We start from the raw sequence: 72,089 nt of genomic DNA, 5'->3' as shown, positions 1-72,089 counted from the left end.
TATATAAGCATCATACACTAAAGTCAAACAGACGGACCTAGAGCAAAATAGAATGGAGATTGTAGGTTTGTATGGAGATGAAGAGGCCAGCCATCATTTGTGTTCATCTTTTCCAGAATCTTTAGGTCTGGGCTCAACGTTACCACTGAAAGGGAAGTTTGGGTGCTGCAGAGACACAACCAGGCAGAAATGTGCACAAGGTATGGGGAATGTCCTGGGTTCAGCAGCAACGGTCATTTTTTCTCCTTCTTAGTAGCTGCTGCAGCGCTGTGTTTTTGACTTTTGGCCTTGGAACAGAGCTGATAACACTGATGTTTAGTCTGTCCAAGGACTTTGTGAGTCTCATGCTCTGCCAGGGAGGAGGGGAAGCAGGGAGGAAGCAGAGACAGGACACCTGACCCAAGCTAACCAAAGAGGTATTCCATACCACAGCACATCATACCCGGGATGTAACTGGGAGTTACAAGGAAGGGCACTTGCTATTTGGTCGGGCTTGTTTTCGGCGGGTGGTATCGTATTCTCTTCCCTTGTTATTTCCCTTATCATTATTATCATTGGTGGTAGCAGTAGTGATTTGTGTTATACCTTAGTTACTGGACTGCTCTTATCTCAACCCGTGGGGGTTACATTCTTTCAATTCTCCTCCCCATCCCTCCAGGAGCAGGTTGAGGGGGCTAGACTGCGTGGCTGACTTGCTGACAGAGTTTAAACCATGACAGGAATGACCTGTCAAGCTGGACAAAGGTGGTTTTGAAAGGCCATAAGTCTTTCTGTAACCAGTGATGCTTGGTTATCATTTTTAAGGGGTTGATACTTCATCACTGATCCCAGAATAAGTCACCAAAGTCTGATTTGCCAGTTCTCCAGCCAATTTAAGCTGTTGTACTCCTTTGAAGTCCAGAAGGAAACACCAGTTTATAGCTGCCTTGGGCCTGGCCCAAGGTTTCTAAATAAGAGTAGACATATTAATTACATATGGAAACAACCATCAATTCCAGCTTGCATTGAAAGCCAATGGTTATAATTTAATTGTAGTTTTCCACTGTTCATGACAGTCCATGACATCAGCAGATTATTTAATTATAGCTTTCTTTCTCAAGACAGGATTATAAGTTATTGCTCTCTGGAAAACTAGATAAAACAAATTAAGAAATAAGGTGTTAGACATTATCTCTAGATGAATAGGCCCATCTGAGAAAATACTGAAATATTGATGAACATAAAAAAATCTGATTAAATCAAAAAGACACTGAGATGTTGAATAAGTTATGGTTTGTCCAAAGTGGAAGACTGTTTGAATAGTCCCCTATTTATTTTCAGTCTACTCCTATGGCTCACTTCCTCATGAAAGACGTTAGGATCCAGCTGATTTATAATGAGTTTGTTCAGCCAGCTGCAAGTCTATGATTTTGCTAAGACATTGGACTTTAGCGAACATTTGCATCTCTGGCTCATCAGTAACAGACCCATGAAAAGCCTTAAATAGGAAGATGTTGGTGTTTCACAGCAAGAATCAATAGCCACACTTTTTTGTTTGCTTTTAATACCCTCTTGTGATAGCCCCAGCAGTGATGTAGTGGTCACCCTGCTTAAACAGCAGCACTGCAATTCTGGAGCACCTCTCCGAAGCAAACCATTTTCTTTTTCTCCAGACTGAAGTTAATGCCAGTCTCCCATCACTCTGGCAAGTACATCCCTGCCATTTATTGAGCACAGACAAAACCTTTAAAAGCTACTAGCTGAATAAAAGCCTCTCTGCGCACTGGAGATAAAGGTTACATTAAAGAAAACATCCCTTCATGCAGCATTTAATAGGAAGAAAACAAGGCATTTTTTAGCACTGTTTTGTTCTTTCACTTACAGGGGAACTGTTGTCTTTCAGGTTTGTTCCCATTTTCAGGCTTCAGAGAACAGAACATTTCTGCTTTCATGCCTTCCAGCAGATGTATAACAAGTGCAGTCAAACTAAAGACTGTACTCCACCCTGAGCACAATGTTGGTTGTGAGCAGAGACTGCTGGCAAGTGGGACATGACCTGATGCTGCAGGACCCTTCTAGCAAAGATCAAAACAAGCTACCTGAGTGAAGGAGAGGGAAAGAGGTGGCAACTGGTGAAGAACCCATCAACCTTCAAAAATCCTGTCTGAATGAAGCACTTTCATCTGGGCTGGGGCCTTTGCAAATTCCAAACTGCCTGCTCTGGTAACCTGTCATCCTACCTCATTGTGTTTTACCCAAGCTGTGGTGGGGTCTGTACTGAGGCAGAAGGGGATTCTTGCATTTTAAGAAATTTCTAAGCGATTCTTTTTTTCCTGTATCAGGGCTGTATGCCTGGTATATGTAAAGAATCCAATAAACGGATCCTGAAAAAGAATGTGGTAGGTTGACGCTGGCCACCTGCCAAATGACCACCAGCTGCTCACACTCCCCAACCCCTCAACCAGACAGGGGAAGAAAATAGGATAAAAAAGCTTATGGCTGAGGTGAAGACAGGGAGAGCATTTTTTATTTAACATCATGGGCAAGCAGACTCAACTCTCTGAGTGCTGAAGGGGGATGGGGATGGGGATGGGGATGGGGATGGGGATGGATGCTGGTGGTGAGTCCATAACACCTCCTGTTTGCTGCTCCTTCCCGTAGGGGAAGTGTAGGTCCTCTCCATGTACTGCAGTTCTTCAAAATAAATCTGCTCCATTCCCCTTCATGGGCTACATGGGAATCTGCTCTGGTGCCTGGAGCACCACCCTCCTTCCCCTCCCTTCTCTCACTTTGGTGTTCTCAGGGCTGTTTCTCACCGTTTTTTTTCTTCACTCTTCTCTCTGCATTGTGGTGGTTTTCCCTTTCTCAGATGTTTACTCGGAGATGCTGCCAGCTGTGCCAATGGTCTCAGCTGTGTCCTGCAAGGGGTGCATTAGAGCCATCAGGCACTGTCTGTGTCCAACATGGGGCAATCACCCTGCTACAAAAAGCTTGCTGCCCATGTCCAATAGTAAGAGAAAGAGCAGGCACCTAGCAGGTGCTGGACCTAGGAATCACCTTTTACCCATCTTTAGAAGCTGGGAGGAAGCCTCTGGAGCAACTCTTGAAGCAGCAGGAAGCACTGCCCCAGGCGAACAGATTGATGCTTTGACACATCCCCAGTAAGTCTGACATGTCTGCGCAGTGCTGGCCTCTTCCACAGTGCTGGTTAGTCAGGAAATTTGGGCAATTAACAGTAGAAGCAATAGAGAAGTTGATCTGGCAGGTCTGAAATAGTAAACCGTTGCTGTATTGACCTTGCTATATTATTGGTAAGGAGGACAGTGATATCATGGTGTTCCTCTGATCCTTTCTTCCTTTCAGTCCAACTCTTTGAGCACTCAGAAATTCCCAACAGATATTCGAGGTTTAAAAGCACCACAGGAAGGGACTTGGACTGCACAGGCAGACAACAGAAAATCTCCCATCCCCAGCAAGTGGCTGATGCTGATGATTGCTTCAGCAGGCACTCCAGGGATGGAGGAGCAAAAGCTAACGTCACTAAATCCAGAATATTTATTTTCATGCCTTCCTGCACATAGCAGGTTTTCCAAGCCCTGTGGTGTTCCCAGAGATGTATTATCCTCTCTAAATAAGATAATTAAGGCTTCCAAAAAGCTAAATGTAGTCATGGAAAAAAAACTTTTCACTGTGACAAAAAGACTACCTTCTGGGCAGAGCCATAGTGTGGCTGGCACCAGAAATCTAGCCTGAGGAGAAACTTCACCAAAGTCAGAATTGCTGTACTTGGTATGCTGGAAAGAGGTAAGCAGACAGGAAAATACATGTCAATTATTTTTCTTTTCTAGACCTTTCTTTTTCCCAGTCCTGTTTTGAAGAGGACCTTCCACAGACCTATCAATCCCTCTCCAATCTGACAGACTCCCCCATCACCACAGTTTCCTAAAATAGCATTAAAAGTGGAAAAATTTTGAACCTTTTTTAGCAAAACTATACCACTGATGGGATTCCAAATGGTCTTTCCTACTTTCTTTCTCCCTTTTCCCTTGCATACTTCTATCTCATGGGCATCTTTTGGCATGCTAGAGCATCATACCTGTTTCTACTATTTGTTTTGGGCTCTGAGGTTCTTTTGTATGAGGCTGTTGACAGACACTGCCAGCTTTGTGGATATTCTGCTGTAATGTACCACTTCTCAATCTGAAGCTGATGCTTAGCTATGAAAAGTGCAGAGGTAACTGCACATATGGGGATGTACTGGCTTAAGGGCTGAATGCAGAACCACCACCACCAGACTGGATTAAAGATTGTCATTAACATCTCAAAAGAAGCCTGTCAACTTGGAGAGATGCAAGTTTAATTAAAGGCATCTTATCACCCCAAATTCTTCAAATAAAATTTGGTCTTCTTGAGGACAAAAGCTGTAATTGCTGGATTGTCTCTTAGCATTTGTTAGAGGAAATAAAATCTGTTCCTTTAATACCTAACTGGAAGCCATGAGGATATCGGTGTCATGCTCTGATTCATGTAACAGAGGAAATTGCTGAAGATACGACTGTTCTGCTGGTACTGAAAATGAAATAGACTTGTGCTCAAAGACCTGTTCATAAAGCACATTCTGCAAGTTAAATAATTGATTATATAATAAACCTAATGAATATATACTCCCATACAACTACATGGGTTGTACTTTATGTGTCAGACACGGACCCTCACCCAGGTCTACTTCAGCACACTGGCCAGGATCCTATCTAAGGCTCCAACTCTTACTTTATGAAAACATCTTCTGAGAGTAATTCTGCATCTTCATGGGGCAAAACACAAGCTCATCTCTCATTGCTATTTGCTTCAGCTTTTTAAGTGGATGTGCTGCACATGAAAAACATTCACAGACTGGTTTATTTCAGGGCCAGAAGGACTTGCTCAGGTAAAATGTTGTGCATTAGAAGCCTTGTGGAATGCATTATGCTCAAGGAGGGGGTGATATTGGGGAAGCCATATCAACCCTACTGGGTCTTGTACTTAGGGCTTTAGAAGCCCGTATCTTAGTTAGCATAAGCAGCTGCTTTAAGGGAATGTGCTGGAGCATCTCATGATGGCCTGTGCTACGCACTGGAGGGCATTATCAAAAACACTTGCTAGGAGAAGCTATATGTTTTTGTGTCTTACAAACAATAAAAAGTACCTTTGTATGTGAGGGAGGAGGGATGTCTCCATGGATGGGATATGCACAGCATCCCATGGGAAAATGCAACCAGGATGCTGCACAAAAATGAGATCCCCAGCATCTGAAGAGACATTAGTTTAGCTCATTATCTATATTCATAGAATCATAGAATAGTTAGGGTTGGAAAGGACCTCAAGATCATCTAGTTCCAACCCCCCTGCCATGGACAGGGACACCTCTCACTAAACCATCCAACACAAGGCTTCATCCAACCTGGCCTTGAACACCGCCAGTGATGGAGCACTCACAACCTCCCTGGGCAACCGATTCCAGTGTCTCACCACCCTAACAGGAAAGAATTTCCTCCTTATATCCAATTTAAACTTCCCCTGTTTAAGTTTTAACCCGTTACCCCTTGTCCTGTCACTACAGTCACTGACAAAGAGTCCCTCCCTAGCATCCCTATAGGCCCCCTTCAGGTACTGGAAGGCTGCTATTAGGTCTCCCCGCAGCCTTCTCTTCTCCAGGCTGAAAAGCCCCAACTTCCTCAGCCTGTCTTCATACGGGAGGTGCTCCAGTCCCCTGATCATCCTCGTGGCCCTCCTCTGGACTTGTTCCAGCAGTTCCATGTCCTTTTTATGTTGAGGACACCAGAACTGCACACAATACTCCAGGTGAGGTCTCACAAGAGCAGAGTAGAGGGGCAGGATCACCTCCTTCAACCTGCTGGTCACGCTCCTTTTGATGCAGCCCAGGATACGGTTGGCTTTTTGGGCTGTGAGCACACACTGAAGCCGGCTCATGTTCATTTTCTCATCGACCAGCACCCCCAAGTCCTTCTCTGCAGGGCCGCTCTGAATCTCTTCTTTGCCCAGTCTGTAGCCGTGCCTAGGATTGCTCTGACCCAGGTGTAGGACCCTGCACTTGTCGTGATTGAACTTCATAAGGTTGGCATCAGCCCACCTCACAAGCGTGTCAAGGTCCCTCTGGATGGCATCCCTTCCCTCCAGCGTATCAACCGGACCACACAGCTTGGTGTCATCGGCACTCAAGAGGAGTGTGACCAGCAGGTCGAAGGAGGTGATCCTTCAGAATAAGTCTAGAAATTAGAATTGTGAATGGCTTTTCCTATTGAAGTAGGTTTTATTTTGCTTATGGTCTGTAACTGTGCAACCTTGTTCTCAACATACACTGCCTTTCTGCAACAGGCCAACAAGCCACTGTAAACTCCTGTCATCAGTCAGCATTTTCTCTCTCAGTACATATGTTTTTCCATCCAAAAGATTTTCCCACATTATATCCATATACTCCCATATTTAATACATTTTAAAATAATGTATTAAACTATCCCTTAATACTAATAAAGTACAAATGAAATTTAAAATAGTAATTATTCAACACAATAATATCTGGCATTATGAATGAAGCAAAGAGATTCCTACTGTTTCCCGGCATGTAATACACTCTCTACATTTTAAAAGACTTTCATGGCATGTATTGGAAAGGCCAGTGGTCATTATGTTTGTAAGTGTGTAGGGGGGGGAAATGTATTGCACATTATACAAAAATAGCATACTTAATATAAACTAAAAATAGATACTTCTCTACAGAGAATGACTTCTGTCTCTAAATAAGATCTGTTCAATGAAGATCTTCCGTAGATTAAAAAAAACCTCTATACAGAATATTGCTTCTGAGACGCAAGTAATAAGTTGTGACAATTAAAATTATATTGGAAAATTATTCTAGACAAAGGACTAGATCTGACATGGAACTCTTCTAGATTCAGATGCATAGGACCCAGCCTCTGTCTTCCTAGAGGAGTCATGGCCACGACTGAAGCACTTTGTATTCCTTTTGTTCCCTACAGCAAGCACAAACTTGTGACAATGAGAAGCCAGGACCTTTGGCTGGTTATCAGCTGAGTTAACTCATGAGAGATATCCATGAGAATGTCTGTAAGACTCAGCTTTTTTCAAAACAAAGGCAGTAGAGAGGTATCTCATGCCCCTGAGCAGACAGTGCTCACAAAAGAGTTGCCAAACACTCTGTCTTACTCCACATCAGCACTTCTCTGGTGCTCCTTATTTAGTGATTCCTTGGCTGTTGAAAGTCAAGTTTGTTCCCCCAGGGACATCCAGATTCCCACATCTCTGCTGGTGACGAGAGGGTACTCTGACCTAGGCTTAGCAGGATGCATGCTTGTACTCTCATTGAGGCACCTAAAATCAAGTCAACAGTGAAGTTTCTTTGAGGATCTAGAATCACATATCAACTAGCAAAAAATTAACACATGGTGCTTCTCTAGTCAAGAGAAAACCACAGACAGTGACCCATTGGACAGCTGATGCAAGACATTATAATCACAGATCTCACAGCCAAATTGCACTTTCTTACTGATCCAGGTGGATTCAACCAACTAGTTTTTAAAATTCCATCTGCTTTTTCTTTGCACAAGGCCTGTAAGTGTACCATCAAGGATGTCAGTTACTTATACATTACAACATCTGCGCTTGTCACAGTGAAAATGCTCATTTTATTAAAGGTTTCACAACTATTTTACTGCTGGGGAGCATGTTCAACATTTTGCAATAAGGCAGACTTCTGTCTTTTAAACTGAATAAACACGCTTGCTCTAAACTTTTTACATAAGGTGAGCAAAAGAAGCTTTCCAGTCCTCTACCATTTAACAAACTACTGCACTTCATTGCATAGTATGCAAATCATGCAATTTAGGGCATTGTCATTCCTTTCAGAATAGAGACATAATGCCAAACAAAATCTCTCCAAAAGCCCTTAAAATGAGTCTTTGAAGGAAGCACTCAGTTTTCAAGCCCATTTGTCTTGAACAATTTCTTTTTAATTCTCTATATTGAGTACAGCTGTAATCCATATATTCTCCATTCAATTGGCTGTTTAACAGAGCTAGTTGATTGAATTTGTAAATGTAGAGTAAATTCAAATATCTGTTTCTCTCTTTAGGCAGCTGAAGTAAATGTTCCACCCAAGTTGAGAAAGGTTGTGCAAATGTGAATTGACATAAATTAGAGCCAGTACCTGCTTTTGTTTGTACAGATTAGTTTAACCAATTTTAGTACATGGGTACATTCTAGCACTGAAATGTTAAAAGAGGTTTTGCTAATATAAAATATGTGCCATTTAAATTATAAAACTAAAACCTATGAGAATTACAGCTAACAAACCCGCATTCATTTTCCAAAGACTCATTTCATCTGTTTTACATAATGAGTTCACAAAATTAAAATTAAAATCCTTCTCCAGCAATCTTGGCTTTCCTGGTTTCTTTGTCAAGCAACTCAGTAGCAGCTTTCCCTTCAAGGTGCTATCTCACTTGGTACCATAATGTTTTGATGACAACAGTGCAAAAAATTGCTTTTCAAAGGATGAAAACCAAGATATTTTTTGCCTCAATTTAGTAATATCACCTCCAGAATGAGTAAGCAAAGTTCTAAGCTACCACAGTATGGCAAGAGTCTACTCTGACCTCCTCCATTGTGAAACCATTTTTCATAGAAGAAGAAAAAATGCTTTTAAAAAGTTCTTTGAGATAAAGTTGCTGCAGTCCTCCAAACACTACTTCTTCCCCAGTGGACAAGTGAAGAACAAAGGCTTCATTATGCCTATGTTTACTGAATGTATCTTCTTTCCAGAAGAGTGTATACTGCATGGAGTATAGTAATTACAGAAATACTGAGCATTGTGTATCCTTAAAAAGCAGTGTGAAGACATCCAAGTGGAATGGAAAGCACACAGTGAAGATAAGCTGCTTCTTGTAAACAAAAGCACTCAAGTCATCCATGTAAGTCTTCTTCCCATGTCTTTGGGGCCCCAAGTTATCTTTAACAAGATTAGTCCAGGCCTCCATGATGAACACTGACAGAAAGGGACTACAATCTTCTAGAGTGCTTAACACTCACCTACCATTAACTAGACCACTAAGATGGCACTATTATGGTCTGTAATGGTAGCCTCCATATCATGGGTGAAGATGTCCTCATGCCCACTAGTCAATGCTTTTCAGCTGCATTGCATCCCTGGGTACCTGTCTCAGAGCAGCACTGAGCAACACCCTGGGGAAGATACACCAAAGCTTTCTGTGATCCCAGAAGATTGTGAGGAAAGGGGCAAAACTCCTCTGGCCTCCAGTTTTGTAAAGAAGACTTGGATGAATACTTACCATTTATGTCATCAGAAAGAAAAACTTCTGCTGGTCCAGAAAATTGGTCGCCAGCCATCCAATGACAACCATGGTCCTAAAAGGTATGTCACCAGTAACTGACACTGAGACTGTGTTTCCTTGGGGAAGAATGGCTCCACAGAGACTCAGCTGGATCTCTCAGAGCTCATGGGAGCTCTCCTTGCAGGGAGTGAAAAAAGAAACAGGAAGCCTGAACCAGCTGGGAACAGTTGCTGTGGTGTACAGGTGTTCATGTTACCCTCCTCTGATCAGGATGGACTCAGACCAAAAATGAAGCAAGCTTTTGTCGGACATCTTGGCTCTGGATAACTGAATAAAACAAAATTTAATAGTAATACCTTAGCTAACATCCATTCCTTTTCCTGACATGGATGTAACCACAGCAATCATGGTTTTATCTCCAGCCACCCCAGTTTTCCCCCTCTGGAGAGACTGGTTTTGGCAGGATTTCTGTCCCAATTTGTGCTTTGTCACTCTCCTCCCTATCCTACCATGGTAATCTTTCCCCTTTCAGCAAGAAACAAGATACAAGGCAGATAACTTTTTCTCACCTAATGCTGAGATTTCTTGACAGCAGCTCTAAATTGCCCAGGTAACAATGAATGGTGAGTCAAGGAGTCCAGGAGAAAGGCCACTTTAGGGAAGAGATTTTAGTTGTGAGGGTTTCTGCACTTGCTACACATGCTGAGTGCACACACTGTCTATTTTCTTGTTTTGGTTCCTAAAACCTTCCTAGGGCCTGCTTTATTCCTCGCCAGCTGCTTTCTGAAGTGCAACAATTGTTCCCATCACTGCAGGTCTGCTTCCTTTGCTGCTGGAAAGATAAAGCCAAATCAGGTCTGAAGACAATTTCTTCACAAATGGGCACTACTTCACATATTGGTGAGTCATTTTAGGGCACATCCATGGATTTTAACCGACGAGGATATTCCTTTCAGTCCTTGTCTCTCATCTTGAGAAGGACACTCATGCTGAGCCAGTTCCTTTTATGCTTGTAGTACATACAGTGGCCAGTTTGTAAAAATTTGCCATATTTTGCTTTAAGTAGCATATCATGACTAATATCATTTGATGTTAGTCCCTAGAAGGTCTGTACCAGTCTTAGTGTCAGGGACTGGGGTGGTACAATGAAAACTGAAGGAAAATTTCAAGTCCATGCTGTAAATCTACTCTGAGCTACAACAGATTTATCCATGCAACTGCAGTGTTCTATGCAAAAAGTACTTCTGCCTCCTTGCTCTTTCCCCCTATTTCTACAGTGGGCAAAACTTCCTTTTTAATTTATGAAGCTACAGGAAGGAAGGAAATTCTCTGTGCAAGCCTATGAGACTGTCTCTGTCAGCAGCAGAAGACCCCAAGCTATGGTAAGTCTACTGCTGGTAGAACAGAGCATCTTAAGGGTAAGTGACAGCTGTAGTGGAGGGACTTCCCTGGCAGATACACACAAGCAGTACTGACACAAGATGTTACTGATGCACACTAAATCCTTCTGTGCAGGAGCTGCCTCCTGCATGACTTATGTCACAGGAGCAGTGGTTGTCTGAGTACTATATGCGTTGCAAGGGTCCTGCCAATACTGGGACCTGTGTTTCCAGCTCAGGACATGGGGCCAGGCCCATAGGACATGGAGGCAGAATATGGATGTGTGGGCTTGCTTTAGGTGTCGATAAGGACAGTTCTGAGGCTGCAAGTGTGGGCCAGTGGGGTACAGCTGGAGGGCATATGTTAGTCTGAGGTTGTAAGACTGATTTTTCTTCATTGAGATGGGTCTACAGAAGGTGCTGGGGATTGTGTACCAGTCTGGAAGATGACACTGGAGAATGAGACCAAAATTTTTCAACCTGCTGGGCAAAGAAGGCCCCTTTTTTTTTACTTGATGTCTGTACTATTTCTTACGCATCCTTAAGCTTTTATTGATGCCTTCATGCTATCTTTTAATAAGAGTAAGGAACAGTAATAATAGTACATATTTCAGCATAATGACATATTTTGTTCTATTTTGTTTATTTTCCAAGTTGATCAGCTGACTGTTTAATCAGATGAACCACATGCCATTTTCCATAAACCATAACAATTTTATCTGGCCAGGAGCAATACAATGGTCCAACAATTCTTTCTAATGTATCACAACAGGAAGCTTATTAAAATAGTAGCTCACAATTAAACACAGAGAAAAGAGCTAAAGAACTGCATAAAGTTGCAGAACAGGAAAATTCACAGGATTCTTCAGACTGGGGAATTATATGACTTTAAAAAAAATATGGTAACTAATGTTGTAATTTGGGCAGTCTTATTCTCTAAGAAGGGGTGTGTAGACTATCCACCCAATGAAAGATGTTTATTGTATTACCAGTGTCATATGTTTGGATGATAAATCAGCTCTTTGGCTGGAAATCTTTTTAAGAAAATTCCTTTCTTTTTTTCAAACTTTTTATTTTTTGTCAAAGCACATTGTTAGCAACAGAAGTTTTTTTTTAAAGTCAGGGCATCTGATCCCTGATTTTCTAAACAGTTCTTTCTGGAACAAATTTTTTAAAGTCAAACCTATAGGCGGGCATGACTGTAGTTACAGTTCTGGAGGATAGGGAGATATGCATGTTAATATTTGTGAAACACCCAGGAGTTGCAAATGTTTGCATGAATAAAGCAGCAAGTCATTAAGCCACTTACAAAAGAGAATAATATGTTACCAATAGTAGCTACATGACTTTATTATGAATATTCATAAAGCTATTAGTGCTTTATTTTTTGTACTATTCCATTAATGCCAAATAAAACTATTCTGCAAACATGCAGCTTGGTAATCACACAAATGTATCCTGGAGACACTGAGATGCATTAAGCAACTGGTAAGATCAATATGTAAAATGTATTTTACAGGATTAGGACTAGGACTGTACTTGGTTGGCTGGTCAACTCTCAAATACACCAAAGAATTTGAAAATGAGAGACAATGATTTTCATCTTGTGGTTGAAAACAAATAACTGCCTCTGCCTTCAGTAGTGTGACTCTCTTGGTCTGCACGAAGGATTGATCATTTGTATGAGGTGTCTCTATGTCTCGTATTATGAGATGCTATTGATAACTTTGAATGAGAGAGTAAGGAAATTGTCTTTAATTTCCTCAGAATTCAAGTCTTCTCATCCACTCTTCTTTTGGCTGTGTATGGTCTTGGGATTTCAGTAGTATCAGCAGCTGGTGAATAAGGAGTTGGCTGTCTACATAGACATGTGAACACAATCTTATTATTCAGTATTTACCTGGTCTCCAAGGAAGTTGCTGTCTACTTCTGTGTGGTGATCAACCAGGTCTTGAAGGATGTAGTGCCCCTAGAGACTGACTGATTAGCAGTGCTTCCACACAGCAAAACTGTTAGGTACCGCACTCCAAGCCACTGAAACACATTCCTTCCTATTCAGGTAATGAGAAGCAGCCCCACTTAGTGATGCAGAAAGACTTGGAATAGGGTGTGGTTTCAGCACAGAAAAACCCAAGAAGAAATTGCGCTGGGGCAGTCGTCTCACAGTGGTGGGGCAGGATCTACCTCTGGGAAACCCAAAATCCAGTATTCTCTGTAGGATGATACTTTAAGTATAACCGGAAAATAGGTGCAAGCCCATGGAGCTGTCTGTGTCAGCAGGAGAAGACCCCAAGCTAGGCATCACACTCACCTTTACCTATTCACAAACCAGTGATATGGCTAACAGCTACAAATAGAGTGCTGCTTGAAAAAATCACAGCAAATAAATGATTCATACCTATGAGGAAGTGAATAAATTGCGTCTGCTTAAAAGCCGTGATAATGAGCGTGTTGCCTTTTTTTCTACACTGTTGGTTTTTCAGTGAGCATATATATTGCATGTTTGTCTCACTTTGCCATTCAGGAGTTGTATGTACATCTGCTGCACAGAACCAAGGTGACATCTGTGGAAAAGAGACTAGGAAAGTCATAGACCTGTGAGGAGCTGTAGAAAATATTACTTATGTTAAAATGCCATAAATTACTGTTGCAGGCATTGATTTACCCTGTAGAAAAATACTGTCAGCAGAAGAGAGCTAAATTTAATATACCTGCATTGCCAAAACTGGCAGAAGTTGGGGCATCTGATCCCTAAAAATCATTTTATGCAGTCAGTGATTTAAGGCACACTGGCTTCATTAGAAGAGAGAAAACAAAGCAAAGATTCAGATTAATTTTGTCTGGAGCAAACAAATTTCGTTTTCCTGCTCCCAAGAAACAGTACGGATAGACAGAGTTTTCAGTGCAAGGAGCTTAGAGAAGGCAAAAAGTGCCAGACCATTAATTAAAAAGTAAATAAGGAAAATTAAGTGATGTGCTGCATATGAAGGCAAAAATGAAGGGAGGCTTTAATTGAGGGACAAGTAGGAGGAAAGCAATTAAGACACCATTTGGAAGTAAACAGCAGAAGCGACAGAGGATAAATCATCCTCCAAGAAAACCACTCCAGCTCATTAAATATTTCAAAATTATGTATTATGAGCAGCTCCCCTTTGTCTTCCCACACTTTGTGCCATGTGCTCACAGCACTTGGAGTAGTAGGAGTTGGCCACCCAACTGATGGGTTGGCCAGTTTTCCACTGGCCGCAGTGACTGGTGACATACTGAAGCACTAATCTGTGACAGCACTTTTCTAGTTGATGGTATGCTCACAGTCCCTCTCATCTCCAGTCCCAAGTCAAATAGACACCCTCTGAGATGCAAGGCAAAACAGTGGGGGGAAATAACTGTGGGGGGAAATTCTGGCCTCACTAGGAGTCTGGTGTTCATATTAGCAGAGCCAATATGCCATTATACAATTATTAAACTTCTGCTCTCCTGTTGCAACCTTCCCCAAGCATGTAATGTTGCATAATGGACAGACACAAGGCAATGCTAAGCTCAAGCAGAAGGTAGAGCCATTCAGAAGGGTTTTTTGAAGCATAGGCATCCCATTTGGAGACTCCCTTCATAGCTGCAGCACAACACCAGTGCTTTGCTCCCACTCCTGACTCTTCACCTCATACCCAGCGAGTACAATGCAAGGAAGAGACTGCAGAGCCAGCAGTGTGTGGTGATGTGAGATGGGCCCTAAGTGCGTGAGGCATTCCTGATGCTTCACTTAATGGATGCAATTCCCCCAACACTTAGAAGAGCTATAATTAATCATTAAATCCAAAAGCCTTCCTCTCTTGGTATCAAGGGATTTGTTCTGCATTGTGCAACTTGTTTGCTCTTAGATTGAAGAATAATTCTTCCCTCTTGTCTCTAGTGCTTTCTACTACCTCTGAGCAAAGCCATTTAACAGGTGTTACCAGAAATGTTAATTGTTCTCCCCTACTCCCTCCACCTATTTTATACCTTTATTGACACTTGTAGCTGATGGCACTTGCCTTGGGAGAGTCTTCAAACAATCATTTCAGGAAAAAATATCCTTTCTCCCCATTTTTACTCCACTCTCATTTATGTTCTATCCCCCTTCAAGTTCTCCCCCTGTATAAAAGAGAAAGGCTAAATCAAACAAAACAAGAGTTTGGGATAGATCCTCAGGCCAAGCAACACCTCCAAGAGAGATTAAAGTTGATTGAGCAGATAGATAGAGCTTCTTTTAATGTAAATGTTAATTTATGGGACAGAACCACATAATTCTGAACATTCACTTGAGGTTTACATATGTTTTGTACATATGTCTCTGTATCTAAGGCTGGATAGGGATGCACTACTGGATACTGTAGCACTCCCTCTACACTAAGATGATGGTGAGGCCCTGCTGAACCCCTCTGACCAAGTGAGTAGAGAGGAGTGCTGAGCTGAGAAACCCAATTTATGTCTCACATTTAAATCTTTACAGTTATTTGTCTACTCTCTCTATCCTAGTACCTTCTGTTTTCCCAGGTAAGCACTTGGAACAATACTTGTTCTACTATAAGATTAGCTCATGCCCCAAAACTACCTTTTCTGAAAAGGAAATTGCTTTCTACACACAAGGAGAAGGGTAGGTGGGAGGGTGAATTCTGCTACATTATCAGGTTGAAAGCAAAAGGGTATAAAAAGATGAACGCTACTAGATTCTGCATCATTAGCTAATTTTATACATACTAATATACCAGCAACATAAAATGCCTGGTAGTTTAAACTTATTTAAATTATGCTAATGCAGGATTTGATTATGCAATTTGTATCACATACCACAGAGGGCACTTGGTCAGATTTTGGAGATGAGCATGGCTAAGAGATGAGCACCACAGTAAGCATAGAGGACCATGCTGCAAATTTTTGTTTCCTGCAAGAACAGGGACATCATAGGCCTACCAGCTGCATTTTATGCCTTTACCAACATCTCCAACCTCTGCTGAGCTTGTGACAGCACACTTTAGCTCTAATTTGGAAAAGTCAAACTGTCTAGCCAGACTATCCTTAAAAGGCTGCAGGTTTCTGTGTCAGGATATGAGAATTCAGACACTTGCACTTATTCTGAAATACAGCAACATCGATGCTGTGGCTATAGTATGTGTAATACTATAGGGCAATCAGTATCACTATAAAGGCTTTTTACACTCAGTTAATAGCTAAAACTTAAAAGCTTAACTCTTAACTGGTTGTTCCTTGCAAAGAAAGATGGATGAAATTGCTGAAGTGAAAAACCAGCAGGCACAGTACCACACTGGAGCCAAAATGGAATCATATTTTCTAAAAAATACAAAAAGGAGATATCTCTTTCCACTCCTGAAAATGAAAAGATATTGGTGATATTAAGGTGCAAGAGAAAAATCTGATGCTTAGAGCAAGAGAGACTGCACCAGTATATTTTTTTCTGCTAGGTTTCTTCAGTGGTTTGTGGCTTGTTTTAAAGTATCAAAACCAGATAAAGTTTTTTGGGGTTTCTGTCTGTGTCTTTCAAAAGATTAAAAGGTGGGAACTGGAATCCCTTACACCAAGTTATAGGATTTCAGGGTCTGAAAAATATTTTAAAATTATTTGAAATTGCTGGGGATTGTGACTGAAGTCTGCCTGTGTGCAGAACAAAGAGCAACTTTTTGGACGCAACATAGAGGCTGTGAATATGAAATAGAGCTCCACTGCTCACTTTGCTAGACTGAAACAATTAAGAACACATCTGCTTATTATTACCACATGGGTCTGCAAGTAAGAGAATTGTAAACTGCTTTTAGGAGACCAAGAATACATGTAGGCAAATACATAATAGATAAAGAAACTCACATGACCCTCCCATGAATCATGGCTGTTCCCAAATTCTCATGCCACATCCCACGCTGTCATTCTTACAGCTCATTCACACATTTGGGAAATAGAACTTTCAGTTTTTGACAAGGGAATTTGTGTTTGGAACTCTGGAAACTAGTTTAGACTAAATACCTGTTAAATAAAGATAAATTGGGTGACCTCACTAAATTTTGTATTAAATATTAACTAATCATAAGAACAATTTATTTCTGTATTATAACAACCCTGTCTTGTCTGTAGCATCTCCTAATTATGCCTGGACTCATAATGAAAGTGCTGATGATTTCTGGAAAAAGTCTTGCTACCATAGTTGGCCAGGGACATGACTTTGCTTCAATTTTACTTTGCAAAGAATCTTTATGCTGCAAATGAAAAATCTTTATTCAATACAAGCTGAATTACAAGGCTGAATACTGTGAGAATGGAAGTTATTACAGATAGTCACATTAATTCATATCAGAGCTTTTATTTTAAGATCCTACTTAGCCTAAAAAGCCATAGTGTAAGTTAACCTTAATACCATGATTTACCACCATGAACTTACTATATAAGTCAACTAAATCACCTACAGAGCTGTGAACATTAGTGAAGTATTGGGAATGGACACCAGCTATGAGTTCTGTTACTTGGCTTGCAACTATGAATACTAATGAAGTCTGGTGAGCAGTTGCTTTGACTGTGGGTGGTGTTACTAGGTGTAGAACAATAAATATGAACAATATGAAAAAGTCTATTTGGTTGTGACTTGTGCTCTTGTCTGAGCAAATATACATATTTCATCCTTCAGTGTTTTGATACAATAGCCTCAGCTTCCACTCTTCCACAATAAAACAGTATTTTGACAAACATGTCCATCCAAAATGCACAAGGTGGTTCTATCTCTGACTTTTGAACACAGCTCTCTTTGCCAAAGGCTGTCTCAGTCCCACTGTCAGAGCTGCATTTCAGGGCTTTCAGAGGAGGATATATCTGCTGAACCTTTGGCAGCCCCAGGCATACATCTTGTACTTTATGATACAAGCAGTACAGATGGCAGCACTTATGTTTAACTTTTCTTGCTACTTCCCACTGTAAATCTTTGTTTTCAGTTGCTTTAAAATTTCCCAGAGTTTTCTAGTGTGTCTGCCCTCAGGTCAGGTTTTCTATTTATCTCTTTCTTCTCAGTGCTGCAGGGAAGGTGAGGACAAGGGGCCTCCGGCAGCATCTTCTTCACCCTCATTCACCTCTGAAGCCTGAAACGTACCTGGCCAGACCTGGTGCTGCTCCATCAGATCTGCCCTGGCAATTCTATGCAATTACTGATGTATATCAGAGCAGAGCTCTTTCTGGGTGATTTGTGTGAAGGGCAGGTGCAGTGCTAGAGTAGGCTGCAGCCTGGAAATCCACCTAAATGTGAGGCAGTGCTTTTGTAACAAATCTCCTGTCTGGTTATTTAGTGTGTGTTAACATTTACAAGAGAAAGACCCTTAGGCCCACTCATGCTGTTGCTGTGTTAATGAGTTTTCCAATAATCTGCTGCTATACCCAGACGTGATGACTTCCAGAAAAAAGGTCATGCCAGGGTCACTGGGGTAAGGAAGCTGAAGATGCTAAAAAGATTTAAAAGAGGGCTACTATTGTGAGCAGTTAAGCAGGACTAACTAATACTTCAAGGAAACTGAATTTCCTTTTTCTTGTGCTCTGCCCATTGAGTTTCTACAACCAGATGAGGCACGGGGGCTTGCAAAATTTCTGGAAGAGAGCACAAACTGCTCACTGCTAGACTTTTTATGTTTGAAGGGGGGGTTTAAGCCGAAACAGGTATTTCAGAATGAAGGTCCACCAGAAGAAATAATTTTCGGGAAGAGATCTGAACTAGGGGAGAAGGGACTGTAGGGCATTGAAAGGAGTACAGGAGCGACAAACACCTTTGTGAGAAATGAGAAACCAGTTCTTCAAGATTTTATTTCCCTCTTTAGACTGAAATGAGAAGTTGCGTCAACACAATTGTTTCCAGATCTCCAGTAATGAATATGAGACGAAACTACATTTTTTTATAATTGTCCATGGCTTCTTGACATAGCTTATGTCTTTACTTCAGTCCCAGTGAAGCCTACATTTCCTGCAACAGAAAATTACAGAACTAAAAATTATAAGACTAAAAATATCTTTTCCCTCCCTTTCCTTCCCTTTTTGGTTTATGACAATTTCCAGGAGTGTTTCTATTGAAAAAGAAATGGATTTGGACAATGACTATAACCCAAATTGAGTTTTTAATTATGATACTTCCAACAGAAATATTAATATATTAAATATTCATATTTAATATATAATTATATATACAATTATACATATAATTGTACATATAATATGTATTTACATATGTATTATATATATTTTTATATATATTTATATATATATAAAACTCTTCCAACAGAAGAAAAAGAACATGAAAAAAATGCAAGAGAAAGTCTTTACTAGACTTTCTTCCTTTCCTCCAGGAATACAAAGCACAATAGTAATAGATTCATCAGTTTCCCAGAGCCTGTTAACAAAATCTGTGTTATTAAGGGTTTGTCTTTAAAGTTCAAGTATGAAATTGTGAGTCTCTTTTTTCAAGACTCTATGGTAAGTCCATATTAGTATCTTGATGTTGCTTGAGAACTGCTGATTTACCCAGACTAAACTTTCTGAGAAAGATTTTGAATTCTAGGAAGAATGTTTTTTAGGTCAGCTGGTGTTGTATGAACTGGGGTTTCTAAATGAAATAAAGCTTGCTGGTTTGTAAATGACTTTCTGTCTCTACTAGAGTAAAGCATGGGGTGTATCCTGATTAGCATCCAAACAGTCATTAGTGTTATGGCTCCCCATGCCTATCCCAGATAATACTGTCTAGATCGTAGCTTCAATATATAGGATATAGACTAAATAATTGCATGATATTAATACGATTAAAGTCCTTTTTAGGCAGATGGAATTGTCCATCATGTATTAACATGTATTAGTGTATTTAATTTGTCATACTGATCCGCAGTATCAGTATCAGTATCACTATAATTTGTGTGTGTGTGTATTTGTATCTATGTGTATGGGAGGGAAAAACTGACAATCTAGGCACTGCTCTTTGATATAGTCTCATGATTAGTTTGATACCTTAAACTGAAAAAAGCTTCACCTGTTTATCTTTACATAATGCTAATGTAAGGATCTAATTCCTAATGCACTGTATAATTCTCATTTGCTTTTCCATCCAGGTTCAGTTGCTATTCAACCTTTTGGCTTATGACTCTTTTCCACTCCAAATATTAATAGTCTTATTTGTCTTGTCCTTTTGCTCATTTCTGATGATCTCCACACCAGGAATTTCATCCTCACAGTGAGGTCTCATAAATATATCCGCTTCTTTCACTCCCTACTGCTCAGCAACAGCTTTCAGGGAAAATCTCACAAAGCAGGCTGTCTTTCATCGGATTTATTGTTACACTGCATTGGATAAAATCAAGTCCAACAGGTATTAATGTTCTTCAGACAGTTTCACTTTCAGGAGTAGAAAAAAAATGATTCTAGACTTAATTTAACCTTCATTTTACTGCCTAATACAATTAGGACTAACACGGCTCTCTGTATTATGACCGTTAATCATTATTTGCACACAGCTCATTTCTGTGGAGGCATGATTTTCTGTATGAGAGAAATTGTCCTGGGTTTACCAGGAGCCATTTTGCTCCTTCTTAGTAACTGGTGCAAGCTCTGTGTTTTGACTTCCAGCCTGGGCAGAGAGCTCATAACACCGATTGTTTTTAATTGTTGTTAAGTAATATTTATTCTGGCCAAGGACTTTGTGAGTCTCATTCTCTGCCGGGGATGAGGGGAGGCCAGGAGGAAGCAGAGACAGGACACCTGACCCAAGCTAGCCAAAGAGGTATTCCATACCACAGCACGTCATGCCCAGGGAGGTCACTGGGAGTTACCCGGAAGGGCACTCTCTCTTTTCGGGGGGGTCGAACTCGTTCGGCGGTGGTATCGTATTCTCTTGTTATTTTCTTTTATCAATATTATCATTGGTGGTAGCAGCAGTGATTTGTAGTTACTGGGCTGTTCTTATCTCAAGCCATGGAAGTTACATTCTCCTGATTCTCCTCCCCATTCCTCCGGGAGTGGGGAGGGTTGGGGGGGGTGTGTGTGTGTGTGTGAGTGGACGAGCTGCGTGGATCGGTTTAAACCACGACAGAAATAAAGGACAAAAGTAGCCGTATTTTTTTAATGTCTATTTACCAAAGGAAGAGAAGATTTTTCTCTGCCTGACTAGCCTAATAATCCACCTAGATAATATGCTTGAGTTTCCTACTGCTAACGTAAGTAGGCTAATTTAATTAGGATGGAACCTCACTTAGGGGATGTTATAGTTTTATCTGGATGACCAAAACATTTTAGGATGGAAAACATGAATGGCAAATGATTAGTATTTTTATTCTTGTGGAAGTATGACCCTTTCAGATATTTAAGTATGCACATGCTTACATATCTATATGTATGCTCTGAAGTGCAAGTTTTTGAAGCTAGATGCAGAAGATAGATACACAATAATTGCCAAAGACTACTTTCACAAATATAGACTACCTTGTTATTTGTTCTTTTCTAACTGTTACAACAGCTACAGTACCTCATAGTGTGATTCACTAAGGGATTGCTTAAATGATCAGGTTCAAGCTTTAAGATATACTATGACGCTCTATTTTAAAGAACATCAGTGAAAACTGCACTGCTTCCTCCTGATGGTTTGGTATTTTCTTGCTTGTTCATGCATGGATAATAGTTGTATTCCCAGTTGCAACTGGGCTACCAATGCTTTGGTGAATTATCAGAATTTCTCATATAATCCAAAGCTGTCACTCATATGCGTCAATGGGGATGGGTCCCCCAATTAGTACTATGTATCCAGATCACAAAATCTGACCACAAAATCCGAAGAGCACCCACAGGGAGTTAGACCATGAAGGTGGTTTTCCCTGGGTGAGGCTCATCCCTTGCACTCTGTCTTGGGTTCAGCAGTAGCATTCATTTTTCTCCTTCTTAGTAGCTAGTGCAGTGCTATGTTTTCATTTTTTGGCCTGGGAACAGTGTTGATAACGCTGATGCTCAAATGTTTGGTCTGACCAAGGACTTTCTGAGCCTCATGCTCTGCCAGGGAGGAGGGGAGGCCAGGAGGAAGCAGAGACAGGACACCTGACCCAAGCTAGCCAAAGAGGTATTCCATACCACAGCACGTCATGCCCAGGATGTAACGGGGAGTTACCTGGAAGGGCAAGGGACTGCAGGGTAGGACGAGGTATGGGTCGGTGCTTGGCTGGGGGGAGTGGGGTGAGTTGTTGGTCGGCTGGTGTTGAGGTGTTGTATTCTTTCCTCTTGTTATTTCCTTTATCATTATTATTATTGGTGGTAGCAGTAATGATTTGTGTTATACCTTAGTTACTAAACTCTTCTTATCTCAACCCATGGGAGTTGCATTCTTTTCCTCTCCGTCCCTCCAGGAGCAGGGGGGAGGGCAAGAAGAGGGGGAGTGAGTGGATGGGCTGTATGGTTTATGGCTGACTTTGTTTAAACCATGACACACTCCTAGAAAGTTTATCTTGACTTTTCCCAAATACCAGAAATCGAGCTACACCATTTGTGGTTAATTGGGCAGTGTTCACCCTCTTCCCGTAAAAGACTAGGACTAAAAATAAAGGTAAAAAAGGTAAGCCAGTATCTACCCACCAGTGGAAGGTGCTAAAGCTCCACAAGAAGTCACTGTAAAACCTCAGGTCCTGGCATGTCTTAAAAGTGATGCATCAGTTCCCTGTCTGCATCTGATGCCAGTCTGAGGAGCATGGGAATGAGCAGTGCATGGTGAAAGCCGTGTAAATGCTCAAATCAGCTGAGGAAGTGTTAATCCATATTTTCAGCTTTCCATCATCCTCTTTTCTCTCAGTGGCAGGTCTTACAAGAGGTACAAGTGCTATAGGCTCCCTGGATGATGCTTGGACCAAAGGCATCCTTCTGGGAAGGCAGCATACCCTGACTACCTATCCAGAATTGTGCCATGGACCATGTGTCACTTAGATAAAAAGGAAGAGTTTGAGCAATTAGAAGAAGCTGATGGTACAAAAATAGATGTTGTGCCTCCAGCTTGTAAGGAACGTCAGCTGTGCTCTCTGGTGTGACATCTAGACCCCTCAGATGTCTCACGTAAAATCACGATTTTGAGTGTAAAGAAATTAGTCTAAAGAGGTTTGTGGTTTGAAATCAGTAAAATTATCAGTAAACACATGCTACTGTAATTAATGTAGAACAAATCTAAATAACATAAATGGAAGGTATTTTGTGTAAAATAATACCCAATCCCCAAAACACAGAAGCATATAGCAAAGAGCACACAAATGGAGGCAACTGGTAGTAACACTTCTGAACACTAGCTCTCCCCCTAAGCTTAAAACTCAGGGACTTCCTGAGCCAGGAACCTCTCAATGGATTTTTAATCCCTTTTGAGTGTGGAGCATGGCTGGTTGTCAATGAACTAAAAAGAATGGTTTTAGCCTCTGCAGCATCCCAGGGAAGAAGCTCCACAACTTGTCCCTGTGTTATACACCTCCTTGTGAACCTTCTTGATGGCTGCCCCATAATGCCTCCTGCTTCTTGTACTGGGACAGGTCATGAAAAACACTCCATATCCATCTGTCTACAGAAGACCATTATCATCTCCCTTTTGGTTAATTCTTACACCCTGAAATTTCCTGCATCCTCTGCCTGCCACCCACCTGAGACCCCCAAGCGCCACATGTCATTATCAACTCTGTGGCTTCAAAGCAGATGGCAAAGGCTCCCTGTATGTTTCTGTTGTACATATAAATAAGGGTGAGTCTGGGGTTCCAAAATCAAATATGGACAACTTCAAGTCGACAAACTGTCCAGCAAGCAGCCAAATACACAAATTTGGTTTTCTTAGGCTTTATCCTATTTTAGTTTTCCACAACCATGTCCTGTGGTCTTCTCTCCAATGGAGAGCAATAGCTTCAGCCCTGTTGTTATGAGGCACTCTGTTTTCCTGAAACTTCACGAAAATATTTTAGAGGTTAATATTTTAACCAGATATGGTTGGAATTGTGACTATCAGGTTGAAAAATGTTTATAGTGGGCTGAAGGACCATTGAAGAAACACACAGACATCGTGATGGTATAAGCCTTACTTCCTAGGAAGCTGAGCTAAAGCCTACGTTGAACTAATAAATTATTGTGCATCCCAAATCACATTTTTCATATGATCTATTCTTTCATGAGCAGAAAAGAATATTAGGCACGTAAATCCTTCATCCATTGACAAGATAACAGACCTCTAACATAAAAGCATTTTTATTTTACATATGAAAAGTAGGTCTTTTATCCAATTTAGTAAGAAGGCATTTATCTTCTTTTTGCTATTGTTTTAATGATTCAGATGCTGAGAAATCCTGAATTAATTACAGCGAGTAAGTTAATAAATTAATTATCCTGCATGTTATTTTACTTTGAAATATCAATGCTGATCCAAAACTGGCAAAGAGAATGAAATTCTATAGATAAAATGTTAATATGGAGGGAATATTTTAGTCAAAGCAGAAGACTGATTATTTGGTAGTGGTAGAGGTGGAGGAAGGTGGGGAGAAACACCTGACCCCAAATTTAAATCCTCTTTAAATGAAACTGGGTCCACCGTTGATAAAGCAACTTCACGGCACATTTTGCACATTGTAGATTATCACAGCAGTGTAACACCACTCTCACTCCCATTTCCAAATATGATTTGATGGCTTCAATACAGAATTGCTTGCCTAATGTCTTTCAGCATCTTCTTTATGATGCAGATACTAATTTGCTATGAGTTCCCATACCTTTCCTATTATTTCAGACACAGCGAAGCAGCTCAGGTGGTTTTGGGCCAGAATAGAAGCTGTCAGTTTCTCTTGCCTCATGGCATCATTTCTGTTGAGCAGCTCCTGATCTTGGCTGCAATATGGTCTTGAAAGGTTTGTTTGAGAGTCATGTTTCTCCTTTGCTCTTAAATGGTGAACAGTGATTGCAGTTAGTTGAGACACGTTGATGATGCTGACTACTTAGAAACTGAACATGGCTCATCACTGAGAGGGAGAAACTGCAACATGTTTTAGGAATAACAAATTACAGCTTTGAAGATCAGTTAACTTTCTTCACCAAGACAGACTGTTTAAGCAGAAAACTCCCTTGAACATATTTTGTGCTTCTATTGTATTGGTTTATAATGTCCTACCAGAGCACATAAAACTCTGCAGTTTACCTAACATGGCAAGCTGCTTAAAATTTCAACAGTTTCCTTTCTTTTCTTTTTTTTTCCTCTGTTTCTTACCTACTCTACTGAAATAAAACCTTTCCAGTGAGAATATCCATCACATCCTGCTTGCATCGATGATCAGGTGGTTGATCCATGTCTGCACTTTAGAGTAATGAATAAAAGCATCTCTAGTGAGAGTGTCACAGGTAAGGTTATTTTACAAGGCACACTCTTCTTAGATCAAAACCAGGAACTCTGGCAGAATGATGTAAAATATGAACGTGCTGGAAAGCACTACTTTCTATCAAACCCAAATGGAATATATAAATCGTAGAACAAACAAGTAGTTTGGGTTGGACAAAGGTCGTCTAGTCCAACCCCACTGCAATGAGCAGGGACATCATCAACTAGATCAGGTTGCCCAGAACCACATCCAGCCTGGCCTTGAATGGCCTTGGATGATGGAATTAATGAATGAAAAATGAATGGCCTTCTGATCATGGAATTCAACGGCCTTGAATATCTTAAAGGGACAGTGCATCCACCAATTCTCTGGGCAATGTGTTTCAGTATTTTACCACCCTCGCTGTAAAAGAGTTTTTACACATGTCCAGCCTGAATCTCCCTTCATTTAGTTTAAAACCATCACCCCTTCTCCTGTTGCAACAGGCCCTGCTGGAAAGTCTCTCCCTATCTTTCTTACAGGCCCATTTTAAGAACTATGATGGATAAAGATTTCAGAACAGGGTCAAATCCTCACTATTCCTGTTTACTCTGATTTAAATATAATTCTGAGCTTGCTTCTCCTTCCAGAAACCTGAAAATCACATTTTTTCAGCCCTAAAGGCAAACTGGCCAAGCATGGGAGCATTCAGTGAAAATGGGAATTTGTATCTGTCTTATACTGAAAACTGAAGATGCAGTTACTCTCCAGTGTTTAAATGCCATAGGTAACATGATCTTGATTAAGATCACCATAGGATGCCTAAAGCACCTTTGGGGTTGGATTAAAGCTGTATAACTGTATCCATATAATATTTAATTATGGTAAAATACCTTCATATATGCTATGTCTACATTACATATAAGGGCTGGGAAGCAGGCAGTTTCCTGAATTCAGGTACAGAACATAGCCACATACCAACTCTGTCTCACAGCAAAATGTAGATTCTCACCACCAGGATGAGGGAGAAGAATCAGAGAATGATGCAAATAGGTGCCCATTGTGGGTAACTGGTGATAGTCCTGTGGCGTGTCACAGTGTGCATCAGAAGGTGACTCAAGACACAAACTTTGGGCTCCTGTTTAAGGCAGCTCACCCCTCCTGTTATAGGACAAATCACACCCTGGAGTGTCTCCTAAGCAAAAACAGTCCTAAACGCTCAGCTGAGAAATACAGCCACTCAGAAGAGGATGAGAACAGAACAGGAAATTTGTATAATGGATCTTGAAGAAACAGGAAAAGTACTATTGCTCTATGCAATTATAAATATAATAGCTCCTTTTTGGAAAGGAAGAAAAAAGAATCATATATCTGTTATTTTTGTATTACCCCACTGCTATATTATGTTATATTCAGACCATCTACAACTTGAATGTAATTACCATATACTAGGCAGTGATGAACTATCCAAATCATCTGTTTCCTCTTGTGAGTAGAAAGAGTCACCATAACTGCTTCTTTCTCTTGATTGTACTAGCAGCCCTGGACAAGCAATAGTTCTTTACTCTTTAGTAAATATACCTCAGCAACCCTAATCACTAGTGACACATTGATGTGGCCTAAGTCATGGACCCAAAGTGCAAAAATACTCACTGCCCTCCGTCTCTCCCTCTGCCCAGAAAGCAGAGCACTTCTTGAGTTCTTGTTTTATTCAAGAATCATCTTTCTGTTTATCCCAAACAAAAATATCTTAATTTAAGGGGAAATTCTTGTTTCTGGAAATGTTAAAAACACCGATTCTCTGCTGATGTGCTAGAGTGTTAAGCCAAAATTAGCAGTGGCTCTTTGCCACATTAGCACCCACAGCACCAGTTTTGCCCTGGGCTTGCAACAAACAGGTCCTCGATTAGACTGTGGCACTGGTGTCCAGGCTGAAGAGAGCATGAGCTTCACTCAGCAGCTACCATGCTGAAGTGGGACAATGGTTGCAGGTCAGTAGTAGAAAAGAAGGAGTTAGAGACATGATTCCCAAACCAGCTCCGCCTTCTATTTACTGCTTGAGCAATGGAATGTCCAAGTGCATTGCTCTCCACCAGAGAAGAACTTAGGCTGGAAGGTATTCCTGGAGGTCATCCAGTCCAGCCTTTCTCATTGCTAGGGTAACTTCACAGTCAGATCAGGGGACAGCAAGCATGCTCTGCACTTCTGAGCCATGGATAGCCTGAGAGTACATACTCTCATGCTTTTCAAGTAGTTATTTACATATCATTACATGGAGGGGGATCATCTACAGCAAAGATTCTTCCCAGCAGGCTGACTGGGACACTGTAGCTTCTGATCATGGAATCAAAGCTGAAGCACCTCTCAAAACTTTTCTCTACGTCCCAGACCTCTTTTTCCTCCAAAAATAGTATCACCTCCGGCATGCAATCCTGATCTACAGTTCTGCCTTTAGCTTTTAACCTGTCTTGCTCTACTTGTTTACTCCTCCAATGCCTTTCAGATTCTCAAAGGCTGGGATTCTTTCTCCCACTATGAGACCCATCTAGTGCAAGTACTGGTCCTCAGTACTGGCCATGTGACTGAGGGTTACTTGAAGAACTGTTTTCATCCGCAGATGTTTTTTCATATTTTGGTGACCCTTACCAGCATTTTCCTCCCTCAATAAGCCAACTCCCTCTCTCCCTTTCTTCCAGAGTTGTCTTCTAGGACACAAAAGGTATTGTCTGCATACAGGGCTGCATGTGGCTGCTTCATGAGGATCTTCATGCTTTAACTCTGTTGCCACCTTCTGCTCCTCTGGCACAGATGTCACATCTTTTTCCAGAGGTTTTGAGAGCACGTGGGGAGTATGGCATTTGGTGAAGATCCTTTGAGACAAAAGACCCAGAATTGCTTGCAGTATCACAGCCTCTGTTCTCCAGGCACAGCTACAGAAACAATTACAGACTCACCTCTGTTTAAGAGAAGGCGCCAAATAATTTTACGCATGTTTTGTTTTCAAGAGGATTAAAGTGGTGCTTATGCATGCTCTGGACTGGAGATGCTTTCCTAATCACTGCTTTACTTCCACAAAAAGTCACACCAAAATAATTTCTTCTCTAAAAAGACATAGAAGAGACAAAATGGCTTTAAAGTAGAAGTAATGATGACAGAAATGGCAAAATTAGTGTAAACTTTAGCTAATATGTTTATTGATGTTTTAAAGAGAAAAGGCTTTTATTCACCTGATGTTTGTTTTCCATGTTGTACACTTGACTGTGTTTAGGCCTTGGCTGTATGTTAATAAAAAAGGTGTAATAAAATCACGGTCTGTCAGAGACAAACCTTTGCTTTCAGAAGTTAGTAAAAAAAATACAGTACAGACTTTGGCTCAGAAAGCAAATGCTGTCATGTCCCTTTTTTCTTCAGCAAAATATTAAGGGATAAGTATAAAAAGTGTAGAAAACCACTAATGTTTAATGAAATACTCGAGGACATACGAAAAACGGAATATGTAATGTGTCCTGAGGTAACATACCTCAGATCTATGAGTAATATTTTTATCTTTGATGTGTCCAAATGTATTTAAAATGTTTCTCTTCATTTGCTGCACAAAAAGTAGGGTAAGTTACACAGACTTTGAAATGTCATAACTAGTATTTTTATGAATTATATATCAGCAGATTCATAAGGAAAGATATGAACATTTTATGAGCTCAAACTATCTTCGTCCTAAGATAGGGAGGAAACTGTCCACCTCTCAGGCTTTCATCTGGAGCATGTTTATTCAACATACTTCCTTACAGTAGACATCTTTAGTTTGGCATAAATCTCATGTTATCTTAATGTTATGAACGATTTTACTTTAAAATGGATTAAAAGTGCTGCAATTGGAGATACATCAGAGGTACTGATATATCTGCAAAGCTTACCAGCACGTGCTAAGAGCATCGTCTTTCAATCTCGTTTCACTAACCAAAGCTTTGCCTGAAAATTGGTGCCTTCATCCTTCCTTTCTAAACATAAGAATAAATTACTCTGCAATAGGCATAGCCGTTTATGCATTGCCCAGTGAATGCACACCAGTTATGGCTGATCCAAATGTAACCTACCTCTCAAATTAGTTAAAGTGAGGGGCACCAATCCTGTTACTTTAAATGACAGGTATTCCTGTCAGCCCTCTCGCGGAGTGGTTGTGGATCTCTGCTTTCAGGGAAAAACAAACAGCTGATGAGATGTCTAACTTGAAGATGAGCAGGATAAGAGGTCCACACTTTTTACAGACTAACCCCAGATGGTCTCACTCTTTGAGCACTGGATGTTTGAACTCCATTTTCAAACATCTGATTCTTCCCGGTGTTTGTCAGAAGTAGGAACCTCGATTTCATTCCTTTAGGTGCCCTACTGAGCAGCTAAAACTTAAATATTGACATCCTTAGTTTTTAGGTACCTAAATACTCTCAAAAATTAATAGAATTTAGGAATTGAATATGAAAATACAGGAAGACTTCTCTTCCACAATTTGGAATATATCCAATGTGTGTGATGTGGTTCCATTACTTGGAGGTAAGCACCATGCCACCTGAATTATGTTTAACTGAATAGCCATTCCTTCCTCACATTCCTAGCTGTGGACAAGCAGTGTTGCCTGTCCACTGCACAGCCAAGGCACCCAGCTATGTGTGCAGCTGTGTGCAGAAAGCCAAGTGGACTTGCAAGTTGGCAGGTTCCGTGGGAGTTAGCACAGCTGCAGATTTGCTCATCATTTCTGTCTGAATTCATTACTCTAGATGTCCTGGGAAAATCAGCTGTCTGGGTAACCATTCAGGGTGCTCTTCAATAATCAACACAAACTACCAAGAATATTTGCATGCACATGCTACAGTGCATCTGTGAGGGTGCTGGCAATGAGGCAGAGCACAGACCTAAATGGCCAGTGTGAGATAAGTCCTCGTGCATCTTCTGATTAGCTAAAATATGACAATTTTGCCTTGACTGGAGAGTGCTATGACCCCAGATGAGACCCATCTCTATTGCTGAAAGTGAGAAGAAAGGGGAGGACTTCAGCAGAAAGTGAGATGCCTGCTTGAGGGTGCGTGCCCTTCGTAAGTGTGGCTGAGCTGTGGGCCAGAACAGGTCTTAGACTTGGGAATGATACAGTCCTCTGCTATGTGAAGCCTTGAAGTGATGAAAGCTTTTGTTTCTAGCCAAGCGATAAGCCAGTGATATTTTTGTAGAGGTATAAGTAGAAGACTTGATTACTCACCTTCTTGATTTCAGTACTTCTTATTTTATACCTCAGACTTACAAAGAATTGATTTTCCCTTTAAGACTGGCTGAATTATTCATTGGGCTGCAATTGGCAAGTGTCTCAGGACAGTCCAGTAATCTCATTTCAGATGAACACAAGCCCAGTAGAAGTGAGAATTCTCCCAAAGGCATAGGTGTTTCCAGCTTAACATCCTATTTACCCTTGTCCATTGGTCTCCATTGACCAGAGGGAGAATCTGAGAGCAAGCCATTATAGATGTGAATGTAAGGAAAGAGAGCATGGGAAAGAGGCGTCTTACAGAGATCTGGCTTTCAGGGCACCACAAGGCACAGCAGCCAGGTCTCAAACACTGAACAGAGTCCCTCCTCCTTAGCCCAACCCAAAGTGTATGATGGTCTTGCTCTGTCCTCCAGCCCTTCACAAACACTCTCCAGCTTTCATCATGCACATCAAAAGGAATTCTAGAAGAAACAGATGCAAATAATCTAAACATAAATCCCAGCATATCAGGGACTTCGTATTAGGCTGTGGGGGCTGCGGGGGAGAGAAGGCTTCTTGGATTCCTTGGGCATGGTGGTGATCCCCTAAGACTTCTGTGAGAAGGTGTTTCCCCTCTTTCTGATGAAGAAAGTGGGGCTCACAGCTTGTTACAGAATTTGTGTCAGATGTGGCAAAGTTTCAAAATTGCTCAAAAGCCAGCATGGAGTGAGTGGGAAAGGATGACAGAGAGACAGCAAAACCAAGCAGACAAAACAGTCCCACATGAAAAGGTATCCACTAGCAACACCTTCCTCCTCAAGACACACATTTGAATTCCAGCACAAAAAGTCCTTCCTGGGTTAGGCAGCTACTTTTGTAAAACTTCTGTGCAAGAAAAGATCCACATAAATTCATGTCACATTTTATCTGTCCAGCTGAACTATTTGGCAGGAAATTACCTATTTAAAAATGAACTTGTCACAGACATGAGTTTAGAGCTTAAGAGATTAAAAAAAATACACATAAGATTCAAAAATGGAAGACAAATCAGCCACACCATAGAGAGATATTCTACTTCAAGTGATTATCAAAGCAGCACTAAAGGCTGTCCTTGCTACTTTCTCCCTTCCTCAGCTTTTTTTTCTGCTTAATTTGAGGACCCAAACTTCTTAGGTCTTCCACTGATTTCATCCTCAGGCAATTTCTTTCTTCTTTACTTCACTTTTAACTCACAATACAAAATGCTGCATCCAACACTAAATTCATGGATGTTTGTTCAAGAAATGCCAGCTTGTTTTTACAAGTCATTGCACAGGTTTCATCTGTGGATTATGGATTTAGAATGAAGTCTCCTAAAAACTGTGGAAAATCATAAGCAAAATTTTTGAGGACTTCAAAGACTTCTGGATGTGATGAACTTTTGTTGAAGGTATGTGAGAAAGGAGAGAGATGCACTGAGATGCAACAAGTGCAAATAATGAAGAAGATAGTGTCATGGATTTGTAAAAGCTGTTTAACATAACTATTAAAAAACTGGTAGTTGTAGTGATAGAATTTATTTAAATTTTGCTGAAATTATACTCTTTTATCCTGCTGATTTCTGAATCTATATTTGTAATGTACTGTTACTGAAAAATATTAATATTCAATGAATATATAACCATATAAATTATCTAGTTTCTAAAACAGAGTAAAAAAGAGGATGATTCATCAGTGTTTGATCCCAAGTTAAGAAACGGTTTCACTTAACTGCAGATTGTAGCAGCCATGAGTGACATGGGGGACTGGCAGATGACCCAGTGCGAAATAAGTCTCATCCTCCCTGGAGGATTAGGTCTGGAAGTAGGTTCTGGAGGCAAGGCTGCCCAGCCTCTTGCCCAGGAACTGAGGGTTGCTGTTGCATATGTCACAGGGATAAAAGAAGAAGAATAAAGAGTGAATGGTACTGTCATGTGTCTGTTGCTTTCCCAGATAACCAAGAAGTGCTGCTTCCATGGTGTGGGACTGAGGTTGTATCCTCCTCCAGCATGATCATCCTTCTCCATCAACACCTGTGACAGGAGCCAGCCAGTGCTCAGTGCAATGAGGACAGATTCTGGTGACAGGATCGGGTAGAAGATACTTGGGTGTTGAAAATAGGCCAAAGACCTGGCTTTGATGGTCCATCCGCAAAATTTAATAAGACCAAGGCCAGTCTTTGAGGGGTCTCTGAGAAAATATAGTCCTTCCTACAGAAAAGCTTTAGAGAAGGTGTGCAAGGGCTAGATTGAAAGTCAGCTTTTTTCTTTAACCTGTTGATAACTAAATTTAAACCATCCCTTTAACCTCACAGGTCACTGTGAGGTACTTTTCAAATATACTTGCGCAACTGAAGCAAAATGCCTTAGAAAGTGAGCTCCAGATTCAGAAGGCTCAGTTTGAATCAGATCAACTGATTTATAAATATATTTGTAGTCTAATAAGTACTCAGGAGACAAACAGGGTCTCTGCATCAGAACAGAGTGATGTCAGCAGTTTTCTTCCAAGAGTGATGAATTTAGTTAATCTGAGGCATCTGCTCCTTGGCTGCTTGGAGTCCTTTGCCCTGCAATGGAAGTTCACATTGCAGATTTTTCCTGGTCAAGCTCAAACCAGTGATGCTCACAGTCTGCCTCAGCTTCTGGAAATATTTTGTGCCACATCTCATGGCTTTTGCTGGCCGTTCAACTGGTGATGGCAAATATGGAAAAAAATCGGTTCACAGTTGAAAGAGACAGACACTATCTCTGCAAGGCTAATACTGTTCCATATTTGCTATTAAAATGTGCTGTTAGAAGGTCATTCACTGATGGTTTCTTTGAATAAAAATGAGCAAATATTGCATCTTTCATGTTTCTTATGAAAACTGCTTAGAAAGTTAGGGTAGGTTATCTCCAAGTAGCTGCAAGTCCAGATCCTCTCCCTTTTGTTTTGAATGACTACAGATCTAGAAATGCCTCAGGAGCCACTCTCCTCACCAGCTTCCCCACAGCTCTTGCAGACATAGAGATAGCTTTGCGCACCTTTGCTTCTGTGTCCCTGAGACCTCCAAATGGTTGAGAGTAAATGCTCTTTCTCCTCCAAGGACATGATCTCTCAAGTAGCTCAAGAAGCATTTATTCCTCTTGGAGCTGATTGCCTCAAGAGTTAGTAGGCTCAGAGGACAGCCTTGCCTGCACTATTTTTTTACACGATATGTTTACATTCAGTATCTTAATACCCTGACATTTATCTTCCTTTCAGTTCACCCCACATCTCATCCATATGCCCAACTTAGTGTGGACAAAAGTGGTCCTCAGATCAGGGTTAAAGAAGCTTAGCCTAGGTAAGTGAGATATAAGATGCCAGAACAGCAATGGAAGTGTAAAAGATGACAAGGATCAGGAGAGTGGGGAAACCCGTTAACTTTACAAAATAAGAACCAAAGACCAGCATTGCATTTGCAGCTCTTAGATCAGCCTTGCTTCTGTATATACCTGCCCAGGAAAGAACATTCCTGTGGCAAGAAAGAAAGAACTTCTCACTGCTCCCTTTCTTGCCTGCCTGTGAGCACAATACAATTGAATTGATAACATCTGATTTCACAAGAAGAAGAATAATCTCTCACTCTTTATGGATGGGGAAGAGAGAGATATGCATAGTTATCACATATGCGTCACATGCATTAATGCGTACAAGCATATGCTCTGAAGATGTACACCTTCACTAAAGGAAAAATTGAGATGAAAAACCTGTAGTGTAACAGTGTCAAATGTAAAATATAGGTGAAAATGATTCATTAACCTGGCCATTTTAAAAAATCAGAATGGTGGTGTGAGATTTGCTGATTTTTTCCAATGCCAATTGGATGTTTTGCTAATAAATAATCTTACAATGTCAGAATCAATCACTGTGTTACAAAGACTCCTCATCTGTGATCAAATTCATTCTATTTCCCCTGGAAACATGTACCTATGCAAAATTTAAGAGGTCATCAATCATGGTCTCTCTTTCCAAACTTTGTAAAGTTGTATATTTGGAAAGAACATTTCCAGTGTTCTTGTCACAATAAAAAACAGAACTGAGGTCTGGCATGTTTACAGACAGGATCGTTGTGCTTATGTAGGCTGCATCTCTAATGTTTGGAAGTTACATGAAATAACTGGTCTGGGGCTGTCTTTGTTATCTGTAGATCCCTAGCAAAGTGATGAAAAAAGAGATCTCAATATATATGAGAATTAGGGTCTGGGTTTAAGTATGTAGCATATTATTGCATAGTGTGAAGCCATTGAAGAACAATGCCAGATGCATTCATTTCATGTCAAGAGCTCTGAAATTGTGTATACTTGAACAATTCAGATTTGCATTCTGCACAAAATCTCACATGGTCACATGCAATTGGCTATTTTCCCATAGCTCATTAGCTGTTTGTTGACAGTGTAAGACTCACTTGATAACAGTGTAGCACCCAATATGTCTTATCATTACACTATTGGACTTTTTACTGGAAAACAAAACATCATCATAAAATTCAAATAAACATTTCACAAAGATCATCAAGCAGGATGTATCATATTAAACCCATCAAACCCACAGTTCTCTGAGTTGTGTTTCATAGCTAATTTCTTCCCAAAATAGTGGTCCATTAGTGTTGAGATTCGGGCCACAACAAGCACCTTTAATCAGCTACTAACCTTGAGTAGGGAAATGTCTGGATAAGAACTGCAAAAGCATCTTTCTCTGTCACATCTACAGGAAATGTCAGCCCCATTTGGGTTACCTTGAGTCTAATGATTTCTTTATTTATGAACAAAAACCTTCATGGTGGTTGTTAGAAATCACACAGTCTGACTTCAATAGGAGGGCAGGATCTGTGCCCTGAGCATGGACAGAGCAGGGATACTCAACACAGACATCTTGCACCTGTGTGCTCTCTCACATACTTATTCACAAGGCAACTAGTGACTAGGTAAAAAGCCACTAATATCTTATGTCTGAGTCAGGGGCAATTTTTTTTGCCGAAGTGAGGGATTTGTTTTTTGTTTGTGCACAAAGGACATTTAACCTGTTCTAGTGCACCCCTAGGGCAGCGGCAGAGCAGCACAAAACCAGGAGTTTGACCAGCTTCCAGGACAAGATGTAGCTCTCACTCCTTTATTTGAGCCTTCTACTTCCTCTTTATATATATATATATATATATATATATATATATATATATATAAAAGTGAACTAAAAAAGTCTTCCTAGGAATCAGTGTTGCTCATTAGCCAAGAAATCTCCTCACTTCCAGAAAAGTTCATAGCCTAATGTTTGGGTATTGCAGGTCAAAGAAAGATTAAGCAGTCAATTTATTTTAGAAACTGAGAAAGCGAAAACTAAGCTTGACCTATTAGTCATGTTTTCACTCCCACCCAAACTGTTAGAACAGTCTGAGATGAAGTACTTGAATTCATTAAAATCTCTGATGAACAGAAAGGACCCCTTTTTAATTTTTCATCTCTTGGTCTCCCCAAAAAGAAAATCTCTGTGATTTTAGAAGTCAAGCTATGATTACATTCATTTTGATAAAATGCTGAATTACAGAACAAATAGGGCTTTTTATTTCAAATTCATCATACTTACCATGGACTCCTGGATGACCAAAATTATCTTCACAGGAAGCTGGGAGTTCTCAGGTTTTCTGTAAAATATAAGCTTCATCAACACTCATAGGTTTGGCAAGCCTGGCATGATGTATCTGACCTTCTGCTCCATTGTCATTACGGTGAACAGAAATAGCATAATGAAAAGAAACCCAACCCAAACCTACAAGAAAACAATTTTCCTTCAAAGGTCTTCAACGTTCACACATCAAAGGGAATGCTGCAGAGCTGCAGCACAAAAAGCTGATGGATTGGATTCCCAGTGTTGGCCAGTTTGTTGATGGATTGGGTTCCCAGAGTTGGCAGTCTTGATGGAGAGAATGAGGAGCGTTCATGCTGTGCAAGGTCTCAGTAGAAGTGCCCACAGTGGGAGCTTGGGCTATATGAAGTCCCTCACCACGCTTCTCCAAACTACACTTTTTCTCAATCACCCTCTCAAGCAGTCTGTGTTGACTTCAGAGGGACCCTCGGATCATTAGGCCAAAATCTTACTTATGTGCAGAGTGTCTATAGACCTCCCAGAGTCAGGAAGCAGCTCATGCCTGGCTGTTCTTTGGCTAATGCTTCAGGTCCTGAGGAGCATTTCTGATCAACAGGGAGGCCTGGTATTAATTATGCCTTTATTTAGCAAAGAAGGCGCAGGCCCCTCCCTGTATGCACAGTTATATGTTAATTAATGGTCCTTGGAGGGAAGGCTTACCAGTGTCATCGAGGCCACCTGAATGATAGCATCCTAAAGCAGGTACCAGGGAGATGATTCCAGCTCCAGAGCACTCCCTTCTTTCTCAAAAGAAGCGCTCTTAGCTCCTGTTAAACTGCTCAGTGTCTGATTTAGGCTGTGGCACCACACACCATGACAACACAGGTGCTGAGGGACCACCAAAGTTAACTGAGAAGACTCGTGCACAATTGACCTTGGAGGAAAAAGATGAAAAAAATGTTAAATGGAAGATAACCTCAACAGTCATCTGAGCCGAACGCCAGCAGCAATGCAAGGCTGTTGTAGGGGAAGGATGAAGGCAGGGATGTGCTGCTGGAGAGACTGGCTCACTTCCAGTGAAGGCATCAGCCGCATCAGAGCAGCCAGCCTGGCTGTGCCTGCCGGCTGACTTGTGCCGACAGACCCTCAGCAAGAACACACACGAGTGCTCCCCGGCTCCCCAGACCTGCACCCGCTGGTCCCGTCACGCACCCCGCTGACGGGGCTGGCAGGACCTCGCCCAGGCACGGGCGACAGTCCCACTGCTTGGTCCGCCGGCAACCGCTCCTTGCTTTGGGCTGTCCCCTCTCACCCGACCCCTACCCACCGCTCGCCACGGGAACTAGTTCTCCCTTCGGTGCAGGGACGAGGGGAGAAGCGAAAACCGGTATCTGCATCCTTACATCCACATCTGCACCCAGTACCAGTACCCCGCAGTCGCAGCTGTCGCCCGGGCGCGCCTTGGCACCGGCCGGGAAGGGGCGGTCCCGGGGGCCCGGAGCTGCAGCAGGAGGGGAAGGTGGGGTGGGACGGGACGGGACGGGACCGGCCACTCCGTGCTCCCGGCCCCGAGCAGCACCGGAGACATCGTGGGAGAAGGGGCGGGGGCCACTCTGCGGGGCGGGGTCTGTCGCGGGGCTGGGACGATAAAACCGAGGGTAATTTCATTTAAGCAAATGAGGCTGTCTCGGCCCTCCCCGTCTCCAGGTATATAAAGTGGGGAGCGTACTCGCAGACGGCTAATGCGCACGGAGAGCAGCGCCTGCCTTCCCCGTTACAGACTGCGCGTGTGCCTCCGGGATCCTGTCGGTCCGTGTGTACCTGTATACGTGAGGATGCGCTTGTCTACATGTTTGTGAGAGTCTGTCTGACTGTATGCAGCGTGTGTGTGGGGTCTATATGTGTATGCATCATTGGGAGGGTGCCTAAACATGCTTGTGTGACCACACGTGTGTGTGTCTGTATGTGCAGGTGTGGTTTTGTGTCTGTCCCCGTCTGTGTATCTGAATGTGCAAAATGTACCTCTAGATACACGTGTCTGTGTGTTTAGAGAGCTGTGTCTCTGGGCAGATGTGTTTATAACTAGATGTATATGTACCTCGGTATGTGTGTGAGCAGGGTGAATTTGTGTGTATGTGGGAAAGTGTGAGTATCTGGATGTGTATCTGTGTGTGAGGGTGTGTTTATGCATAACTAAGTGTGGAGGTGTACCTCTGGATGTGTGTGTCTATCTGTATGTCTACATCTAACTGCACATCTGTATGTGAAGTGTATGTATATCTGGAGGTGTATGTAGCAGTCGGTGGGGTGTTGTGGGTGTGCAACGAGGTGTGTGTATGTGCGAAGGAGTGTGCACCGTGGGGGGAAGGCGTGAGTGTGTGTGTGCAGGGCCATGTGTGTGCATGCCCCCAGGCTGGTGCCCGTGCTTCACCCTCTGCCTCCCGCAGGACGTCGAGGCGGCGATGAGACTCCAGCTGGCTTTCGCCGTGCTCCTCCTGGCCTCGGCGCGGGCACTGGCAGAGGAGATGGGCGCCTCCGACGACCTCAGCTACTGGTCCGACTGGTCCGACGGTGATCAGGCGAAGGTAAGACCCGGCGGGAGCTGCGCGGCCCGGGGACCGGTGTCGGGAGTGGCCGGGGCTCCGCGGGCACTGGGGATTGCGGGGGGGGGGGGGGTGGTGGTGGCGGGGGAGGTCCGCTCTGAGCGCCTGCTGCTGTCACCCCGCAGGAGGAGCTGCCGCTGCCGCTGGAGCACTTCCTTCAGAGGATGGCCCGGCGACCCCGGCCCCAGCAGTTCTTCGGCCTCATGGGCAAGCGGGATGCTGGTGAGCAGGGCGGGGGGGGGGGGGGGGCTCCCTCTCGTCTCCTCACATGTCCCTTCTCCTTGCGCCACCCCAGAACTTACAACGGTTACCACTCGGGTTCAGTGTGATAAGCATTTCCCCAAAGATGCCATGGAGGGTGTTTGGGTACGTGTTTTGGTTTTTTGCAAGTTTAATACCAGATAAACTCATTAATAGGGAAAGAGTAGGAGTCACATCAAAGTGCTAGGTGCACACCAACTACAGCATGTAAATACCAGTAAGGAGTATCGCAATAATTCACGGGTCAGGAATTGGTCAAGCCACTGAATTGCCCAAATGTGGATATCTGTTATGTATACAATTATTGTTGTGATTTCTACATGTTTACCAGTGCAAGAATTGATCTAAGAAACTGGAGCTAAGCAGTTCTAAATTGTGTGGATTTAGCTAAAACAAATTTTTGTACTCATTTCAAAGAGAAATGCAGTTCTAAATGATCACTTAGGTAGAATATATGTACAGCAGTTTCTGTATTTGATTCTTCAAAGCATTGCAGTAGCATCATTTGTATATGCCAATACTTTCTCAACAATTTTTTTTCCTTTTTTTTTCCCTCTTTCCTTTCCTCTTCCAATCAGGATATGGCCAGATCTCTCATAAAAGTAAGTTTTTAAAAAGCAAATATCTGAAGTATTTTTAAAAGTATTCATATATTTAAATGAGGAGTAGGGTAGTTGAGGGGATTAGTTAGAAGGTGATTGGGTTCAGCTAAGGACTGGCGGCACCAGTGGTGGAGAAATACTCTGTTTAAGGATACTCACACACACACACTCCGGTACACCCATGAGCCTATACATCATCTGAGCTGCCACAGGCTTTGAGATTTCAATCCACATAATGTGTGGATGTTGTAGCTCTCTTATTTCCCCAGGGGGAAATTCTGTGAGCCTTTCTCATAGGCAAGGCAGGCTTACCGCCAGACTTGGAGAGAAGCAATTAAGATGGCAAAATCTGGAAAATTAGAATAGCGAATTCCCAAATTCCCAGGAATGCTTCCATGGGAGAGCCCATGTCATTGCATGTGAGATACTGTATCCATGCTCTCAGTGTTGCCTGTGTGGGAATCAGACCCCCACCAGCAGCAGGGGTTGATTGATGATGTGCTGCCATATAAATAACACATCTTGCCCTGTTAATAAGTGTGCCTTGTTTTGCATCTGGATAACAGTGAGCAGGAGATATTACCAGCAGAGTGGTGTTCCCTTGTTCTACACAGCGATAACTTTAATTTCTGAATTTGTCTGAAGATGCTCAGACAGGTGCTGGAAGACTTAATAAGAAAAACTGATCTCATATTCTGTGAGACCTTCTCTGTCCACAGGGGTCAGTAACTGTCCCAGTGTTCTGTTAGGCACTATGTCTTACCACCAGGATCATGTACTGGAAGACCAGTTAAAGAGTCTGAAACAAAGCTCATGTCTGATAACCTGACACCTAAAGTAAAAAATTATAGTTTTCTGAAACTGCTTCAGCTTGAATTAATACCTGTGAAGTCTGAGGATCATTCATCTTAGCCAAGAAAAATACTTTCCAAAGAGAAGCTTCTAAGTTTGCATCAAAAGTCAGCTTAGAGAAAGAAGACCGTTTTTTTTCTTCTTTTTCTGAAACTATGGCTAGCCCTATACCTACTACATGCTGTAGACCAAAACTTGAAGTAATTAATCTTTTACATATCCAGTGCCTCTAGGAGTACTAATAGGACAGGGAGGTAATATCTGAACCCAGAAATATTCCAAAAATAGAGCCAGACTGTCTAGCTCAGACATGTCCAGACAGAGTCCTGTTTGCTTCCCCTTCAGTAAGGGCTCTGCCCGACCTGTGAAGAAGATTTATCTTCCACATTAGAGAATAAAACACCAAAAGGTAGAAGAGATGCATCACGCAGATGCAGGCTATACCAAGACACTGCCTTCTTGTGCATTTGCCCAAATCAATAGGAATTGCATTGTGAGAGGAATAAGAAATAGGTTTTGGCTGTTGTTTTTCCATTCTAATTAAAAAATAAGATAAAACCACAAACCAAAACAAAGTCTAATTTAATGAGAAGGTATCCACCAACTGACCTGTGCCTTGGTCTAACCTTGGACTAAATTAGTCTGATTAATCAGACTAATATTCATCCTGTTCAAGTCGTGTGAGTCTGAGAGATGAACAATTTTGGAGCCTATGTCTTCCTTCCCATAAGATCACGTTATCTAAATGCCTGCCTATTTAAAATGTATTAAAACATGCCCAAATATATTTTTCAGGGCATAAAACAGACTCCTTTGTTGGACTTATGGGCAAAAGATCTTTAAATTCTGGTATGTATATGACTAAATCTGGTACTTGATGATATACAGCCTCTTCGTTCTGTTGCCTGTTTGTTCTCTCCCAGCAGATGGAAGAAGCAAACTTCATACAGTGTAGTCCCAGGGTTCTCTGAGAAAGGATCAGGATTTTCTTGGTTAACAAGGATGTTTCAGGGTCTGCTTCAGTGCAGTACTCCAGGTGGCCAGGCTGGTCTGAGCAGCTAGAAAGGTAGAAGTCCTCAGGGTGTTTCCCTTATTGCCCTGTCCTTGCCAGTGTCATGTTTGCTTGAAAATGTAAGGCTAATTTAAGCTTGTGATCCCAAACCAGAAATACCCCCAGGTAAAGGGATAACCTTTTCATCTCTGAAGATGATTATTCCTCAAACTTGGAGCAGAAGGTGGAAGAGCAGAGATCTGCCATTAATACCACCTTGTTCTGCAGGTCAAGCTGTTAAGCATTCCCAGCCTCTTCTAGCTTTTCACTTTATCTAATACCTCCCTCCTTCCCTCCAACCCAGGGAACAAGCATTTTAAACTTTGAACTGATACTGTGATTTTTTTGTTATTTTCCTGTAGTATTCATATAGGGCAGAATCCTCCCTCATGTGCACAACCCCTGTGGTACCATCATATTTCCAAATACTGGGGGGAAGCTATAGGTCTGTACAGAGGAAAACCCTCACTGTGAGCCATAAAGTGTCAGTTAATTCCCCAGAATAGAAATTACAAAAAATTAAAAAACCCTGCTATGTATTTCACATCTCTGAAAGAGTTCTCACAATTTTATTAAATGGATGATAAAAGTTAAATTACTAGCTGACACCTTTATATTATGTGGATACACACTGTGATCTATATTCTGCAATTATGGTTGTCAGTAACTTTTATTTTCAATTAAACACTGATCAGACTAGTAATATTGCTCTCTGCATCATCTTGCAAATTGCTATGTATCATGAATAATTTTATACAATCTTATCTGTGGTGGCAATAGCTATTAAATGCATAATACCTGTAAATATATCTGCTATTACAAAAGTAAATAGCCTGGAAGTAATAAATTGGGCTTGATTTCCACTGGGATTACAACTACATTAATATGAGAATGTAAAATACAACAGATGTTTAAAAAAGGCAAAGATTTTATTGCCCTGATTTCAAAATTGCTGGTATAGTCAGGATACTGTTGTGTGGTTTGTATAGCAAAGGGGAATAATGAAGTTTTACCCTGCTGGGCTATATAATACCTGCCTGACAGGTGAAACTACAATTCACTGCTTTTCTGCCCAGTTCCCCGAGAGGAAAATGGTAACAATTTTGTTGTGCTCCTCTGGAGGAGAAAATAGGTCCTAAGGACTGTGTAATCAAAGCAAGATCAGGAGTACGTGCAAGGACTGTCCTTGCTTCTCCCTACTGGAAGACATTTAACTGGACAGGACCCTTTCTTGGTGCCATGGCTTTCTTCTGCAGAAAGCCCCTGAGTGCCCTGGCAATGTGTAGGAGCTTATGGCACCCTGCTGCTGGGTGTGAGCATGGTGCTGATTTAAAGCCTTGTGTGACAGAGCAGGGCACCAGGATGTTGGTGTCTCAGTCCCTGGGTCTGACACTGACTGTCTCCCAGGCTGTGAAGTCTGTTGTATGAATGCTCCAGGTAGACGCTAGGAAACAGTCACATGTACAGTAAATATACTGTAACAATTCATATGGGGGAAGCTCAACTCATTTTGCATTTATTGTGGTGGAAACTGAAGCATTATTAGTTTAAAAGTGTCACTGATCCAAAATTCCAGCTCCCTGCAGAATGCAGTGCTGGATTCCCCCAAAACTAGCTATGTGTTTGCATGTAATGGCTAGGCAGGCATAAGTTCTGTGAAAGTAATTCTCCCTTTGGGTGGAGGCAAAGATGATGCCGGTGACCAGCTACATCACCTGATGGTCAGGCTCTGCCCAAGAAAGGCTGTCTGGGTTTCCCTCTCATTTTAAAAGAGCAAAAAGGAGAGATATACTGCTACTAAATGTTAAATATGTTACTGAAGCCTATTTTGGGCTGCAGTTAGTCCACCACAGGGTATTCTGAGGTTTGCTTAGCTCCTGATGCAGAGTTTAGTAAAAGGTATCACTTTGTGCAGGGATTGTGGGCAGGGAGGGTTTAAACCTGGCAAAGAGCTGACTGTGCAGAACAGAAGGTGGATGTGTCAACGCAGGAAGGTTCTACCCACAAACTGATCTGAGTGCTCATCAGTTAGATGGTTTCCTGGGAGGTAAAGAGGCTCGGAGTTAATAGGCTGCACCATTTGCTTCATTCTGTTTCATTTTTTCGCAGGATCCTCTGAAAGGAGCATAGCACAGAATTACGAACAGAAGCGTAAATGAGACATCCCCATGTATTATTTATTAAACTTCATTTGTTCTAATGGCCAATGCAGTGTAATATAAACTAACCACTGTATGGAATAATTATTTATTTAATAATAACTGATGGGTTGGTTTCTGTTTTGTTTTGGGTTTTTTTTGAGTTGTACATTCAATAAAATGATTATTTTTCACATTGTGGCAGTGACACATGTTGTGTAGGTGAGTTGTGGTTCCAAAAGGATCGGCAGCCCTGGTGACGTCTCACAACAAAGCACATCATTTGATATGACCCGTAAAGTTATGTTCACTAAACAAAGAAAATATTCTTTTGTTCATCGCAAGTGAGTCTTATCAGCTTCACAGCCTGTGCAGAACAAAGCTGATGTACAGTCTAGTGCCTCAATTTGTTTTCATGGTTTATAATGTACTGTAATTTCCATATCAAAAAATATATTTGTATCATCATTGCAGCATGCTTTATGTTTGTGACTACATATCTATATATTTTAAAAAGGGGGTGGGCAAGGTCAAACATGAATCCAAAGTCTTAATTTCATAGTCTGGAATTTTATGATAGTAACATTTTAAATAAAAACTACTCTGGGGCTTTTGCAACATACTTTCTCTGGTTGATAGTGATGGAGTTATTTCCCACCTTGGTCTGGAATGAGATTTGGATCCAAGTGACAGTGGTCTGAGGCTGGAAAGAAATAACAAATTACTGACTTCCTTTGTCAGGGAGGCTATAAGCATCCTAGTGTGGGTTTGGCAAATGTTTGGGAGATTTGCTACCAGAGGCAAGCATTCCTGGCATTGATCCAGGTCACACAAGGTGCCCTCTATCTTAGACATGATGGAAATCAAGTGTGTTGTCTGAATGAAAAGGGCACAACGTAAGCCCCCGCTCCAAGTGGAATAATTTGATGTGGAATGCATCCGCTATTGCAGGTTCATTACTTGAAAACCAACCTTTCAAGACATTCTAGAGCTCAGGTTTGCAATAAAAGTACCTATTGGCTTGAATCAACACAATGTAAGACAAAAAATGTGTGTGGAATTATCTTTTTAATTAAAAAGTTATGTTACTACATATCCAGGACCATCCCGAAATGCTATATACCTCTTATCAGATGCCAAGGCATCTGGAGATCTGTATCTTTCCACTTGCTGAAAGCTATACTGCTCTGATGCTGCTGTATAAGCTTTCATCACAGATGAATCATCATTGAAAACAGTCAGTGTGTACACATCGAATTTCAAACTAAGTAGTACAAAGCTCTTAACTGGTTTTCCAATTTGGAAGTGAACTCAGCAGCCTCTGTTTTCAAGTTTACCTGGAGCATCCCCACAAATGAACCCGTTAAGAGCAGGTGGGCATTGGCCCTCACTCCTGCTAGGTGAGGGTCAGTGCCTAAGCCTGCACATGGTTAAACCAGACCCCACTTCAACCCAAGTAGGACTGGCTCTAGCAGAGTGAGGAGCTGGGAGGTGGGAAAACTGAGGCAGACCAGCGACAGGGCTTGTGTCTGACATAGAGTGGCTGTACAAGAGCTCTGCCAGCTCTACATTGTGCCAGGGCTAATTTTCAAACTAATTAACTTCTGTGTGAGCTCCCACTGATCTCAATGAGGGGGGAACATTGCTGGGCTAACAGCATGGCAAAAGGACTGTGGAAATACACATTGAATAACACTCAGTGGAGGGTGATGAGAAAGGAAAAGCTTTAACATGCTGTTTCTCAAGCCCAGAAGCCTGTGATGCTCCCAGAGCTCACAGCCTGTGTGCGCTGAATTGCTAGACACAGAGAAGAAAGAAAAAGCCCACTGTTCACTCCCTGCAGCCTGCAACCCTCACTAACCTCCCTGCAGAAGCAATCACTGCAAATGTTCACATCCAGAGGAAGCCACACATGACAAAGTGGGTTTTAAGTGTTCGGAGGGCAGCACAGGTACTAGTTAGCAGCACCCAGCAAAGATCTGGGACTGAATTTTCTGACAAAATCAGGGAATCTCCAAATGGTTTGGGCTGGATCTTTAAAGACCATCTAGTCCAACCCCACTGCAATCAGCAGGGGCAACTTTCACTACATCAGTTTCTTCAAAGCCCCATCCAGCCTGGCCTTGAACACTGCCAGGGATGGGGCATCCAGAATGTCTCTAGGCAACCTGTTCCAATGTCTCACCACCCTCATCATAAAGAATTACCTCCTTATATCCACCATCTACAATCTTTCAGTTCAAACACAGTGTTCCTTCTCCTATCTCTACAGGCCCTGGTAAAAACTCTCTCAGCCTGTTTTACAACCCCCGTTTATATACTAAAAGGCAACAATAAGGTCTCTCCAAAGCTTTCTCTTCTCCAGGCTGAACAAGCACAGCTCTCTCAGCCTGTCTCTATAGCAGAGGTGCTCCAACCATCGGATCATATTCCTGGCCTTCTTCTGGACTCACTCAAGCTGGTCCATGTCTCTCTTGTGTTGGGGGCCCCAGAGCTGACCACAGTACTGCGGGTGGGGTCTCATGAGAGCAGAGTAGAGGGAGAGAATCGCCTCCCTCAACCCGCTGGTCATGCTCCTTTTGATGCAGCCCAGCATACGGTTGGTTTCTGGACTACAAGCGCACACTGAAGCCAGTTCATGTGGAGCTTCTCATCAAAAAACACCTCAAGTCCTTCTCTTCAGGGCTGCTCTCAAACCAGTCTCTGCCTAACCTGTAGCTGTGCCTGGGATTGCACTGACCCAGGTGCAGGACCTTGCACTTGGCCTTGCTGAACTTCATGAGGTCTGCGCTGGCCACCTCTCAAGCATGTCAAGGTCCCTCTGGATGGCATCCCTTCCCTCCAGTGTATCAACCGAATCACTACCATTTTCTCTAGAAGGAAAGGCTAACCCTCCGGGCATCAAAATATTCTCCTGTTATGTGGCTGTACGATGAGTGGTTTTAACTTGGAATTTGAAACAACTCATGGTAATTTCTGGTGGCAAAATAATGAGATTTGCACTGATTTAGCTTTTCATCAGTAAAACAATAATTGTCATTAATTTATATTCTTGTATAGACATACATTCTTATGCTAGAAGTAAACCAAACACACACCAAAAGGCACAGCCTGAAATGTTCCAAGTGACTCTACCAACAATACCAAAAACCCCTCATCATATTTCAGCACTGGCAGGGATTGTTCATCCAAGCTGTGCTGCATTGGGGCTGTGGGGCCATGCCTCCCCGGCGGGTCTGGGCAGATGTAGAGGAGCATGAATTGCACACACCTATAGGCATGTCTGTCCCCAGTGCAGGCACACTCCCACTAACTTCCTAGCCCAAACACTTCCCCTCACAGCCATCCTGGAGCCTCAAGCAGGGATTATTCTTGTTTCTGTTTTCAGTCTGTAGTAGTAAGTGGTATAGTCTGTATGTTAGTGACTACTTCAAAGAGACTTTTTAATAATTTCTGTGGGTTTTAACCTCCCTCCTGAGGGTCCTTCAGCTTTTAAACACTTTCGTGTTGGACAGCATTGCTTGCAGCCCCTGGCGACTTGTGCCTTGGATGGCTGGGCAATGCCAGCTCTCCAGCTCCACTGCAGACTTTGGGCAGGGTCCCACTAAATCCCCTGCCATCCCTGCAGCAGCCAGCCTCAATCATGACACAACCTCAGCTCTCTTTTGATGGCAACAGTCTGATATCCATAAAGCTGCATAAGTGAATCAATAATGCTGCAGCAAGGGCATCTGTCAGCAAAATGCAAGTGAGCTTTAAATGAAGCAATAAAAATCTTTCTAGGAGATCAGCACAGAGGGTAAATCCAGGGTGATGCTGGTTATTGTCCCCACTGGGGAGGTGCTAGGCAGTTTGACATCACAGCCCGCCTCCAGCATGCTCTGCCCCCTTTTTGCCTCTCTTCTCCCCTCAAAATACATCTTTCATGCGCAATCAAGACAGGCAGCTGCTCTTCTAATAGGCACCGTCTCCCCTACATAAGGGCTCCCCTTCCCCCAGACAGGGGATGCTGAAGTCAGGTCTCAGCAGCCTGCCTTGCCCGAAATGTAGCCCAGAGGACCATAGCTCTATTCATCATCTCTATCTCTCTGCTGCTGCATGGAGACTGGTCCTTCATAGTGCAGATACAGCCAAACATATCCTAGGGAGCCAGAGCCACTGCACACATGGCCTCCCCACAGACTGGGGAGCTGGGAGAGAGGTTTGATCCCCTGTATGCAGTTCACCAGGCAAGCCTGTGCTCTGCAGCGCTTAGCTGCCATGAGAAAGTGCTTTGCTGTGTTCATGACAGGAGGATGTATCTTTCAGCATGGTCCTAACCAAAAGAAAAGGAAGAATCTGGAAATCTTTAAGGGGAACCCAGCCGTCGGCCATTAGCTGGAGCAGAATAACATCAAAAGGGTTTTTGAAATTATTCAAGTGATTCTTAAGAATGCTTTTTATTCAGACTATGCCAGTAGTAGCTCCGTCAGTTACCAAGAGCCATAATTTAAATGCAGACTTTGTCCCTCTACCTTCTTAAACTACAGCTTGGATAACTGCTTTAACATAAAGATACTGAGCAAGTCCCAGTGCAAACTTTGCTAATGACCAAATTTCTTCCTGATGAGCCTGAACAGTTCCCTTAGCCACAATATCGCAGACTGCGTTAATGAACATCTCCCACAGTGCAGGGATGAGAGCACACTGTGTTGTACTGCCAGGATGCAGCCGCTTGCAATACCAGATACACCTCCATGTCCTCACACTACCTCCAAAATGGCTCACCTCCCTTCACAGGAAATAGTCATTACTGGAAGAGTAGGGATTTTTAATCCCCTCCTCCCTTGGCTGCTAGCAACTGTACAAACATCCTCAAATCTTTCTACATCTTTCAGGGGAGACAAGCAGGCTCTCCTCGTATTATTCTCTCAGTTTTTGAAAGAGCACAGACTGAAACATTTGTCAACAGGAGGGGCTGTATGAAATTAGTGATGATATCCATTCATTAAAAATTATCACTGCCTCATCTCTGATAGATACCTGCCTTCTGTCAGAATAAAACAGCACCTCATCAGCTCAGAAACTCCTTTCTGAAGAGATGTATGCAGAGCACATGCAACAAACAGCACCTCTTGTTTTCTGTGCCCATCTCCAAATTAAACAGCATCACCACTTACTGCATATAGAAGAAACAAATGTGAGCAGACTGTTAAAAAAACAAACACTTTGTGTGTCATGGTGCTTCACACTCTCCCAGAAGCCTGGAGGGAGGAAGCCCAGCAGGGTGAGGGAGCTTGGCCAGAGGTAACAACAGTGGTTGAGCTAGAAATGGAATGCACAGCTTGTACCCAAAAAGCCACTTCTGCAAAGTGCTATGTATGCGCAAAGGAACTTCAGAAATGGCAAAGGATAAGGTTGAATGTCAAGAAAATCTCTGACAAACAGTAGTAGCAACACTAATATTACTACTAATATTTTTCCTATCTATCTAAACCATTTCTAACGCTGTTCTTTCAGAAGCATAGCTGTAATAGTTACAAGACCTACCTGTACCAACATATGTCAATACACTTTTAATATTGTTTTCTACATGAAGTAGTTTGTATCGAAAACACTTAACCAAGCAACAGAACACCTTTAATCACAGACATTCAATTTTGCACACAGGAATGCCTTTTATTTTCCCTGTTATAATACTCAGAAAACAATAGGCACATTGTAATTCTGTGTACCAAAACATTAAAATTGAAGCAATACCCTCTGCAAGCAAGTCTTGCTTAGAGAAGATACACAGTAATTACTGGAGGAACATAAAGTATGGCTACATGAAGACTGTATTTAAACAATGATGTTTATAATTCAGCAAATTTAAGGCAATGAATGTTTCTAATTCACAAAAGACATCATAGCTGGTTTGTGAGATCCGAGCATTTGCAGCTTGGATTCTGGTGGTGCCAACTCAGTCCAGGCAAAGCCTGCACTGAGTGGGCATGAGCATGACCAGCCCACGGCACCAACAAACCACACCAAAATGGTACACGGGCAGAAGACGGCATTTCGGAACACATTCTTGAAACATAAGAATTCTGATATCTGCAGATGGCAAACTGTTTACACACAGCACATCTTCCTCATGCTTCCTTACCAACTCAATTTCAGCTTGAGGAAACAACCAAACCTTCCTGCCCTGCCCTCCTGGGCTGCCAAAGGAATTCCAATTAGTGTCAATTGGGATAATAGCTCTATTTGCATTTTTAAGCTATTATTAGCAAGTTGTCAGTCAGCCCGTAATTTGTATCACTTCGGTATAATGAGTATTAAAATATTTAAAAAGAGAATGTTCCTTTCTACCACCCCCTTCTTTTTTGTGCTAAAATAATAATGGTTTTAATCAAAAGTAATTTGTATTAATATACATTTTGCCCCAGGTGTTAAGAGCAGTCTTCTAGAGCAATGGTGAGAGACGTTAAGTAATTCAGTTTATTAATATAGACAACTACTTCTGCCCTCGATAGCTGCAGAAATGGAGGCTGCTTTTGCAACCAGATCATTCTTACTCTCCTCTTGGCCTCTGTGAGATGATTATGGTGTAGGAATTGAGGTAATTACAATAATTTTACATACCTGGAATTATAATTCTCTAAAGGACTAAATTGGGCCGAATTACTCTATCATCTATTTAGTGAAAATTCCTCATTTAAGCACTCTGTAACATATGCACACAGAAAGTCCAGAAGGCCTCTCTCCAGTGTGAGCCTAGAGCGGGTGAAAGGTTGTGTTTGCCAAAGCGGACATTGCTATTATGCCACTGATGGTCACTGGGGGATGTTGTTTCCTGACAGTCTAGCTGCTCAGGTATACACAGTCTGCTCCTGTTCGCCATCAGCACACAGGGCTCATAAAACAACTGGACTGGCCAGTTGCATAATTTTTCCAAATTTATATGATGTACTTCATTTCATAAAGCAAGTATATATGCATTTTTAAGAATAATTCTTTTGAGAAACAAGCAGAGGTATGGCCCTAAATCTTCCTGATGTGTATCTGTAAAATTCCCCAGTAGGACTTACAGTGTTCTCTCTTTTTGACTACCTGAAATCCTGCGATCCACATGCTAACCATGACAAAAAAAGGAAAAAAAACCCCAAACCCTTAACATCTTCAGAGGTAAAGTTAACATTCCTCATTCCACAGCCCAGTATTATCTTCCATTTTCCTTAGAACTGGCATTTTATATCTGTTCTAACTGAACTTTCTGATTTCTAATATCATAACTTTTTTAATTACTTTCAAACTGAATACTGAACACCTTCAATGCTAATGCATTCAGCTCTCAGCTGCCCTCTCACCTGCAGCACCAGCTCTACACTGTTATCTTTTGAGCAAGACCAGTTAAACAACATTTTTCTGCTTGGCTTTATCCCTTTTCTAATCTAGCACTTATTACATTCTCTTCCACAAAGCTCAAACACAAATACCAGTGACAAGTGTGTGTGAAGGAACCGGCTAAACGCAGGAGAGGGTGCCTTCCTTGGGAATGAGGAGCTCGTTTGTGCAGACCTGCTAACAGCGGCTGCCATCTGCTGGCTAGGAAATGAAAGATATATTGAAAAGTCATGCCTTGAAGCAACCTCTAGATCCGAATTCAAACTTTTACATGCTCCTTCTGGTCCACTAGAGGAAACGTCTGCCTCTTGGCTTCCTTGGACCAGCACAAGGGGGAAAGCAGTGAGGCTGCAGAGCCGAGCCATCTGGCCTGCTTGTGTGGGAGAAATCCCAACGCTGGGGGGGCTCTAAGGTACTGTCAATGTCCTTTGTGCAGCTCACAGACACTTCAAAGATACAGTGCAGGAAAAACTAGATGCCCATCTAGTTTTGTCTTGCTGGAAGTTTCCAGGCAACTAATAGATGGAAAGTGTAACAGAGAGGACTGGGTGAAAAACTACAAACAGATCTTGGAAAGCAGCGGGCACCAACATTTATGTGTCCCCTCCCCAGCTATTACCCCTACCAACTTGCAAGAAACCACCACCACATAAACCACTTCTTTCCTTTGTCTTCTCTCCTTTCTCAAGCTTTGTAAATGAAAAATTACTCACTTAAGTTTAATTAATTCTGTATTTAAGTAAATAAAAATGTTGTGCATCACCTGCACTCAAAGCAAGGCTCATTTAAAAGTTTCTAAGACTTTCCAAATCACAGCCTTTACATCAACTATAATGTCTATGCAGATATGCAAATAACTCATATGTAAATAGAAAACTACAGCCCCTGAAATTCCAAATGAGGAACACATGAGTGACAGGCATGGTGCAAGTGACAAATGTGCTTTGGCTATCCCTAGGAAAGTCACTGAAGAACACACAGCTTACCTTGCTGCATAAGTAAACATCTTCTCACATACTTCAGCCCCTCTCTCCTTTCAATAGCCAGCTCAAACATTGGCTTACCTTGTATTAAATCCTCCTTCAACAACTTCTCATTTATTAGTGGAATCAGACATTAGATCTGTGTCAGAACAAAAGAACCCTCAAGACCCTCAGTGTAATTGTTTTATATTCTACTTCTAACCACAATTTACCATATTTTACCTCAGTTCTGAGTAGAGAAACACAACAACCTTGACTGATACCAACTCTGAATCCGAATAAAATTATAGCACTCATTGAGGAATTAGATTTACACTTTTAACAAGGTAGCAAACACTGTAGTTTTCCTCTGCACATCAGTAAAAAGCTAAAAAATCAGGGTTACCTGTCTAGCATCAAACCTCACCATGTAAATGCCCAATATATAAGGAATTTAAAAAATTAAGGTAATTTCCTTGAAAACCTGACAATGTTGCAGTAGAAAGCACATTCGAGTAATGACCTTAAAATGTGTTGAGCTTATTTTTCTTCAGGCAAATGCTATTTTCTTAATATCTCAGCCTTGAGAAGTTACAGTGAGTAGTAAATCCTATCTTTACACATCAGTACCTAATCAACATGCTCTGTACTCCTCTCCTAAGTCCAAATATACTTAACCGCTTCAAAGAAATCCAGAAAGACAGCCACATGGACCTTATGTAAAGAAAGCTGTAGGAACACACCTTACTCATCTTATAACTGTGTAAGTTTATGTCAAAATATGGCTACTATTGGCCATAGCTGGAAAGTTCATGGGCTCTATGGTACCACTAAGAGGTTCAGTAAGGTTTCTGGAAGGGAGATTCAAATGCAGGATTAGGGGGGAGTAATAAGTAGACAGTCAGTCATTTTATGAAGATTTTAAACCAGAATTGTTTACAATTTTATCTTTTAAATAACAATTTGCTTTGGTTTCCCATTCAAGAGGGACACTAAACTACACTTGTATTCATAAATGGCATAATGGCAATCAAGTCAATCTGCAGTACACAAGCATATTTCTTGACAAAGCTTATGTTTAAGTTACCTTTAAAAAAAGCAGCTCCCATGCCTAAGTAGTCAATAAAAAGTTGTCCTGGGTAAAAAAATCACGTGTTGTTCAGTAGTGTATTAGAAGTTCTTGTGGTTTCTGAAAAAGATTTTCTTTTCCATTTTTCCAAGCAAGATGTCCAATCCCATTGTCTTCAGTGATGCTTTGTCTGACCAGAATCTATGGCTAACAAGGTTGGTTCACTACACATTTGGTCCCATGCGGTTGAGCAGAAACACAATTTACCTTTCATCTCACAGGTTGAAAAACAATCACAGCAAGTGAAAAAATTCTTAAAATACTTAGTCATGTAACTTCCACCAGATTGACACAAACCACTCCATTAACATTCTATTTTTAATAATAAATAAATTTAAGAATTGAAACCCTTGAGTTAGAAACAAAGGCATAACTTGGCTTCTCTTGTCTCTTCTGCTCTTTGGTAACAGTCACAATGTCTTTAGACTGCTGATATATTTAAAAGATTCAAACCAACCAACTGGTAGCTTTACAATAACAAAGAAAATTCCCATTAGTTTAACTGAGTAACTCCCAGCACCACCACTATGATAAATACTAGTAAGCATCTCTGCATAGCTATGAATATTTAAATACCTTTGAAAACCAGATCAAGGTTCTCAGGAATGCTTAGAAAGACATTCAGAATAGAGTAATATAGACAGACTATCCAAATCCCACAGCCAGGAACACCAATCACTAAATTGCCAAATTCCCCTTGGCTCAGAGGGCCTGCAGCAGTTTGCATCACTTACTCTTATTCAAGTCCTCAAAACAGAGTTCACATTAGCGTATATTAAATGACTGCAAGGCAAACTAATACAATCAAGGTCACATAAGGAACACAGCTGCCAAATAAGGTAGATCCTTGTCCATAAAGTGTTTTCCCACAAATTACAAAGTTTTGGTACAGCAGGGTGAATTTTTAATAGTACACTAACCACAGAAAGCTCTTATTTCCAACAGCATTGTCAAAATGCATCTTAAAGACCATTTAAGCTTTAGGTTTGCATTGTTTGCTTGTTTGTTTTTAAAGCAGAGTGCATGCAAATTGCTCGCAGCACTTCTGTTTGGTGGTTTGTTTCAACAACCTACTCTTGAGTAGCTGACTTGTAATGTTTCAATGTGCGAGCAGAAGGATCAGTAGCTTTAACCCATCTTGGCATCCAGTAGTGGGGCAGCCAGTTGCTTTGCCCTGGGTAGTGCTTTTCAAAGATCTGCCGGTAGTAATAACTTTCTTTTGTTTTCGGAGGATTGAAAGGATATTTCTCTGCTGCCTTTTCCAGCAGAAGGTCATCAACCTGTAGACATAAGCAAAACTCCAGTTAAGCTGCAAATACATTTAACTCTTTACAAGTCAATTTGCTGCAAGGTAAAAGACATGCAAGGATTCACCAACGATTGAAACCCCAAAGTTTTTTTAAAAAAAATAAAAAAGTAAACTCTGTTCTAGAAGGAGAGGCTTCTGACAGATAAATCTCTGTCTCTCTTGATCTTTATTAATACATATCTGTATTTCCATTTCTCTTTGGGTTACATTCACCTTTGTTAGTAAGCTCACAAGAACTTCCTTCCTATCCTTCTCTTTGCTGTGAATCGACCAGAACAACAGTCTGTTTGCCATGTAAGCGGCTACTTGGGAGGGTTTTTTCAGCTCACAGAGAGCTGTTGACTATGCTTTTATAACCAAGCTCTTAGCAACAAAAGACCTGGGACAAAGAGGCAAAGACATCTGCAGATGCTAAGCTGACTAAGAAAGGGAGGATGAAAAGTTGCACCAGTTGAGGCAATTTCTAAAGCAGCTTCAACTGCCAACATGTTGACCAACTCCTCACAGCCATGAAATAAATTTGCCCCAGTACCCCAATGCAGGCTCAGTGTAGGCAGCACAACACTGTGGCTCAACTACTTTCTTGGATACAGAGAAAGAAAAAGGGAAATAAGCAGTTGGTGATAGGACAACAAGCACCCATCTACAGGCTTGACTACACATATCTTTGTGTAATGGTGCTCTGGTGTAAATTGGGTGTTATTCCTTCCTCTGGACGATTAAACTGCCTCTTTACATCAGAGATGATTATCTTTTGTCTAAAGTCAAAATACTGCAGGTCTTCATTGGTTAGCAAAGCAAGCAGAGGTTTTAAAGAGCAAAACAGCTTAGGCAGGCATGGCTGGGAAAAATAAATGAAGTAAACAAGCAAGGACATTATAAAATCATTATGCTGTTACTCAGCAGAGTTAAGTTCATGTAAGTGCTTTCAGCTGAAGCACCTGCTTTGTGTGCAGCCCAGAAATTGTGTTTGCCGATACAATCTAATTTGTAACCCAGAAGCTTAAACGTTGTTCATTCCCTTACACAGTCATTTCTGTCAGGCTCTAACATTTCTATCTAGGATTTCAAATGCCTTTAACCAGAAGACAATTAGAAGACAGAAGACCACTCATTAAAGTTTATGTTGATGCTCCACCATGAAGCTCAAGTTTCTATCATAACAAGATTTATTCTCCCAACTAAGCATGTGAACTGCCTCCCCTTGGCAGCCGTATCTAATACACCTAAATGTGAAAGACAAAAGAAAGTAGTATTGTACCTGTTGATCAATATAGTCCTGAAGAATAGAAAACCAGGATTTCTTTACTGATGCTATACCATCACTGAAAGCTTCTTTGGGTCTCCAGAGTATTTCTTTGGGAAGCAAGTTGGAATCTTCAAAGGCCTGTCTTAGAAGGTACTTTTCAATTCCATTCTGTTTGCAGAAGAATAAACAATGTTGTCAGTCTTACCAATGGCAGTATAAACACTTGGCTTTAAACACGGAAGAAATAGCTTTCTTTCAGAAGGTCTGGCCAGAAAAAGGTTTCAGTAATCCAACAATCCAGCAAAATATTTAAAAGAACATAACCACTGAATTCAGCAATTTGGTCATGCTTTGAATACAAACCAGTGAATATATAAGATCGCATTGGGCCCAACCCTAGTTTTACATACCTTTGGGATTCGCAGTTCTGCTGGTAGAGATAAATAATAAGAAGTAAACCGGTGATCCAAAAATGGGACTCTCAGTTCAAGACTAAACAGAGAAAATAAACACAAAAAGATATTGAATTAAACCAACAAGCCATAAACTTACAGAATTCTTTACTGTTAAGCATTCCCTGTACTCCATATAAACAAGCTTTTCTGCTTTTACTTTGAAGAAATTTCACTTCCATATTTATGACTATCTGCATTTAATTCATTAATTTGGAAAGTCAAGATATAATACAGGTATCAATGATTTATGATGCCATCTGCTGGGCAGCTTCTAGCACAATGAATTTAAAGACTACAGTCCTGCAGGATTTGCAACAACCATTGGACCATGTAAGCAAAAAAACATTGGAAAACAAAAAAGTCCTGCTGCCCTCAGAGGACTACCAAGTTGCTCACTGAGATTCGCAGCTCAGCATTTCTAAAGATGTGACAGAATCAAGCAAAGCTTTTTGATCTATCATTTTTGAAATCCATGTTTGTTTGTGTTCTCAAGAAAGAAACTAAAAGGAGCCGCATGGACACCATTAAGTTACTTACTACTGCTTCTGCAGCATTTACACGCTTTCTCTCCTATACCAGTGGCAGTTATACATGTACAAAGTCTTCTTCCTTATATCCTTACACATACCATGACTTCTAATGATACTGAAAGCAACAGATAGAATTACAGTAACTGTGTCTGCAGTAGGAAGACCCCCTCTCAGTGTGTTTCTTCAGGAGACATTAAGCTGCCCAGTTTCAAAGCCATATAGAGATGTTATGCTGCATACTAGTAACTTCACTGTTTCTGTAGCTTTTCCTCTGCTAAAGAGCCTCAACTATTTCAGGTAACACCCACCATGCCAAAAAACCTCAAGAAAAGGCAACTCTCCAAAAAGCAACCAGAGTGAGATATTAAACAGCCTTGGATATGTAGCCAAATTTTTCAGCCCGAATCAAATTATGAGGCAAATGGCAGGACTACTGCTTGTCCATCTTTTATACAGGAAAGAGAAATGTAAGAAAGTATAAAAAAATGGGCAAGTCATTTTGTGGCAGGATCAATATACCACGCAAGTTTCCCAGTAGGCAAGTTATTTGCTTTGCCAAAGGTACCATCTTTTTCTAATTTACAGCCATTTCCCAACAATACTTACTACAGTCATCTACCAGACTCAATGTACACACTTTCCTCTTTAAGTTCTTTTAATTCTTCATATGCATGCTGATTATCCAATTCAAGATTCCCCTTTGTCTAAACCTTGGAAAAAAACAAAGTCAAATATGACTTTGCCTTCCCTCCTTAACTCTACATATTTATATTTCTAATTCACTGCTTCTATGAAGACTAGTACAATCCCAGACAAAAGATATTTCCTATATCAGCTGGCAACACAGTGGGCCAAATAGTCAGAGAAGAATGGATTAAATTTTGTGGTGTGTGGTTTGCTGTCGCTTAAATTCCTTCAGGCTACAAACTGCTCTGCCAAAGTGGGTGGTGTCTCAAGTTATATTAAGAAACACAGCTCAAGCACAGTCTGGGGTGCACCTCATTTGCTATTACTACTCTGAAGACCAGTGATCATCTTCAATTATTTTAAACTCAGACAGTAGGAATAAAATTATCCTGCACCACAATATTCTGAATCGCTCTAGTTATTCAAACAGTAACAGCAAGTCAATATGTATTTTCCTCAACAGCAACATAACTTTTATGATCTTCTTAGGCTTTTAAATAACAGAAGTCCTCAGCATCTAAGAGAGTATGTTTTACCCATGTGCTGCAGTAGTTCTGTCCGCACGAAGCACATCAAACAGGTACAGCTCCTTCAGAAGCCTCTCGCTCTCTTCTGCAGCCTCTTCAGGAGATGGTGCCTGTAACCAGACATAAGCATGTAGCACACAGACATAATATAGTTGCACTGAGGAAACCATTACTTGCTGTCCTGTGTTTGAGTTGTAGTCACCAAGTGATGTCAGAACTAGCAAAGATTGCATATAAGAAAGAACAGTCTCAAGAATTTTTTAAAAAATTGGGTGTTTTTTGTTTGTTTTTTTTTGGGGGGGGTTTGGTTTTTGCGTGATTAGATCCCTCGGACTTTATGCCACCTGAGGAGAAAGTCTCAACAAATACACAGCTGTGACAACTCTCAAGCATCACACCTTGGAATCTCACAGATTTGTCCACTGAAGGGGAGAACAAGCAGTTCAAGGGATTTCTGCATAGGGAATATATCTACCTTATGGAAATATATATATCCTTGTGTCAGCTCATCTGATCCTTCTCCTGAAAAAATGACCACACTATCTGTTTTCTTCCGTATATATTTGGAGACAAGATACATACCTTAAAAACAAAAAAGTAGAAAGTTATCATACATGTAGCTGTATTTTAATGCTATACACAGCAAGCCCAGTTTTAATTTAGCATTTTATATGTTTCTCTCTTATATTACTTTCTTCTGTGGCAAACAATTGCAATATGCAAAAATAACATCCCATTGTTATTCAGAGCCATGAACAGCCACACTAGGTACTGCCAGATATATCTAAACCATGTACCTACACTTAGCCTCAAAATATCAGAAAGATATGTCTATGATCCTGGAAACACTGGAGGATTCTCATGGGAGCACATAGAGGTGTTACTCTGACTCAGTTTGAAATGAAGCACATGATTAATTCCAGCACAGTCCTGAAGAAACCTTTCCACTTTAGATAAGAAAGCTACCAACAAAAGTTGCTCTTTAGCTCTCTGCCACTGTGGGTTGAACTGTATGAAACCTTTTTCTCCCCCCCCCCCAAGAATTGTTTATTAACCAGAATTAATGCCTTCTCCTCACTGCATCTTTCCAAACAATATGCTTCCATAACACAAGTATTAGAGATCTAAGGAAAAGGATCTAGTTCATACTAAGCAGCAATCACAAAGAAAGATGACAGCTGAAAAGTCTATTTTTGAAATAAATGCTTTCAATATTTCACATTATAAAGTCATAACTTCATGCCCCAGATTCCACACAGGGAACCTGGGTTTTCAAAACTGTGTTGCCTTTTTGGCTTAATTCTTTTGCAATGCTTTAGGATGACACAAGACTGTAACTGGGTAAGATGTCAAAGCCTGCATTGGACAGCAGGTCACACTGGATTAGGGTTTTTCATTCTATCAGGCTGGCAACCCTTTCCAAGAAGCTGCTGGTGACCTCCTTTAGTTTGTCAGAATCAAACATACATTATAAGAAGTCTACCTGACTTGAGTGAACATGTTACTAAAGGGTTACAAGAAATACTTCACTTTACCCATTCCTTGCATAATTTTTATACTAATCATAATTGTTTTATTATCCTAACATTCAGTACCTCAGATAACCTGTACATTTTCCCGCTTCCTTCAAGGAAAACCTATGTCTGTAGATCTAACGTTTCTTCTTCATACAACTTTTGTTTTTCATCCCAAAGCTTCAGGAACAGCTCTTGACAATTGTTTCGTACAGTCAGTGACTTTGAAATTACTAACAGTTTTCCCTCAGTGTGGCATCACAGACAAGACCGGGGAGCAGAATATGGGATTTCCAGCTCCCAGGTTCTGTGACTTCTAAAGGATCTAGTAGATGACCACGTGATTTTGCACAAAATTTTATTTGGACAATATAAAGCAAAGGCTGCTGTTAGGAAAAAAAAAAAAAAAAAAGCCTTACCAATTGAAGCTCTTACTGTTGTTATATCATAGGTTTCCAAGGAGAAGATAACGTCCTCTATTGCCTGAATTCCCTCTTCAGAATTAAATATTACTTCATGATGTTCACTGCCTATATGTGCTGCCACCTGTTTGCAAAAGGTCACAATAATGTATTGCTTTTCAATTAAAACATTTTTTAAACATACATTGTACTTAAAAACACACACATTGCATGAAAGCACCAGCTCCCTTCTGCCACAATGAGAATTACAGGATACTAGACCAAGAAAAGATGATATTGTAGTAGCCTCTGACTTGCAGTGGTACATTCACCAGAAGGAAAATAGTCTACCTAATTACAATGTTCAATCATGATTACAACAGCCACCCAGCTGCTTGCCTAAAGCATTAACAGCATCTGTAAAGGCTCTAAATACTCCAGATACTTGTCCTGAAGAGAAAAAGCAGCTCAAAAGCCAGGACAGCCTGCATACCTAAAGAGTACTCCAGATGGCAAACAGTTTGTACAAGGCTCTTAATTCTGTAAACTGATGATTAACTTAAAACATTTAACATACATACAAATGCCACAGCACAGGAACCACAGCATGGAGATTTACCCTAAAACACAGAGGCAGAATTGAGACAACTCCAAAGCACCATGCTTTTGGTAACAACACAGTGAGAGTCTGTCATGAAAGTCTTCCAAATATAAGAGAAAACAGGTAAAGCTAAATTATCTCTCTCATAAGATTTAACTAAGCAGCAATGTTGTACTAAATGATTTACTGCAAATTGATTTACATCACAGCAATACATAAATATTCGGTGTTACTATTAATATCATAGCATGAAGTTAGCACCATTAATATACACTGTTTAGCACTCAGCAGCTCAGAACAAATGGAAAGCAACACTTACTATACCTTTCTGGCAGCCAGTAAGTCAGGACTGTTTTCCATTCCAATTGCAAAGGTTTGTAATGAATAACTGATGTTGATTTCTTTCATGAGTTTCAGAAGAACAGCTGCAACCAAGCTGGAATCTAAGCCCCCTGCCAACAAACCAAATTATTTTGTTAGGTGTTTGCCTGGTTTTTGCTTCCCCTTGAGGACACTGAATCTAGATAGTGGAATCTCATGTGTGGGCTTCATTTTTAAACCATGCAAATCCAAGGTACTTCTTGTACAAGTGCAGTTTAACTCTGCTTAACAAGAGAATTGGACAGCTTTAGTGGAACATCTTCAGTAACAGTTGTTAGTACTTTTGGTGTCAGAAGCATCAGTGGAAATCCTTCTTTAAGATACACAGAAAGTATTCTGAAAACATTGTACCACTGTAGAACATGCCTCTTCTCAACTCTGCTGTAATGAGATTAATTTCTCTATCCTCTTCCTACCTACACATTTGATGCTTCACTGACAGAACTACGTGATTTATTTTTTGGTTTGCTGTTTGAAGAAAGAGGATAAAGTAAATTAATGTTTAGTGTAAGGATTATACTCTTTCCCAATCATTTTAAAAGTGAGGTTTGAGCACCATTATTTTTTTAAACATCACTTCAAAGTGGAAAGGTTCACTAGTGACATTCTTTTTTCCCCTCCTTTTCTTTCTTGAACAGTAGAGGGATTTGAACAGTTCAGAAAACAAACAACAAACCCAAGAGATACACAAGCTGCCTAGATGTACTCCAAGACTCTACCTTCTTATTCTCATGAGGTAGTTCTGCTAATCCTTGACTAGTTCTACTTGCTGTTTCCCTTTGAAGTACTGAGCAAAACAGTACCTGTTCTCCCACACTTGCCTGCAGTTCTAACAAGCGTAACACAAAACCCTCTTCTCTGTGTTTCCTACAGTCTGCATGCGGTTTTTCAGCTGAGTGCATTAGCATCCATTCCCACCCTGATCCCCTCTGTGGAAAAGACACCTTGCAAATAAAAAGTAGAAATTACATGCAGAGTGTGAGAAAAGTGGAACACAGAAATAAAACTGAGTGCTTAGGATGTGGAAATCAGGGAAATCAAAACCTGAGTTTCCACTGTGAAGCTGCAGAACTCCCTATGTGATTGGAAACAAAAGCATTTCTCCAACTGCGATGCTCCAAGCATAGCCAAAATTGTGAAGCACTGAGATACTCTGGTATTATACCAGCAATGGCACTTAGTTTTGCTACTAGTACATTCTGCATGTGCATCTGAGGAGTTGCTGACTGCCTTCTAATTTTATATGTGAAATTTGGGGTTTGAACAGGCTTTTTACTGAGGCTGGGATCTTTAAACTCCATGTATCTCCCCATTTCATTTACCTCCATCCTACTTTTGATAATGCCACAGTAAGGAAATGGTCCAACCATATCTCCTAGCCAGTTCTCTCACATTCAAATGCACATGTAATAGGGTTCATTATATATGAGTGCAATTACTGATGTTCAGTGAATGCCTCAACAGCATTTCAGAACTCTAACCACAAGTACAAAGTGCTACAAAACTAAAGTAAGTAAGATACTGTCCTGGGTTTACCAGGAGCCGTTTTGCTCCTTCTTAGTAACTGGTGCAAGCTCTGTGTTTTGACTTCCAGCCTGGGCAGAGAGCTGATAATACCGATTGTTTTTAATTGTTGCTAAGTAATGTTTATTCTGGCCAAGGACTCTGTGAGTCTCATGCTCTGCTGGGGACGAGGGAGGCCAGGAGGAAGCAGAGACAGGACACCTGACCCAAACTAGCCAAAGAGGTATTCCATACCATAGCACGTCATGCCCGGAGGGGGAACTGGAAGTTACCCGGAAGGAGCAGGCTCTCGTTCTTCGGGGGGGTCGAACTCGTTCGGCAGTGGTATCGTATTCTCTTGTTATTTTCTCTTATCATTATTATTATTGGTGGTAGCAGCAGTGGTTTGTGTTATACCTTAGCTACTGGGCTGTTCTTATCTCAACCCGTGGGAGTTACATTCTCCTGATTTTCCTCCCCATCCCTCCGGGAGTGGGGAGGGTCGGGGGGGGTGAGTGGACAACCTGTGTGGATTGGTTTAAACTACGACAGATGTGAATCCCAAGGCTGCAGAGGCTTTACCTCTAAAAGTATCTCTGTAACACTGAACCACCAGATCACATCACAGATGACCTAAGTCAGTGAACAACTTCCTGTACCTCACCTGAAAAAGAGTGTAGCAATCAATTTTGGTGATGGTCCCCTGTAATTTGGTAAATGAAGGGCAGTCTAGGATGGAGGCTAAATCAAAGAAGGTGACAAGTAAGAACTTCACTTCCTCCTGCTATCTGAAACATGCCAAAGATTTTTTTTTCTATGCTCAATCCATGCAAAGTGAAGGTAATTACATTTTCTTTTCAGACACTGACCTAAAGCATGAATCTCATATACTTAGGTGTACACAGGGTGATTTTTCAATACAGTTTTTTCATCTTAATTAAAAATAGTCCATGTCTCCACAAACCAACATCCCACACCAGAGTATGCTTTAAAAGTGTAAGATATTCAAGATATTTGTAAACTGGAAAACTTTATTACAAACTTAACAAGTTCTCTGTTATCTGCTCTACGAATCAAATGAAGATTTGTATCACTTCAGGTACATCACAGCAGAACAGCCAGTATGCTTTTGTCTAACTAACAGAGATGGGTGAAAGACAGAGAAGATAAAGAATCACTGTGATTCTTGCTACTCACCTGACAGAAGACAACCAATCCTTCTGTGAGCCATCAAACGTTTTCTAACAGCATTTTCAAACAGAATACGGATGTTGCTCTTCACGGTTTCAACATCAAAGCCTATCCAGAACACAAAAGGAAAAGAAATCCAAGAAGCACCACTTAAGACTTTGATAGATCATGCTGTCAGGAAACAAAGATATTTGTCTAAATTTTCCTTTGATAATGAGGGCATGCAAGTTCATCTTTGTACATGAGTGTCTACAAAAACAATTCTTAAGTCCTTACATTATAAAGGCTCTTCCAGTTGGCACTTTTTTAACCACTCAATTTCTTTTAAAATCAGAAGCAGCAGGAAATGTTTTGCTGTACTACCTGAAGGCAGAGTTTCCACTGTATCACACGCAACATGGAGTGGTTCATCTTTATAGCTATGAAATTTTACTAATTCCACTGATGCAACTTTGCCAGAGGGCTTTAAATCCAACACTTCATAATGACCAGGGAGAAATGGTTCCACTTTAGAACATAAGGATGATGAATGCTTCAAGTTGATAAGTCCTACAGATAAAATGGGGGGGGGGGGTGGGAGGGAAGGTAAGTTTTTACCTTATTAGTTACACCTCGCACAACAGCATCTGTACTAAACCAATACACAAATATTTGATCCAGACCTTAAATTTGGTATTTAAAAAAAAATAAAAATCATTTGAGTTGGAGTCTGTTCTGGCTAGTGCATGATTCTGCGGCTGACCGGTTACACACATAGATCTGAGCCACCTCAAGCTGAGGCAGACAACAGTGATGGGAATCCAGCAAGTAGCAATTTATATCCTGTGAACATTAAGAGCTGCACTTTCTTGACATGATGTCCATGTCAAAATGTAATAGGCTCATGAGAATTCAAATGACAATTAACAATTGATTTTGTGTTTAAAATTAGGTGTAGTCAAGCTAACAAGGGGGTTGTAATAAAACTACATCACTGAAGTGACTGCTTAATTGACAATGATTTAGTGATTTCATAACTCACCAGTTCCAGACTGTACTGTAGTATGTAGTACTACTATTAGAGGAGTCAAGCTACATTAGAGTCCGATAATAAAACTGATACACAGTAAACAGGAAGGACACAAGTAATTAAAGTCAATTTTATCCAAAGTGCATTTTAGGCAATAAAATCCTTTTTGGCACTGTTCAGAATTGTTCACGCAAGTGTCAAGACTAGAGATAATTACTTTAAAAAACATTTGTCATTTTGAAGGAAAAAAAACCATCAAATAAAGTAAGTGTCACCAAAAAAGTACCCAATGCTGCAGGAAATTTCAGTAGGGTTTTAAAATTCCTGGCTTTTATGGGTTAGCAGCTCTATTTCCCAGTTCACCACAGAACACCAGGATCAAATTCTGATGTAATTTATCATAGCATAAATCTAGCCTAACTCTGTAGACTACATTTAACTTCGGGGTAACAAAACACCTTGGGCTCAATACTTCTATGATTCTAGAACAAAAAGAATTACAAAATTCAATAAGCAAGTTATTTTAGAGATATTAAGGATAATTACACATCTTAGAGGTTTACTATCTGTGGGTTCTGTTCTAACAATACGTAGTCCTTAGACTTCTAAATATAGTTCATTTATTACTGAAATTACAGTTCACTTTCTTGTCACACTTAGAAGAAAAGCCTAACAAAGTAGTTTGTCTCTAACAACAATATCTAAGATTATTTAGGCACTAAACACAACTGGTCTTACCTTTTGCCTCAGAACAGACACCCAAAAATCCATCATCAGTCAGCACCTTAAACAATGGTCTGACTCCATAGGTATCCCTCGCCAGAAACACTTTTCTATTTGCGGTGTCCAGAAGGATGAAAGCAAATACACCATCTAGCATGGATGCTGTTTGTTCTATTCCTCCTCGGTTGTAAAGATGAAGGATAACCTCACCATCCACTAATGTTTGATATTCAAATCCAAACTGCTTCTGCAACTAAAAAAAAATACAAAGAAAACATAAGAAATTGCAAACACTGACTGCTTATTAATTGGAAAAGAAACCCCAACGCCATTCATATAATTGTTTAGTAAGAAAAAATAGTTTTCTTTTGTAAAATCACAGTTCAAAACTTACATAAACATTTTTGCCAAAGAAGGCAATTATACTTCTGTGTTAAAAATATTACCCAGGATCATCTCTCAGACAATGTAAATTGACTCTGTAGTCTTAAGCAATTCACATTGTGGCATGTTTTCAGAGATATATTTCTATCTGAGGATGTCAAACTGCAAACCCATGACCCCGATCTTCAGAAGCACTAGGCTCCCCATCTCCCACAGACAAATGGCAGACACAGGTGGTCTCTGCTTCTAAAAACCCAACTCAAAACAGGACCAAAGACATCATTTATTGCAGTCTGAAATCACTCAGTGGTACTTTCTTATCAGATAACATTTACAGAAGTCTTCCCCTGCTCCGAAACAAAGACACTGGTAACATCTCTGCAGAGTAGTTAAAAAATAAACTCCAGTTTACTTATACAGTCACTGCAATTCCTCGGTGATTTTTTTTTTTATGAACCATTTCCGTCTGCCTAATCTTCCTCCATTACTCAAACTAACCTTTTCACTCTGCCTATGCAGATGGAGTGGGCGAGGAAGAAATTAGCCGTCAGACTCAAGCCAGACCAAATATTCTTCATGTTGTTGTGGTGCTACTCTTAAAGTCCTTTCATTATCTACCAGAAGGGTGAAAGAGGGTTTCAGTAAAACACTAACAAGCCAAGAAACTCCACAGGACCAATGCTCTGCATTTTGAGTTCTTCAGTTTTAATTGTTGTTTATGGGGCAAAGTGTTGGATCAAACTGAGTTAATATTAATATAACTAAGTAATTTTCCTCAACAAATGCCTGTTTCACCCAAGATCCTTTCCTAGGTGGTTTTCAGCCACAAGGCTGAAAGAAAAGTCTCTTTATACCCCTATATAAAGAGCATACACTATGTAATGAGAACAACTGAACAAACTCCTACAGATGGAAAAGGAGCTTTGCACAATTCAAGTCCCCTCAGGATTGTATGCAGCACGACTGAGAGTAATTCTTACAGGATTCAACAGCAGAAAGACCACAACACAAAACACACCAAGTATTACAGACTGCTGGTACAATGCATTTCATGTGTACCACAGGGAAAGGTTTATCTCACCTTTCAAATAGATACCTGAAGATGGGGGGAAAAATAATCTCCTGCCTATTCAAATTCCCAGTGACGTTACTGATGTCACTGACATTGCCTGCCTCCAACTTCAAAACTGTAATAAGTACTAAGACATATCAGATTATTCCTACATCTCTGATACTACCATGCTCAGTTAATGATTAATTTTAAGCACTCAGTTTCACCATGAGTCAGAAACAGTCATGACTGTAAGCTGCTTTATACACCAAATTTGGATGATCTGAATCACTTCCCTTTACAAGTAACATAGGGGGCATGGACGTCTTAGCACAGGGACTAAGGCACATAAAGCAATATTCAGCTGCAGTATCACACCCACCAGGGACATTCAGGTACTTTAGGAAGTAAGTACAGAGTTGCTGCTTGTTTTGTGCCCATGTGACTGACTTAGGTGGCTCTTAAAAGCTCCATAAATCTGCAGCCACCTAAGGACTTTGGCGGCACATCTGCCTTGTGCTTGCTGTTCTACTTAAATACCTAAGCATGCATGCTATACATATATTAAAGTGACATATTCCATCTGAATTGATATGCAGAAAATAAAAATGCAACACTCAAAAGCTTGAATAACCCAAAAGAAATGAAGAGCAAGACAGCCTAGAAGCATTTGATTATAAAGACAGAAAGGGAGAAAAGAGGCTTGGAACTTCCCTCCCTGAGAGATAAAGAAGAATGCATCTTTATTTTAAACTCATCATACCTGAAGATACAACATTTACCTGTTTGAAATTATATATTTCTCCATTGTAACACAGCCACAGGTATGGGAATTTCTTCACCCGGATAGGCTGCATACCATACAGCTGATCAACAACTGCAAGGCGGTGGAAACCGAAACAACAGTTGGTGAATCCATTGACATTCTCAAAACGAAATGCATCAGGACCTCTGTGTGCTATCTTCATGGCACTTAGACACTGGACAGAAAGGCATTCATCGCTCCCAAACAGGGCCCAGATACCGCACATTGTGAGGCTGTGTATCTACCTGAAGTGGATAACCTGTCCCACAAAGACATTATAAGCAACTGCTGACACGTAGAAAACACAATCAACAAACAACAGGGTATTAATTGCTTGAATGTCAAAAGGACCGATAAAACAAATAGCAAACTTTGCTAACACGAGGTAAAACCTGCTTTGCACAGACAATGATAAGCAAACTTTGGCCACCAAGAAATTAGGCTTAAGTTTACCTCTAGGTACACCAAGGTTGTCTATGACTTTTTTTTATAGAGCACAAATAGAACAAATCATTACAAATCATGTGCATTGGGTATCATCTGTGGGAGTATCATCATTTCAGCAGAAAGGCTGACAGTCCTTCAAGTCTGTGGTCTTTCAACACATAAAGTGGTAAAAGCCTCTCTTAATCTTAAATCCAAGTCCTGCAGCACCAGGACAAGGGGCAGTAGTTTCAAACTGAAAGAGGGTACCATTGGTGGCCCCGATAAGAAAGCTGTGGAAGGAGCAATGCTGCTGCAGCGCCATGCTCCCTTTGGCATGCTTTTTGCAGCCCCAATGTCCCTGGAACTATAAGCTTTGTGGCTCTCTGAACCCTAACCTGAATAGCATCATGCAGCTGAGGCTGAGCTCCCCAGCACCACCACTTGCCCTGTAGGTTCCTAGAAGCAGCCCACCTCTGGGACTGCAAAAGGCACGTGGAACTGGGCTTTCCCACCAGCTGTGGCGGGGCCCAGGTGCCCCACGGTTCTCTAACACCCGGGAGGACGCCCCCTCCGCGCACGGCCGCTCCCCCTCCATGCGGCCGCCCGTTCCCCCAGCGGCTGCAGCACACCGCAGGCCCTCCGTCCACCGCCCATCCGCCGCGGAAGGCTCCAGGGCGAGGGCACCGGGAGGAGCGGCGGAAGGCCGGGCACTGCGGCCTCTCCCCACGAAAGCCGCCTGCGCGGCTGCGCTCGCCCCATGACCCTGTTGAGCTTCCTCGGCTAGTCCTGCGAGGCGCGGCCCGTAACCCTGAAGCTGCCGCCTACTCTACCGCCTTACCCCGTGCCGGCCGCCAGCGCAGGAAGAGCCGCTGTCCTACCGGCGGCGGGGGGTGAAGGAGGCGGCTCCCGGCGGTTTAGGCTCCTCCCCCTCCGACGCCTGCTGTTGTTGAAACCCGCCGCGAAGTTTCATCATGCACCGTCCCGCTGGGCTGCGGCCTGGCCTTGCAGGGAGGGACGGGGAGGCCGGGTGGGGCCCGGCCCGCAGCGAGCCAGTACCCCACGGCAGACAAAGAGGTGGCTCGCAGGCTGAGGATCCCGGGCTTTGCCACCTGCCCTGGGCCGCTGTGGGAAAGGCGTGCACCGCTGGGCATTGCTGGGCTTAGGAGGGCGGCTTGCGGCCGTCAGGAATCCTGTCCCTGCAAATCTGCCCCAAGTCGTACCTTGTACAAAGAGCTCTGACACTTGCATGTGGTGCTTTTTTTGGTTTGGGAGAGAGAGCGCTTGCAAAGCTGACACCTTTGGAAGCATTTACTGAGGAGCTGTGATTTTGCTGTGCAAAACTCAGCTTTGAGAAATAGACGTTCAGGGTAAAAGGGATATTGATGTTTGCCTGAACTTCATTATTGAGCAGTTTTGCCTTTTTGCCTTTGAGGGTGCTAAAGTAAATGAAACTAAGACTAGGGTGTGAAGTGCTAAATATAAACCTTAATTCTCCACACGTACTTAAGGAGGGCCATTAGTTGTAATTTGCGTAGCTTTAGTGGACTTAGTGTAAAACCACAGTGCTATGCATAAAGTTCTTCAGGTTATGCAGACCATCAGCTGTAAGTGTGGTCTGTGTGTAGAATTTTAAAAGGACCTGTGAGAAGCTGTTAAAAGGGTATTTTTAGGCTTTAGAAAGAAGAATATCCAGAGGAATCCTGTGAATGAGAAGTAGGCTCCAGTGGTGATCAGGAATAGCTGTAAGAGGTTTCCGCTGAGCACAGCTGCACCTGAATACGGGACTGGCCTTGGCCTTGGCAAAGATGCCATGTGTAAGGTTCCCAGAGCAGTGCACCACTTCGAAGAGCAGAGTGAAAGCGCACACTGTGGCTCACAAGGTCACTACTCGCAGAGGAGTAGTGCTTGTACTTATATGTGATTTATTTTCCAAATATCTAAATGTCACAAACTGAATTTTGAAAAACTACAACAAATGGTTGTATTCTATTGTTAGCATTAACATCGTATTAACCTAGGTTGGTTTGACACTGTGAGGTATACAGGAATGATTCGTGTCAGCAACTTAGGAGTTTTTGTTACCATTGCACTTTATGTGGAATCAGAACCCCTTGTGACCATTGTATCTTGTGTGGGACATATAGGAGTGAGCATGATTATGATAAATGTTCCTGTCAATACAATGATGAGAGAGAAGAAGAAACAAAGGAATAATCCCTCTTACTCAGCCGTTTTGTTTTTCAAAGGGTGCTTTGTTTAACTGCTTGGAACAGCTTTGTTTTTCAAAGGGTGCTTTGTTTTTCAAACGGTGCTGTTTAATTGCTTGAATGCTTTAAGGGGGTTATGTAACTAAGAGATAGATACATCCTGTTACAGGATAAGTAACCAGATAAGGAATGGAATTTAGGGGGCTAAGATGGTAGTTAATTGCATGTGAAAGACATCTCCCCTTTAATGTACGACCAAGAAGTTCAGCAACGTTTTCACCGGAGAAAGACCCCAGCAACAAGAAAAGAATAATGGAAAGGGGCCACGTCGGCATCCGGGTACAGAAGAAGGGATTGGCTGAGACCCCGGACCAAGAAGTGTAAGAGACTACACCCCAAAGACCCTCGTGGAGACTCCCCGGCGCACCCAGCGCTGCTTGCTTATTGCCTCTCGATATTAATCAATTGTAATAAAATAATTGAATCAGATCATGGCTAAGACGAAATTTTTATAACAACACTGTTTTGGGTTTTTTTGAGGTCAGAAACTTTTGTAAACAGTATTTCTTTACATTTTTTCTTTTTTTTCTCCACACAGGGAAAAGGATTTTGGACAAGTCTGCATAGGCTTAAGTTATTGTCTGGATGTTTTCATTTTATGAGCAATTCCAGGTTCATAACTAGCTTTCATATAGTGCTTTATGATAGTAAGTCAGAAACCGTTTGGTAAATAAGCATATTTTTATGGGGAAACTGAAGCAGGGAAGTTGAGAAAGCAGCTTGCAGGAATTGGCCCAGTAAGGCTGGGCAAGCACAACCAGGGCAGAGTGAAACCTCCTGAGTCCTCAGTAATGTCCACATCCTTAGCACACACTGGGCAAGAGCCACATGGTTATCCTCCCTTTACTACAAGTTTTAAAAACTGGGGATAAGTGTTGCATTTTACTATGTCTTGCATGTTTAATCCCCTATTTTAATGGAGTTGATGGTGTTATATGTGGGACTAATGGCAGAAATACCATACACAACCTGTTTTAAACACTAATGTTGCTGTTGGGTAGTCACAATAGTGTAGTCCCTGTGCTTTTCTAGCCTTTTCTAGGCTAGTGCTAAGTAACCCATTACAGTCCTTTTACATTGTCATTCTTCAATATCCAGTCCTTCAGCCTATCTACAGACAGTACTAGATGTAATTACACTCCACTCTTGCAGCTTTGTTCTTTTCAGTCACATCTTCCTTCTCAGTTTTCTCCTTCCTGCAGACATTACCATGTGTAACTGTTTCTCCAAAGCATTTTCTTCTCCACTATACTCTTTTAAAGCTGCTTTTTCCTTCCATTTTTGTTGAGAGGAATTTTAAGTTGATGCTAGCTGGGTTGAGAGAACAGGTTTGAACATAAATACTGGGTGCCATGAGTAGCTAAGAGGCTTTCTACTTTGCTGGATTAAGTAGAGTAAGCATCTGGCCACAGGCTAATACCATTTAAGAATGGCTGAAAACCTTTGTAAGAAAGTTCCTGACTGATTAATGAAGAAGTACTTGGATTAGTTTTGTTTCTAATCAGCTGAAATCAGGCTAAGAGGTTTCTGTAAAGACAGCAGGTAAATGAGTAAATGAAAGGTCAGAGTGAACAGGTAGGGTACAATGTGGAATGCGCTGTTCCATTGAGAGAACATTGTTGTACAATGTACAATCTCTCAGTGGGCAGCTCCATGACTGTTACACTAAGCTGATCACTGTCAGCTCAACTATCACTGGAGCATTGCTTGTACCTGAAGCTGGTGCTCATTTTTTTCCCACTAAAGATGAATACCTTTGCTGCATCCATTGGATGTGGTGCACCAGCATGCCTGGAAGACTCGAAACGTGTGAGTTCTATGAGATACATGAAATCTGTTTGCTGTGCCATAGGTGACCTTTGCACCAGCTGTTTGCATGGCAATTGCTAGTGAGTAGCAATGGAACGCACGCATTCTGCACCCTGTCAGACCATCTACATAGTCAAAGACTATTAAAGATGATTCATCACCAACAATTTGAGGTATATTGAGGATAATGCTGAAATACTTTGTGGTTTTGAAAAATTGGAGATTTGGGCTTTGGGAAGGAGAAGGATGTATCTTGCCTACACTCTCCTGAGTGTAATCACACACTCTCCCTTTGCATCCCATAGCCATTTTTAATTTGGGCCAACTACTCTTCATCTAGCTTTGAACACATGCTGAATTGCAACAGCAGTACTT

General features: G+C 41.4%; 2 protein-coding genes across 6 annotated transcripts; one reads left to right on the top strand and one right to left on the bottom strand.

The window, feature by feature from the left end:
- The first annotated feature begins 37,598 nt into the window (after positions 1–37,598).
- Positions 37,599–43,996, top strand: TAC1 (tachykinin precursor 1). Of its 5 annotated transcripts, XM_065669228.1 has the most exons (6): positions 37,599–37,735; positions 38,374–38,511; positions 38,655–38,751; positions 39,369–39,392; positions 41,040–41,093; positions 43,405–43,996. In XM_065669228.1, exons 2-6 carry the CDS (start codon positions 38,389–38,391, stop codon positions 43,452–43,454), a joined length of 348 nt encoding a protein of 115 aa, XP_065525300.1. In that variant the 5' UTR covers positions 37,599–37,735; positions 38,374–38,388; the 3' UTR covers positions 43,455–43,996. The 5 variants fall into 5 exon arrangements, with proteins under 5 accessions (XP_065525300.1, XP_065525296.1, XP_065525297.1 ...); XM_065669224.1 differs by lacking the exon at positions 37,599–37,735 and having other exon boundaries at positions 37,821–38,511; XM_065669225.1 differs by lacking the exons at positions 37,599–37,735; positions 39,369–39,392 and having other exon boundaries at positions 37,821–38,511.
- An 8,672-nt stretch (positions 43,997–52,668) lies between these two features.
- On the bottom strand, positions 52,669–68,565 carry ASNS (asparagine synthetase (glutamine-hydrolyzing)). Its single transcript, XM_065666326.1, has 12 exons — positions 68,477–68,565; positions 67,190–67,471; positions 64,988–65,225; positions 63,604–63,789; positions 63,247–63,348; positions 60,490–60,617; positions 59,583–59,709; positions 58,125–58,231; positions 57,659–57,759; positions 55,861–55,942; positions 55,463–55,618; positions 52,669–54,172 (listed from the first exon to the last, which is right to left on the bottom strand). Exons 2-12 carry the CDS (start codon positions 67,436–67,438, stop codon positions 53,963–53,965), a joined length of 1,686 nt encoding a protein of 561 aa, XP_065522398.1. The 5' UTR covers positions 67,439–67,471; positions 68,477–68,565; the 3' UTR covers positions 52,669–53,962.
- Positions 68,566–72,089: the final 3,524 nt, after the last annotated feature.

The sequence above is a fragment of the Lathamus discolor genome, chromosome 2, assembly GCF_037157495.1.
Source record: "Lathamus discolor isolate bLatDis1 chromosome 2, bLatDis1.hap1, whole genome shotgun sequence".
Lineage (NCBI taxonomy): Eukaryota > Metazoa > Chordata > Aves > Psittaciformes > Psittacidae > Lathamus > Lathamus discolor.
This window is presented reverse-complemented; position numbering and strand designations above follow the sequence as displayed.

Coding starts and splice junctions, on each gene's coding strand:
- ASNS (XM_065666326.1), bottom strand. CDS start 67,438: ATGTGCGGTATCTGGGCCCTGTTTGGGAGCGATGAATGCCTTTCTGTC. Junction 63,790..64,987: donor TGTCTGTTCTGAGGCAAAAG/GTAAGACCAGTT, acceptor TTTTATCTGTAG/GACTTATCAACTTGAAGCAT. Junction 54,173..55,462: donor AGGACTATATTGATCAACAG/GTACAATACTAC, acceptor TTATGTCTACAG/GTTGATGACCTTCTGCTGGA.
- TAC1 (XM_065669224.1), top strand. CDS start 38,263: ATGTGCGAAGGAGTGTGCACCGTGGGGGGAAGGCGTGAGTGTGTGTGT. Junction 38,512..38,654: donor CCGACGGTGATCAGGCGAAG/GTAAGACCCGGC, acceptor GTCACCCCGCAG/GAGGAGCTGCCGCTGCCGCT. Junction 41,094..43,404: donor CAAAAGATCTTTAAATTCTG/GTATGTATATGA, acceptor ATTTTTTCGCAG/GATCCTCTGAAAGGAGCATA.